Source organism: Pongo abelii, chromosome 5 (assembly GCF_028885655.2).
Source record: "Pongo abelii isolate AG06213 chromosome 5, NHGRI_mPonAbe1-v2.0_pri, whole genome shotgun sequence".
NCBI classification, from domain to species: Eukaryota; Metazoa; Chordata; class Mammalia; order Primates; family Hominidae; genus Pongo; species Pongo abelii.
Genome location: NC_071990.2, coordinates 111,630,509 through 111,702,597, shown reverse-complemented (window position 1 = coordinate 111,702,597; position 72,089 = coordinate 111,630,509). Strand labels below are relative to the sequence as shown.

The 72,089-nt window shown below is 42.7% G+C and overlaps 1 long non-coding RNA gene and 1 pseudogene across 1 annotated transcript; both read left to right on the top strand.

The window, feature by feature from the left end:
• Positions 1-32,677: 32,677 nt before the first annotated feature.
• On the top strand, positions 32,678-33,100 carry LOC100436395 (small ribosomal subunit protein eS19-like; annotated as a pseudogene).
• Positions 33,101-47,654: 14,554 nt separating this feature from the next.
• Positions 47,655-70,610, top strand: LOC134761542 (uncharacterized). The gene is made up of 3 exons (XR_010140319.1): positions 47,655-47,706; positions 57,470-57,607; positions 70,453-70,610. It is a non-coding gene; the product is annotated as an uncharacterized LOC134761542 (long non-coding RNA).
• The last annotated feature ends 1,479 nt before the right edge of the window (positions 70,611-72,089 follow it).

Sequence of the window (72,089 nt, the reverse complement as noted above, 5' to 3'; positions counted from 1 at the left end):
GCCAAACTATACCACTCATGGTTCTGCAGGCTGTACAAGAAGCATGGCACTGGCATCTGCTTCTGGGGAGGTCTCAGGAAGCTTTCAATCATGGCAGAAGGTGAAGGAGGAGCAGTTGTGTCACATGACTAGGGAGAGAGAGGGAGAGAAAGAAGGCGGTGTCCAAGGCTCTTTAAACAACCAGCTCTTGTGTGAACTAATGTCCATGGGGAGCGCACCAAGCCATTCATGAAGGACCCACCCCCATCACCCAAATACCTCCCACTAGGCCCCTCTTCTCCAACACTGAGGGTCACTTCAACATGAGATTTAGAGGGGGCAAGCCTCCTAACCATATCACAGGGAATGTAATACAATTCTGGCCAATAAAATTTGAGGGAAAATCTTCTAGGGGGGTTCTAGTAGGATCTGTTTCAGCTTAAAAAGATAACCAAGACACCAAAATTCCCTTTTCTACCTGTGGACATCTGTAAATGAGCTAGGAACTGTGACAGCCATGTCAGGGCCATGAAGGGAGCTAGCCTTAAAGGCCAAGCTGAAACGCGAGAACCAACGAGAACAAAGGTGGAAAGAGCTGGGATCCTTAAGAACAGCATTGAATCTGTGATCTAATCAGTCCTGGAACTGCCCTATCTCTGGATTTCCTTTCTGGGAGATTATAAATGACCTTATTTTAAAAATAAATTTTATTTAGATTTTCTGATATTAGCAGTCAAAATCATTCAGATACGGGGAGTTTAACCAGTCAGAGACTTATTTAATGCCATTAGCATGATTACAGAACATTCAAAGCATTTTGTTTGGAAATCTTTATTGTTACAAAGCAGTGGCTGATTACAAACTGAGTGTCTCCTGCTATTATTACTAAGGGCTGCAATCTTTATGTTTAGATGAATGACTCTAATATTACTATTTCTAGTGCCTCTGAATTAGGAAATTAAACATTTATTCCTTAGCAGGCTATAATGATAAACAGTTCTCAAATCACTGCAACAGTGAAATCCATAACTAAGTGCTGAATTCCCTTGGAGCCTCTGAGGGAGGCAGAACACGTTTAGCAGCCCTGTGCCCCTGCATGGCTGTCTGTTCGCGTGCTGCAGTGCCTAGGCTAAGACTATTCTCCCCTTCACCTTCAACAAATTTGCATTGAGTCCTTCCTATATGCAAGGCACTAGAAGAGGTTCCTCTCTTCTGTCCTCCAAACCCTAATCCCCCACCCCAAAAGTCCTGCTTAAGCCTCATCTCCATGAAGACTCCCTAATTACTCCAGCTCCCACTGAGCAAACTTTTTCAAGAATTTATCCTAGATACCCAGGCTGAACCATGTGGTTTGGCATTTAATTGTATACACCTATATTTTTCTCATATCAGCTCATGTTTTCTCTACCCCATCCCATTGAAAGAAAGTAGTAGAGATAGTGGAAATGATAAGAGTACTGTTTAAGTCCGTAGTTCTCTGTCAGACCTTCCTCCCCTTTTTACAAGAAATATTTTTGTTATGCCCTTTATCTATCATGAAAATCATAGATAATATAATTGGCCTCCACATGCAATTTCCAAATACATCGATACAATACTCTAGGTGTTAATATTTTAAGAGAGAATAAAAGGAAAGTAACATGATAAAGTGCTGATGCTCCCCAGCTTATGACAGGGTTACATCCCTCACAAATCTAGGAGCTACTGAGTAAATATCACTTTTACGGCATCATAAAGTTGAAAAATTGTAAGTCAAACTGTCATAAGTTGGAGACCATCTACAATGTGTATTTCATTGTATAGATGTTTCGCATGACTGCATTAGAAGCCACTACAAACTAGTAAGAAAATGCAGATTGATATGAGGTATTGTATTGGCCACTCAGATGCCACAAGCCATGGTACTATCAGTGATGTGGCTTTATTATTTATTATTATTTTCCTGTAGATCTCTTCTGTGGTCATGGTGCAACTTTCTGAAACGAGGAACAACTTTTGGTGATGTTAAAGAAAAAAAGAAGCCAATCAGCTTAGCTTGATTTATGTGGTAGTCTTATTTCTAGCAATTCAGCATATATTAAAACTATGCAAAAAGTATATTTTGTTTATATGAAAAGTGAGTTAGGTTCACTTTTATTAGTTTATATAATTATAAACAGATTTCAGGACATTCAAAAGTTGTAAAGGCTGCAGGATAATTCATTGCGGGGCACAGTCTGGCATAGTTTGGCACACCCAGCAACTCTGGCCCTCACCCCCTACAGGCCAACACTAAACCCCTATTTTTAGATAACCTCAAAAGTCCCTACAAATTTCTAGAAAGGCTCCTGGGATGTAATGGTTATAGTAAGATCCACTGACCTAAACCAAGACCCCCTGGAGATAGGATTATTACCATATAATCCAGCTTTACCCTGAGGGCCTAAGGTGAACCCCCAAATGCCAGTTTACTGGTTCACTGCCCTGGTTCTCAAGGGGGTGCTGAGACCCATCAAAGGAGACAGCAGGTCAAACTAGGGGAGAAGGATGGTGTCCTTCCCCCTCAGGTTTCCATTTGTTTCATGCACCAGTTGAGTTCCCATGCATACTTATGTTTGAACAAAGGGTTCCTCCATTTTAAGAAGTGTTACATACGTTTTGGCAGTTGTGTTCAGCTTTATAATTGCCTTTCTGGGAGGGGACTTGTTTATCTTCTCACCCCATCATGCCAGAAGTGAATGTTCCATTCAATTCTTGTTTATAGTTTCCACCTCTCTATTGAGACTCCCTGTCTATTGAGTCATTGTCATTATAGTTTTCTTTAATTCTTTGAACATATATGTAATAACTGCTTTGAAGTCTTTGCTGAAACTAACTTCTGGGCCCATGCAGGGTCAATGAGTACTGCTGGTCCCTCATCTGAACCTCACATCTCAGGGTTCAGTCAGCACATTCACTTCCTGTGGTCAAAACTTCATGGGAGACCACATCATTGTTCATAATCACTTTTCAAATTCATCATGAGAAATCCCTGTCCAAGGAGAGAAACCTCTGATGATGGAACAGCTGAGGAGAGATGACTCTGGGCTGAGAAAGAAGTATTAAGCAGGGCTGGGTGGCCTAGCTTGGTGGTCCGGGCCTTCTGGAGGCACTGCAATGCTGGGCATCTCCAGGAAGAAAGAAGACCCCTCCCACTAGCACTTCTTCCTCTTGCTGGCAGAGAGAGAGGATGCAGTGGGCCTGGGCTCAGAACATAGGAGCTGGAAAGACACAAGACTCTCTGGCTTCAAGCTCAAGAGCTGATGAATTCGTCCCACAGTCGGGATGCCGTGGGGGCCTGGGATGGATGTTAGACATACCTAACTCCTCAGCCAGCTTCTGGTCCCCTATTGTGCTTGTGTCCACCTTGCATACATCTGCCTCGGCCTTTCCTTTCCTGTCCTTTCATGGCTGACCCCCACCACTCCCCCATCTAACAACTCTGTTTAGTTAAACACTGCCTATATTCTATCTGTTTATAGTAGAGGCCCTGAGCCTGGGAGCTACTTGTAAATATCTTCTCTTTGATCTATTGACAGCATAACCCTCAGAGAGTCATGTTATTTCTCACATTTCCAGCTCCTGAGGGCCTGTGTTTGTGTATCTAGGTACAGAGAAACTCCCCATCTTGATGGCGAGCTCTGGAGGGCACAGCACAGCTCTGGTCAGGAAGATCTGGGTCCCAGCCCCTCCCTGGTGCATGGTGTGTATGCCCCTTGGTGAGCTCTTTGGAGCCCAGTGTATTAAACTGTGAAAGGAAGACCACAGGGCTCATGCCAGGGCAAAATAAGCTAAGGATCATCCAGCATCCGGCTAAGATGTTATTGACAAACAAATTAACAAAATTAGCCTTTTCCTGTCTCTTCACGGCAGGGGCCTTATTTCCCATGCACCCCCTACATCATCTAGCTCAGTTCCTGCTTCTCAGTTGCTGCTTAGTAAATATTTATTAGGGGAATTATCTGATGCTGGTCTCTTCTGCTTTTTTAATTGGTGGATTTCACATTGTGTTCAGTGCAGTTTTAGGAATTCTGACAAGGTGCCTGAGGGCCCAGGTGGGCCAGGGTGGGTGAAGCCAGCAAGGGTAGGTGAGAACTGATAAGAGTGGACAGTGGGGGCTGGGATGAGTTGGGCTCTAGGCCTGCCCCTATGTTCACACTGCTAGTTTGCATTTAAATTGGTATAGGAATAATATTTTCTTCCTTGAAGAAGGAATTCTGTGATTTAAAGTTTGAAAATAGGCTGGACATGGTGGCTCATGCCTGTAATTCCAGCACTCTGGGAGGCCGAGGTGGGTAGATCACCTGAGGTCAGGAGTTCGAGACCAGCCTGACCAACATGGTGAAACCCTGTCTCTACTAAAAATACACACAAAAAATTAGCTGGGCATGGTGGCGCACGCCCGTGATCCCAACTACCCAGGAGGCTGAGGCAGGAGAATCACTTGAACCCAGGAGGCTGAGGTTGCTGTGAGCCAAGATCACACCACTGCACTCCAGCCTGGGTGACAGAGCAAGACTCTGTCTCAAAAAAAAAAAAAAAAGTTTGAAAATAACTGCCTACGCTTTGAATAGTTTAGAGGAGGAATTTAATTTTACGAATGATGTAAATGTCTATCTCCGTCTTCATTGTCCCAAACATTAGCCATTACAATTAAATTAAAAACTCAGTTCTAAGTTCTTCAGCCACACTGGCTGGTCATATTTCAAGTACTCAGCAGCCAATGTGGATACTGGCTACCACTTTGGGCAGCACAGATATGAACATTCTTATCATTAGGTAACTGTTCAATGTGTTCATCTTGTCTACTACCCAGAGAGAGCAGATTTTTCAAGACAGGGGAATGGCAAAAGAGAAGGAGTTTAATACATAGAGAACTGGCTAAAGGGGAGACGGGAGTTTTATTATTACTCAAATCATCCTCCTCGAAAATGTGGAAGCTAGGGTTTTGCCAGGATAGTTTGGCAGACAGAGGACTAGGGAATTGGTGCTGCTGATTGGTTGGGGATGCAACCATCGGGGTGTGGAAGCTGGTCCTGGTGCACTCAGTTGGCTTCTGGGTGGGAGCCACAGAAGAGTTGCTGGTCCCAGTGGGTCCATCTGGTCAGAAAGGCAAAAGCTTGAAAAGACATCTCTAAAGGCCAATCTTAGGTTCTACAATAGTGGTGTTATTTACAGGAGTAATTGGGGAAGCTGCAAATCTTGTAACCTCTGGAATAATGGCTGGTAATCATCTAGCTATGCCTACATGGTAGCAGAGTTCAGGCCCCTCTCATTCTCCTAACCTGGTGAGCTGCCATTAGTTTTACAAAGATGGTTTAGTTTTGAGGACTATTATCATTTAAACTATAAATTTCTCCCAAAGTTAGCTTGCCCCACACCCAGGAATGACCAAGGGCAGTTTGAAGAGTAAAGGCAAGATGGAATTGGTTAGGTCAGATCTCTTTCACTGTCATAATTTTCTGTTATAATTTTTGCAAAGGCAGCTTCAGTTACAGAAAGTTCTGTTAGACATTGCTGGGTCTGTATTTTCTATTGTTTCAGTCATAGGACTTAGTAGACAGACAGTGGCTGTATCCCTGTGCTGTAATATATTTGTGGGCTTAAAGGGTATGTTGAGTTGTCCATAGATGTAGGTTTGAATCCTATTTATTAACTTGCTATTGGCCTACCTGACTGGCTTTACATTCCCTCCTCTGTACCAGGGAGGTTCAGTCACATCAGAGGTTTCCATCTACTTTATCTCCAAGGGTCCCTGTGATTGTGTCTTTGTTCTCTTGGACCCACACCCATGATGGAAATGAACTGCTTTATTAGGTAATGATTGGCTTACCCTCCCACTTTTGTTAACGAAGGCTATTTATAACTACCAACAAAAACCCTTGATCAGCATACGATTATCAGAATTCTTACAGTGAATTGAAGTAGTTCCAACCCAAACTTAGAAACAGGACATTATGGTTAGCTTAGCACCTTATCTCTAGTAATTGTACAGTTTCCATGTGGCATCTTTCAAATATTGAAAATAACTTATTAGTGTTGTTCCCTGTCTCTGTTACTACCTTCTCCCACCCTTAAGTCTTGTTAGGATTGCTTAAAGTTTTTTTCAGGTTTTTAAAGAGATTCTAGGTCCAGGGAGTGAAAAATGTTTGACAAAATAAAGTTAACAGAGTTTATCTGAGTGAAGAACAATTTATGAATCAGGTGGCACTCACAACCAGAAGACGTCCAGAGAGCTCAGCTCTATAATATGGGCAGTGAGTATTTAAGACAGGAAAATGCTTGAAGAAAGCAGAAACAAGGAACAAAAAGTGCATTGGTTGTTTCAAAGTTACTCTCCTTGTAAGGGTTAAAGCAGAGGGGACTTCCTTATCATGCTGGCTAAAGCTGGCCAGTTTGGAGATTTGGCATTAATTATGTTTCTCTCCTGATTTCTTGTTTCAGTTTGGTGACATGAAACTTTAGCATGAGTGACTCCATTTTGGTTTGGTCTGATGGGGCCTAGTGCAGGAGCTCAGTCCAAATCAATGGCCTCCTATAAATGTTATGTAACAATATTCTCCCATTTTGGTCAGGCTATCACCTAGATGAGTGTGACCAAAACTTAGGGCATCAGTGTTACTCTCTTTCACCATCATTCCCAGTTCTTGACCTCAACATGTCACTCATAGGTCCTGGTGACCTTGATATCATGCTTTTCTTTGATTTTTAAAAATCATTCCAATCATATAGAGACCATTTGCCATTCAACTAATGCTGCATGCAAATGTTTTAGACCTTTTGAGAGGGAGACTACTATTATGACTGTCAGGAGGATAATACCAAGAGTGTGGTGTATGCTCCTTAGCCAGGGCTCCCATGCACCAAACCAACTAAAACAGACAAAGTGAAAACAAAGGTTGATGGCTAGAAACATGGTCTCTGAGTCCAGAGGGCAATCAGTCAAGAAGATTACAAGATGTTGGATTTGAAGCATCTTATATTTTTTAACCTTTTTTTTCAGAGACAGGATCTTGTTATGTTGCCCAGGCTGGTCTTGAACTTCTAGGTTCAAGGGATCCTCCTGCCTCAACTTTCTGAGTAGCTGGGGCTATAGGCACATGCCACCATGCCTAGCTATTTATTTCTTCTTCTTCTTCTTATTTTTGGATATGGGTTTTCACTATGTTACCCAGGCTGGTCTTGAATTTCTGGCCTCAAGTGATTCTCCCACCTCAGCATCCTGAGTACCTGGGACTATAGGCATGAGTCATCATACCTGACTTTGAAGCATCTTTTGCAGTTTGAATGTTTCCAGTGATGTCTGAGCAGCTCACAGCAACAGGCACAAAAGTTGTCCATATGTAAGCTGCGGTGGTGAGTTCTCTTTAAGTCTAGATCAAGTTGTCCAGCTTCAGCTTTCAGGGTTTCCAGAAAAGGGCAGTTTTTGTTCTTAGTGATTCCAAGTCAGAAAGATAGGAGAAAATTGGAAATGTTAGTTTGAAGAGTTACAACCAGATATTGAAGGAAACTAAAAGAATCTAGGATCCAGTCCAGTTTACAAGTAAAAGCTTTACAAAATGAACAGAGCTAGAATCTAATAACGGGTGCACAATAGTTTTTCTCCTGAAACATAGTTATTCTCTCAATCATCCCCATCCCCACCAAAGTCAATTACGGGAAGCTCAATCAGCCTGCAAAACAAGTCTAATCTCATTAACATTGGCTGATCACCTATACAAGTGTAACAAGAATAGTGATTGACCACACAAGCGATTGACCACACACTGACCTGATTTGGTCAGGAATCTCAGATTAGACTTTTAAAAGCCTTTTGTCTAGTCTGTTTTGCATGGCTCTAAAGGAATACGTGAGGCTGGGTAATTTACACAGAAAAGAGGTTTATTTGGCTTACAGTTCTGCAGGGTATACACAAATCATGGTGCAAGCATCCACTTGGCTTCTGGTGAGGGCCTCAGGAAGCTTTAATTCATGGTGAAAGGCAAGGGGAACTGATGTGTCACATAGCAAGAGAGGGAGCAAGAGAAAAGAGAGGAGGAGGCGCCAGGCTCTTTTAAACAACCAGCTCTTGTATGAACTAATAGAATGAGACTCACTCATTACTTCAGGGAGGGCATCAAGCCATTCATGAGGGATCCACTCCCATAAACCAAACACCTCCCACTAGGCCCCACTTCCAACACTGGGGATAATATTTCAACATAAGGTGTGGAAGGGACAAATATCCAAACTATATCACCTTTCCAGACTAGGAAGCCAAGCCACAGACTCATCTCTCATGCCATCATACCTGTAATGCCAATAGGTTTGGGTGAATTCTTCTCTTCTTCAGATCTTTAAAATATATTTAAAGTTTCTGGGCCTTCTTTTCATAAGGCTAAAAAACCCAGTAGTCTATGCACATTTTCAAATATGATGCTCCAGCCAAAGCCTTGGTAAAATAACCAATGTTTCCAATTGTATTCTGTTATAAAGAGAACAAATTTTTATTGAATTTATGTAGATAACTATATTGTCATAAAATAAGAATATTCAGCCAGGTGTGGTGGCTCACACCTGTAATCCCAGCACTTTGGGAGGCCGAGGTGGGAGGATTTATTTTTAATTAATTAATTAATTAATTAATTATTATTATTATTATAATACTTTAAGTTCTAGGGTACATGTGCACAATGTGCAGGTTTTTTAGGTAGGTATACATGTGCCATGTTGGTTTGCTGTACTCATCAACTTATCATTTACATTAGGTATTTCTCCTCATGCTATCCCTTCCCCAGCCCCCCACCCCACAACAGGCCCCGGTGTGTGATATTCCCCTCCCTGTGTCCATGTGTTCTCATTAAATTCCCACCTATGAGTGAGAACATGCAGTGTTTGCTTTTCTGTCCTTCTGATAGTTTGCTGAGAATGATGGTTTCCAGCTTCATCCATGTCCCTGCAAAGGACATGAACTCATCCTTTTTTATGGCTACATAGTATTTCATGGTGTATATGTGCCACATTTTCTTAATTCAGCCTATCATTGATGGACATTTGGGTTGGTTCCAAGTTTTTGCTATTGTGAACAGTACCACAATAAACATGCATGTGCATGTTCTTTATAGTAGCATGATTTATAATTCTTTGGGTATATACCCAGTAATGGGATGGCTGGGTCAAATGGTATTTCTAGTTCTAGATCTTTGAGGAATCACCACACTGTCTTCCACAATGGTTGAACTAGTTTACACTCAGTGGGAGGATTTCTAGAGCCCAGGAGTTCAAGACCAGCCTGGGCAACATAGTGAGACCCTGTCTCTACAAAAAACAAACAAATCAGCTGGGTATCATGTTACATGCCTGCAGTCCCATCTACCTGGGGCTGAGGTAAGAGGATCACTTGAGCTTGGGAGGTCGACACTGCAGGAGGCCATGATGATGGCACTGTATTCTGTCCTGGGCGACAGAGCAAAACACTTTCTCACTAACAGTTTCTGAATTATGGAGAGATCAACTAGGGAGAAAAAAGGAATTGGTCAATTACGTTACAAAGGTATAATTTACCAAATTCTTGTAAGCTATAGATAGATTTTAAAAATCCCTTAAATCTGAAATGCAAATATGAAAACGATAATTTAAAAAAATTACTGCTGGATGTGGTGGCATATGCCTGTAGTCCCAGCTACTCAGGAGGCTGAGATGGAAGGACTGCTTGAGCCGAAGAGTTTGAGTCGAGCCAGCTTGGGCAACATGTCTCTGAAACAAAGACAAAACAAAACAAACCAAAACAAAAACTGAATTATTTCTCTCTCTCTCTCTCTCTTTTTGAGACAGTCTTGCCCTGTCACCCAGGCTGGAGTGCAGTGGCACAATCATGGCTCACTGCAACCTCCGCCTTCGGGATTTAAGTGGTTCTTATGCCTCAGCCTCCTGAGTAACTGGGATTACAGGCATGCGCTAGCATTCTCAGCTAATTTTTTGTATTTTTAGTAGAGACAGGGTTTTGCTGTGTTGGCCAGGCTGGTCTTGAACTCCTGGGCTCAAGTGATCTGCCTGCCTCAGCTTCCCAAAATGCTGGGATTACAGGCATGAGCCACTGCGCCCAGCCTGATTCTTTTTCATCAGTTCATTTAGTTCCACATAATTAATTCTCATTTTGCTTGATGTTGGGCTAGCAACTTATGAACCAATTTGTTTCTTCATTAGAGTTCTGGAAGTTCTTACACAGTCCAATAGTATATTCCTATGTTACCAGAAACCTGTACTTGTCAGAGTTCTTTCCATACATTTCCTTGGAGATACACTATTTTAGGATTATAGTTGCTTAAAAACCTTTCAGGAGAGCATCAGAGTAAAACAATTTACTGTCTATGGATGACAAGACTTAAAATGGTCATGGTTGTGATGGCTCATGCCTGTAATCCCAGTACTTTGGGGGCCGAGGCAGGCGGATCACGAGGTCAGGAGATTGAGACCATCCTGGCTAACATGGTGAAACCCCGTCTCTACTAAAAATACAAAAAATTAGCCGGGCGTGGTGGTGGGCGCCTGTAATCCCAGCTACTGCAGTGAGCTGAGATTGCGCCACTCCACTCCAGCCTGGGCGACAGAGTGAGATTCCATCTCAAAAAAACAAAAAAACAAAAAGGTCATGGTTAAAGATCTGATGACAGTTTATTATGATAATGACACAATTGACATGTAAAATCATTATTTCTGTGACATACAATATTTTAACATAATAATCAGAATTATGATTGATAACATTATGCCAGGACATATCAGATTTCTCAGAATTTCACATGATTTCTGGAACAGGTAAACCATCATTGCTTATTTGACAATGCTTATTCTGCAAATTTAATGTAGCAATTAAGCCTAATTAGCTTAACATTTCTCTTTTATAAGAAGACCTTCCAGGGCCCCTGGGAGGTTCCAAAGTCAATGTGGGGTAAAAAAAGGCTTAATTTAGAATTTGATTTTGGAAAGTTTGTCAAAAATACAAAAATGTTTGTCAATATTAATATAAATGTTAAAGGTTTGATTTTATCAATATCAAGGGCTTGGTTTGGAAAGTTTGTCAAAAATATCAAAACACTTGATTAACTAGGATCACAGATCTTTATTTATTTATTTATTATTATTATTTTTTTATCACAGATCTTTGTGAGACAGTACCAGAATGACAAAGGATTTTAAAGACAAATACAGAAAAGTTACATAGTTGAAAAAAAAAATTCAACATTGAGAATACTCTGTTTTCTTAATTAAAAGATCCAATAAAAGACAACATGGGCAATACAAAATATCTTCTACAACCTCTTCATTATGTTCATAAACTTTGTTACTGGGTGGCTTTGATGAAAATCAGATATTCAAAAGATATCTCTCCAACAGATACATTCTCAGCCTCTTGAGTAATGGTGACGGTATTTAATTATAAAGCATTATTCAGATGTTAATGAAAACTTTCACTGCATACTCATTTACTTCTTTTTTTTTTTTTTTTTTTTTTTTTTTTTTTGAGACGGAGTCTCGCTCTGTCGCCCAGGCTGGAGTGCAGTGGCGCGATTTCGGCTCACTGCAAGCTCCGCCTCCTGGGTTCACGCCATTCTCCTGCCTCAGCCTCCCAAGTAGCTGGGACTACAGGCGCCCGCCACTACGCCCGGCTAACTTTTTGTATTTTTAGTAGAGACGGGGTTTCACCGTGGTCTCGATCTCATGACCTTGTGATCCGCCCGCCTCGGCCTCCCAAAGTGCTGGGATTACAGGCGTGAGCCACCGCACCCGGCCACTCATTTACTTCTTACAAGAACTCTGTCATGTAGCTAAAAGCAGTTAAGCTAACATTAGAACTAAAAAAATTTTAGTTCTTTCTTTTGAAGCACCCTATTTACAGATGGAAATTTTTACCTCCTGAGAGACATAAGTGAACATATATGCTCTTTTTTGGCTAAGCAGTATATATTTTCCTTTCTTTTAGTTAATGCTATTAATAATTTGAACTTCTAAGAGAACCACCCTAAGTGCTTCAACTAGACTTAACTCTATCCCTGATTCCAGGGATGAACATGTGACTCAGACTGGCCAATCAGAGATGTCATTCCCCTGGCCTGTGACCCAATATAGGCCAATAAGAGTCAGGTACAGAACTTTTATAGAAGAAAATATAAGAAACTGCATTGTGGGCAGCCATCTTGCTAAACATGTGGAGTCTAAGAAAGAAGCCAACAGAGCTGATGTATCAGACACTTGGATCTGAGAACATAATTTAAGTTCCTGAACCCTGTCAAGCCAGAAGTCAAATTTACTTGTGGACTTTTTGCAAAATTTCCCCTTTTGCTTAAACTAGTTCATGTTAGATTTTCCTTATCAATTGTTGGTGAAATAGTGAATTTTATCTCATATGGATAAATAATTATTTAAACAAGAAAAGTTAAATACTGGAGAAGAGCTATGTCATTTTTAATCACTTCTACTTTCAGACGTTAGTTGAAAGCTTGAGGGACACTTATGTAGCTAGTTTGGCCCCAGGCACAGGATCTGAAAATATCCTACTCAGGATTTTGTGTCCTTCCTCATGAGGTCTACTGGAGCCCAGCACATGTAGAAGCTCAGTAGAAAACTTGTTGAATGTTGAATAAATCTGAGGTAGCATGGACTTCCATGAAGCTGTAATATGTGTGCATGCCTTATTCCTGAAATAAACTGTTTATAACTATGCAAAAAAAAAAAACAACATAAAGCACAGGAAATCATTTTGATAAAAGACCAATTCTTTGTTTTCTAGGCAGAGCACTTAAGAAAACGTTTTTCCAATAAAACTTTATTTTTTTCTTTAACTTAGAGAAACCGGCTTCAAGTTTTGTACCAAGGTACTTTTGATATTAAGGTTCATTTTTAAAACCCTTAAATAATTTTATTCAATTTTGACCATCTTGACCACACATAAAATCTCTCTTTCAAAAGCCTTCTAAAACTTAAAAAAAATTTTTTAAATTTTAAGTTCCAGGATGCATGTGCAGGACGTGCATGTTTGTTACGTAGGTAAACGTGTGCCATGGTGGTTTGCTGCACCTATCAACCCATCACTTAGGTATTAAGTCCTGCATGCATTAGCTATTGATCCTGATGCTCTCCCTCCCCCCACCAACAGGCCGCAGTGTGTGTTGTTCCCCTCCCTGTGTCCATGTGTTCTTATTGTTTAGCTCCCAGTTATAAATGAGAATATGAGATGTTTGGTCTTCTGTTCCTTCATAGTTTGCTGAGGATAATGGCTTCCAGCTCCATCCATGTCCCTGTAAAGGACATGATCTTGTTCCTTTTTTATGGCTGCATAGTATTCCATGGTGTATATGTACCACATTTTCTTTGTCCAGTCTATCATTGATGGGCATTTGGATTGATTCCATGTTTGCTATTGTGAATAGTGCTGTAGTGAGCATATGCATGCATGTATCTTTGTAATATTTATATTTACATATTAATTATAATGTATAATATATTACATATAATACATATAATATATAATGTATATATTATATATTGACTTCCTCTCTTCCTATTTGAATACCCGTTATTTCTTTCTCTTGCCTGATTGCCCTGGCCAGTACTTCCAATAGTATGTTGAATAGGAGTGGTGAGAGAGGGCATCCTTGTCTTGTGTGGTTTTTCAAGGGGAATGCTTCCAGATTTTGCCCATTCAGTATGACATTGGTTGTCGGTTTGTCATAAATTGCTCTATTATTTTGAGGTCTGTTGAGAGTTTTTAACATGAAAGGATGTTGAATTTTATTGAAGGTCTTTTCTGCATTTATTGAGATAATCATGTGGTTTTTGTCTTTAGTTCTGTTTATGTGATGAATTACACTTATTGATTTGCATATGTTGAATCAGCTTTGCATCCCAGGTATGAAGCTGACTTGATTATGGTGGATAAGCTCTTTGATGTGCTGCTGGATTTGGTTTGCCAGTATTTTACTGAGGATTTTTGCATCAGGGATATTGGCCTGAAGTTTTCTTTTTTTTGTTGTATCTCTGTCAGGTTTTGGTATCAGGATGATGCTGGCTTCATAAAATGAGTTAGGGAGAAGTCCCTCCTTTTCAATTGTTTGGAATAGTTTCAGAAGGAATGGTACCAGCTCCTCTTTGTACCTTTGGTAGAATTCAGCTGTAAATCCATCTGGTCCTGGGCCTTTTTTGGTTGGTAGGCTAGTTATTACTACCTCAGTTTCAGAACTTGCTATTGGTCTATTCAGGGATTCATTGTCTTCCTGGTTTAGTCTTGGGAGGGTGGATGTGTCCAGGAATTTATCCATTTCTTCTAGATGTTCTAGTTTATTTGCATAAAGATGTTTATAATATTGTTTGTATTTCTGTGGGGTCAGTGGTGCTATCCCCTTTATTATTTTTTATTGTGTCTATTTGATTCTCCTCTCTTTTTTTCATTAGTCTAGCTAGTGGACTGTCTATTTTATTTTTTTCAAATAACCAGCTCCTGGATTCATTGATTTTTTTTTGAACTGTTTTTCATGTCTCTATTTCCTTCAGTTCTGCTCTGATTTTGGTTATTTCTTATCTTCTGCAAGCTTTGGGGTTTGCTCTTGGTTCTCTAGTTATTTTAGTTGTGATGTTAGGGTGTCAATTCTCTAACAAAAGCTAGAAAGTGAGATCTTTCTAGCTTTTTGATGTGGGCACTTAGTGCTGTAAGCTTCCCTCTTAACACTGCTTTAGCTGCGTCCCAGAGATTCTGGTATGTCATCTCTTTGTTCTCATTGGTTGCAAAGAACTTCTTGATTTCTGCCTTAATTTCATCATTTACTCAGGAGTCATTCAGGAGCAGGTTGTTCAATTTCTCTGTAGTTGTATGGTTTTGAGTGAGTTTCTTAATCTTGAGTTCTAATTTGATTGCTCTGGGGTCTGAGAGACTGTTTGTTATGATTTCAGCTCTTTTGCATTTGTTGATGAGTGTTTTACTTCCAAGTATGTGACCAGTTTTAGAGTAAGTCCCATGTGTTGCTGAGAAGAATGTATATTCTGTTGTTTTTGGGTGGAGAGTTCTGTAGATATCTATCAAGTTCCACTTGATCCACAGCGAGTTCAAGTAGTGAATATCCTTGTTAATTTTCTGTTTCAATGATCTGTCTAATATTGACAGTGGTATGTTAAAGTCTCCCACTATTATTGTGTGGGAGTCTAAGTCTCTTTGTTGGTCTCTAAAAACTTGTTTTATGAATCTGGGTGCTCCTGTATTGGGTGCATATATTTTTAAGATAGCTCCTCCTGTGAATTGAACCCTTTACCACTATGTAATGCCCTTTTTTGTCTTTTTTGATTTGTGTTGGTTTAAAGTCTGTTTTGCCAGAAACTAGGATTGCAACCCTTGCATTTTTCTGCTTTCCATTTGCTTGGTAAATTTTCCTCCATCCCTTTATAATGAGCCTATGTGTGTCTGCACTGAGATGGATCTCTTGAATATAGCACACCAATGGGTCTTGACTCTTTATCCAGCTTGCCATTCTATGTCTTTTTACTGGGACATTTGGCCTATTTACATTTAAGGTTAATATTGTTATGTGTGAATTTGATCCTGTCATCATGATGCTGGCTGGTTATTTTGCAGACTTGTTGATGTAGTTGCTTCATAGTGTCATTGGTCTTTGCACTTCAATGTGTTTTTGCAGTGGCTGGTAACAGTTTTTCCTTTCCATACTTAGTGCTTCCTTCAGGAGTTCTTGCAAGGCAGGCCTGATGGTGATGAATTCCCTCAGCATTTGCTTGTCTGAAAAGGATTTTATTTCTTCTCTGCCTATGAAACTTAGTTTGGCCAGATATGAAATTCTGGGTTGGAGATTATTTTCTTTAAGAATGTTGAATATTGACCCCTAATCTCTTCTGGCTTATAGGGTTTCTGCTGAGAGGTCTGCTGTTAGTCTGATGGGTTTCTCTTTGTGGGTGACCCAGCCTTTCTCTCTGGCTGCCCTCAACATTTTTTTCGTTTGTTTTGACCTTGGAGAATCTGATCATTATATGTCTTGGGGTTGGTCTTCTCATGGAGTATCTTACTGGGGTTTTCTGGCTCCTGAATTTGAATGTTGGCCTGTCTTGTTAGGTTGGGGAACTTTCCCTGGATGATATCCTGAAGTATATTTCCCAACTTGGTTCTTTTCTCCCCGTATTTAAACATAAACTAACATTTACTCATTAATGCTTCAGTATTTTAACTTTTGTTTTTTTTTTTTTTGAGACCGAGTCTTGCTCTTTCATCCAGGCTGGAGTGCAGTGGTGTGATCTTGGCTCACTGCAATTTCCACCTCCCAGGCTAAAACAATTCTCGTGCCTCAGCCTCCCAAGTAGCTGGGATTGCAGGCATGCATCACCATGCCCTGCTAATATTTGTATTTTTAGTAGAGATGGAGTTTCACCATGTTGGCCAGGCTGGTCTTGAACTCCTGGCCTCAAGTGATCTGCCTGCCTTGGCCTCCCAAATTACTGGGATTGCAGGTGTGAGCCACTGTGCCTGGCCTATTTAAACTTAATTAGAAATGACCCAGGCATTTAATGAATACCTATTACCTAATTTAACTTACCATAACTTTAAAGCTTTTGAGCTACCAAAGAGAATTTTGAAACTATGAAAAGTTTACTTATAAACTTTTGTCTCACTTACATTCACCTAATTCCCTTGTTCTTAACAGTTATGCTTGAATTGCTCATGAAAATTTTCACAAGACATTAAACAAAACTAGTCATTATCAGGCTGGGCGTGGTGGCTCACGCCTGTAATCCAGCACTTTGGGAGGCTGAGGCAGATGGATCACTTGAGGTCAGGAGTTTGAGACCAGCCTGGCCAACATGATGGAACCCCATCTCTACTAAAAATACAAAAATTAGTCGGGCATGGTGGCATGCACTTATAGTCCCGGTCACTCAGGAGGCGGAGGCAGGAGAATCTCTTGAACCCGGGAGCCGGAGGTTGCAGTGAGCTGAGATGGTACCACTGCATGCCAGCCTGGGCGACAGAGCAAGACTCTGTCTCAAAAACAAACAAACAAAAAAAACTAGCCATTATCTTAAGTCATTTCCCTGTTAACTATTTTTACAGCATGTGCATATTAGGCACCATCATCAAAGCAAGAAACTAAAAGTTACATACATGTTTTTTTACATGTAAGTCAGGAGAGGAGACACAGCTGTTTATCATTAACCCAAAAATATTTTTAAAAATTCTCTTTATTTTTAAAACAATTATCTTAGAAAAATCAACAATATTAAACAAATCTTATTTACCAAAGGTTTACCCAAGTCATGTAAACTCTGAAAGCATTTGGGTTAGTTTCTGAACTTCCAAAGAGTTTAAGGAATCCTTAATTCATAAGAGCACATCTTTTCCTTTAAGCCAATCAAATGGATCTTCTTTAAGAGATTTTATAAATTAATTTGGAAATAGTATCTGAGGTAGGAAAATATGATATACATAACATATAAACAGACATACATAAATACACATGTTGGGGCTCAGAAAACAATACCCCAAAATGAAGGCAGCAGAAGCAGCCTCAGAAATGAAAATTTTCTTCTGAACTTTTTCTCCCCTCTTGCTTTAGTCCTTTTCTCCCCCAAGGGTAGCTATAGAAAGTAGAATCGCTCTTCCCCAAGGCAGGTCATAGAAACCAGAACCCCTTTTCTTCAAAGCCAGCTGTGAAAACAAAACATATTACTCTGCCTTTCCCTCCACCTTTCTGTGTAAAATCTGACTGTAAAGAAATGATCTGATCCATCTTGTTTGACTGTAGGTCATGAGACCCTCAATCCAGAGGGGGTCCTGCCCCACACCCAGAGGCAGGAATGCGTGCTCAGAGAGGCCAACAGGAATCTAGACAGGCCGTGCTGGGTTTCCCCGCTCAGTCTATTAGCATCAGATCACACCCTTTCTGTCCAATCATGTTTCTACATAGCTCTTCCTACTTTGTTGAACCTAAGCATAAAACTTCACAATTTCCCTTGTATCTTTGAGTCTTCATTCTGAAGGCTCCCATGTATACCTGTTAAATAAATTTGTTTGCCTTTTATCCAATTACTCTACCTTCTGTGAGTTGATTTTTCGGCAAATCTTCAGGGGCCAAAGACAACTTTTCTCTTGCCCCTACCGAGACCCAGACTCCCTGAATTTAAATGAACTCATTATTTTCTGTCTTCCTGAAACCTTTCCTACTAGAGGTATTTTACTAAACCCAGTTTGGTTTTTGTCTAACTTAGTAAGATACCTAAAGCCTTCTTATAGAACCTAATCCAGTTTCTCTTGTGACTTCCACAGATAGTCTGGATCAAAACTATTCATATAAACTTGGACACAAACAATGGAGCTCATATCCAAGGGGGACTTACCAGTGACACCCTCTAAATGTGCAAGGAGAAGCAGTGAGCACAAGGAACTCAGCAGAGTAGCCAGTCTGTTTGCTTGTTAATCCTGGAGTTCATCAATGGGGATCTCCTTTGAACCGTTGCTTTTGACCCTACATCTAATAAAATAAAACCTTAGACAAAATAAATTTAACAGAGTTTATTTGAGCAAATAATAATTCAAGAATCAGGTAGCCCTCACAACCCGAAGAGGTTCAGAGACCTCTGCTCTGCAATGTAGCCAGTGAATATTTATAGACAAGAAAAGGCTGAAGAATGCAGAATAAAATAATAAAAGATGGAGTGATCATTTCAAAGTTGTTTTCCTTGAAAGGGTTAAAGCTGGGGGGGATTTCCTTGCTATGCTGGCTAAAACTGGCCTGTTCGAGGATTTGGCTATTATCTCTCCCCTGATTTATCTGGAAGGTTAAACAACTTAGTTTCAGTTTGGTGCATATGAAACTTTAGCATGAGTGACTCCATTTTGGTTTGGTCTGGTGGGGTCTAGTGCAGGAACCTAGTCCAAATCAGTGGCCTCCTATAAATTTTATTTAATAGGAGGTAATGATCCCAAAAGTTTAATGTGAGAATTTAGAAAATCAACTAAAAAAAGCCTAGTTATTGGCCGGGCGTGGTGGCTCATGCCTGTAATCCTAGCACTTTGGGATGCTGAAGCAGGTGAATCACGAGGTCAGGAATTCGAGATCAACCTGGCCAACATGGTGAAACCCAGTCTTTACTAAAAATACAAAAAATTAGCTGGGCGTAGTGGCAGGCGCCTGTAATCCCAGCTACTTGGGAGGCTGAGGCAGGAGAATCGCTTGAAGCTGGGAGGTGGAGGTTGCAGTGAGCCGAGATCGAGCCACTGCATTCTAGCCCAGGTGATGGAGTGAGACTCCGTCTCAAAAAAAAAAAAAAAAAAAAAAAAAAGCCTAGTTATCAAATCTGTAAATCAAACAAAATCTAGAATATATAGACTTTTTAGTGTAGAAAACAGGATATACTGTGTGGTTGCATTTATAAAGTACATATAGGGTGGGACTGTTGGCTATTGCAGAGTGAAGAGGTTGACAAATTCTCACCACAAAACTGGGCAACATTGTGAAAAACAATTTCAGGGCTATGGAAATCAACCAAAAGGAAACAAGGAATTAAGAAGTTTTTAGTTTGAAAATTTACTGGCCAGGCGTGGTGGCTCACACCTGCAATCCCAATACTTTGGGAGGCCGAGGTGGGTGAATCACTTGAGGTCAGGAGATCGAGACCATCCTGGCCAACGTGGTGAAACCCCATCTCTACTAAAAATACAAAAATTAGCCAGGCATGGTGGCAGGCGCCTGCAGTCCCAGCTACTCGGGAGGCTGAGGCAAGAGAATTGCTTGAACCTGGGAAGCGGAGGTTGCAGTGAGCCGAGATCACTCTCTGCGCACTCCAGCCTGGATGACAGAGCAAGACTCCATCTCAAAAAAAAGAAAAAAAAAAAAAAAATGAAAGAAGAAAAAGAAAAAGAGAAAAAAAAAATGTTACTAAAATTTTATGTAAAAATGATTGATAAGCATCTATGGTTTTCATGCCTGGAGCTTCCGCCTTCCCTGTGCCCTGAGGACATGCCGCCTGGCAATTTTACCAGGGCAGTACTGGCTGTGAAAACCATCAGCCTCACTGTCAGAGGGATATAGGTTTGATTTGGAGGGGAAATGTAACTCCACACCCAACAATGTTGTCAGTAAAAGCAGTAAACTCAGTAGAAATTGGAAAGCAAAACTCACAGCTCGGCTAGTCTGCAAACACAGTCTTGGTTGGTGTGAGCAGCTGACCAGCTAGAAATTTAATGGAGAAAGCCTAGAAACAAGAAAGCCATAGAAATGCTATGAAATCTCTCCACAGACCCCGAATGACCAGGAAACTATGCATATGCACAGGGGAAAGCCACGAGGGCCTTGACAAAAGTAAAAGTTAGGCAGACTTGAAAACAGAGTGAACTTTAAATGTATTCTTCATCCCACACACAGATCCATTAGTAGAGGATGGATCTTGTAGGCTTAAGGTGTTTGAGCACAACCTCTGCCCAATCATTGGCTGACCACTAAACTAAGCTACAGGGACTACTCTTAGAAGGCCAGGCTGAAAGTTAAACACAAGACTTAAAAACAAAAAAGCTGAGCAGAGACATTAGTGGCCATGTGCTGCAGGAGGCAAAGATTCTGCAGATTACCTCTGGGAAAGCCAATAAAGACAATAATAACTGCCTCGGGAAAAGAAATCAGAGTCCAGAGTTGCTAGAGTATATTATCTAAAATGTCAAGTTTTCAAAAAACGTTATGAGACATGAAGAAACAAAATCTGACCCATACTCAGGAAAAAAAAAAGCAAATATGAACTATGAGTGGTTCCAGAAATTAGATTATTGGACAAAGATTTCAAAGCAGCTATTATAAATATGTTCAAAGAACTAAAGAAAACCATGCTTAAGAATGACTAAATCAGTGTAATGACAATGATTCAACAAACAGATGATCTCACTTAAAATGCAGAAATTATTTTTTAAAAAAGAACCCAGTGGAAATTCTGAGTTGCAATAAATAATAACAAAAATAAAAGTACTAGAGAAGGTCACAGAAGAGTCAGTGAAATTGAAGATAGATCATTAGAAATTACTCAGTGTGAAAAAAAGAGAGGAAAAGATAGAAGAAAAATACACAGTGCCTCAGAGACTGGTGGGATAACATGAAGCATACCAACATACATGTAATTGGAATCCCAGAAGGGGACTCCAGAGAAACGACAGAAAAATATTTAATGACATAATGGATGAAAATTCCCCAAATTTGACTTTAAAAAATCATTTCACAGACTCCAGAAGCTCAAGAAACTCTAAGTAGAATAAATACGAAGAGATTCACACCTGGACACATCATGGTCAAACCACTGGAAGCCAAACCAAAGACAAGAGGAAATCTTAAAACTAGCAAGAGAAAAACAAATCACCACATACAAGGGGACAATACGATCAATGGTCAACTTCTTGTCTTTAAACCATGGAGGCCAAAAGACAGTAGAATGATATATTCAAATTGCTGAAAGAAAAAGAGAAAAACTGGCTGGGCATGGTGGCGCACGCCTGTAATCCTAGCACTTTGGGAGGCTGAGGTGGGTGGATCACTTGAGGTCGGGGGTTCGAGACCAGCCTGACCAACATGGAGAAACCCCATTTCTACTAAAAAATACAGAACTAGCGGGCATAGTGGTGCATGGCTATAATCCCAGCTACTCCGGAGGCTGAGGCAGGAGAATTGCTTGAACCCAGGAGGCAGAAGTTGCGGTAAGCTGAGATTGTGCCATTGCACTTCAGCCTGGGCAACAAGAGTGAAACTCCATCTCAAAAAAAAAAACTGTTGACCAAGAATTCAAAATCTAGAAAAACTAATCTTTAATAATGAAGGTAAAATATATTCCCAGATAAAGAAAGAATGAGATAATTTGTTGCTAACTGACCTGTTTACAAAAAATAAAGAAATAAAAAATGCAGGAAATGGTAAATATGTGGATAAATGTAAAGACTTATATAAACATTGATCTTTTCTTATCATGATTACTTTGAAAAACATAACATTCTGTAAAACTATAATTACAACTCAGTTTTAAACTTGTAACACATATATGTGTAACATCTAAATACTAATCACATAAAGGAAGGTGGAAATAAAGTTATAGTGGAGAAAAGTTGTTATATTTTACTGGAACTAAGTCAGTATTAACTTGAAGTAGATTGTGACAAGGTAAGATGTATACATTCATCTGTCGAGCAACCATTACTAAAATAAAATTTTAAAATAGCTGCTAGGCATGGTGGCTTACATTTGTAATCCCAGCACTTTGGGAGGCCAAGGCAGGCAGATTGCTTGAGCTGGGGAATTCAAGGCTAGCCTAGGCAACGTGGTGAAACCCCATCTCTATAAAAAACGCAAAAATTAGTCAGGCATGGTGGTGCCCGTTTTTAGTCCCAGCTACTTGGGAGGCTGAGATGGGAAGATCGATTGAGCCCAGGAAGTTGAGTCTTCAGTGAGCTGTGATCACGCCACTACACTCCAGCCTGGGCAATAGAGCAAAGCCCTGTCTCAATAAATAAATAAATAAATAAAATTAAATAAATAAAAAGTAAATAAAAATGTTACACAATGTATTTGTTTAACACAAGACAGTAAAAGAGCAACAAAAGAACAAAAAATCTGCAATATATAGGAACTAAATAGCAAAATGATAGCTATCCAATCCTATCAAGTACATTAAAAGTATATTTTTCCTAAACATCTAATGAAAAGGTAGAAATTCTCAGGCTGGATACAAAACAAGATCTGATAATATGCTGTCTACAAGAGACAAACTTGAAATTCAATGATAAATATAGATTGACAAAGAATAGGGAAAGTTTTACTATGTAAACAGTAACAGTAAGAGAGCTGGTATGGTCATACAGACATCATACAAATAGACTTTAAGACAAGAAATATGCTAGAAATAAGGAGAGATATTTCATAATGACAAAAATGTCAGTACATCAGGAAGATATAAGTGTATACACACCTAAAAACAGAGCTCCCAAATATATAAGACAAAAATTGGCAGAATCGAAAGAAGAAATTGACAATTCCACAACTTTTGATAATTGATAGAACAACTGCACAGAAGATGAGTAATGCCAGAAAAAAGCATGATGGAAGATTATACATTCTTTTCTTCTTCTTTTTTTTTAATGGGGTCTTATGTTTCACTATGTTGCCTAGGCTGGCCTTGATTTCCTGGACTCAAGCAATCCTTCCACCTCAGCCTACTGAGTAGCTGAGAGTACAGGCACCCACCTCTGGGCCCGGCTACTGGATACACCTTCTTCTTAAGTGCACATGAAACATTCTCTGGGATAGACCATATGCTAGGCCATTAAACAAATATAAACAAATCTGAAATAATTTGAATTATTCAAAACATGTTCTCTGAATACAATGGAGTTAAGAAATTTGAGACATCCCCAAATATTTGGAAGTTAAACAATGTATTTCTAAGTAACCATGCACCAAAAAGTAAATAAAAAAGGAAATTTAAAAACATTAAGAGGCTGGGAGTGGTGGTTCACACTTGTAATCCCAACACTTTGGGAGGCTGAGACAGGAGATTTGCTTAAAACCAGGAGTTCCAGATCAGCCTGCGCAGCATGATGAGACTCCATTTCTACCAAAAATTAAAAAAAAAAATTAAGTAAACAAAATACAACATGTTAAAATTTATGAGCTGTGCTAAACCAACGTTTAGCACAGCTCATAAATACTGACCACCTATATTAAAAAAGAAAAAAATTACTAAAATATTACAAATCAGCTTTCACTTTAAGCAATTAAAAAAAGAAAACAAATGAAACTCTAAGTAAGCAGAAGGAAAGAAAGAATAAAAATTGTAGTAGAAATCAGTAAAATAAAAACAGAAAAACAATACAGAAAATCAATTTAATTGAATGAAAAGTACGAAAATATTTTCAAAGGATAAACGTTTAGTTAGACTAAATAAGAAAAAAAAAAGAAAAGGCACAAATGATCAAAATCAGTAGTGATTAGGGGCCATCGCTACTAATTTAAAACAAATTAAAAGGATTTTAGGGGGCTATTATGAAAGACAAGAATTACCAAAGCTAACTCAAGAAGAAACAGAAATTCTGTACTCATCTATGACAAGTAAAGTAACTGAATTTGTAGCTAAAAACCTTCCAACGAAATAAACTCTAGGCCCAAATGTTTTCACTGGTAAATTCTACCAACATTTAAGGAAAAAATAATGCCAACTCTACAGTCTTTCCCAGAATATAGAAGCAGAAGAAACATATTTCAACTCAATTAATTAGGGCAATGATACCCTAACACCAAAACTACAAAAAGATATTACAAAAAAAAAAATCAAATTACAGGCCCAAATTCCTCATGAACATAGATGCAGAAATCCTTAACAAAACATTAACAAGTCAAATTCAGCAATATAAATAAAAAGATAATACATCACAACCTAGAGGGGTTTATCTTGGTAATCTAAATTATTAATAATTTGTCTCTGGATGATGAGATTATGGGGAGTTTTTTTTCTCCAAATTTTCAATAATGAACATGGTTTAGTTCTTTAATGAGAATTTAAATATTGCAATTTAAAAGAAATACAATGAATTTTCTTCCAATATTTTCTGGAGTAGATAGTGAGTGGAAACGCTGATTTGGGTAAAAGAGAACACATCTCTCTCTCTCTCTCTTTTTTTGTTTTTGTTTTTGCTTTTGTTTTTGTTTTTGAGATGGAGTCTTGCTCTGTCACCCAGGCTGGAGTGCAGTGGTGCAATCTAGGCTCACTGCAACCTCCGCCTCCTGGGTTCAAGTGATTCTCCTGCCTCAGTCTCCTGAGTAGCTGGGACTACAGGCGCGCACCACCACGCTCAGCCAATTTTTGTATTTTTAGTAGAGACGGGCTTTCACCATGTTGGCCAGGATGGTCTTGATCTCTTGACCTCGTGATCCATAAGGAAAAGATGAAAGCGTGAAATTAAAAACAGCAAATGTAGCAGGATGCCACCTCATCTGTCCCATGACCAAGCAGGGGTCCAGCAGAGTCCTCAGTGACAAGCAGGGGCCTCTGAGGCCCCAACCACACAGAGGAACCACCTCCCCCGCATGACAGGGACGTTTGCACAAGGACACAATTAGGTTTTGTCATTTGCAAGGTATGTTATAATAACTCCTTTTTCAAGGGCAAAGCAGTGAGGAAGTCATCAAAGTGGCCATGTTTGTAAATGGCATGGCATGTGCAGAAAAAAGAAATTTATAAGTTTTTCTTCATTCTCTGTTCTTAGCTGGGACCTTGGACTTTATTCTAAATAGTTACTCTAGTACCAAAAGCTGAATGAGACTATTGTGCCATGGGGAAGGGTAATCTCCGCTGGCAGGAAACCAGAACTGGTCTACCTCTAAAATCACCAAGAGGGATATTTTATTTAATTTTCTATTCTGTCTCCTATTTTATTTTGCAATTTGAAAAAGGAAATGATGGGTGATATAAATTGAGTAATTTCTTTCCTTACCAATCTGCCATCTTTCCCAAAATTCTGGCTCAGAGCTCTGGTGACACAACTTCTTCCCCTGCTTCAGTCTGTAACAGAGTGGGCAGGCGTGGAGACTTAGGGTTGGGACAGCTGAGGCAGAACTCACTGAGCTGATGCTGGTGAGAACCCGCAGTCACAGGCTTGGGTATCCCTGGGCCTGAGCAATGTGGGATCCCTCCCTCCCTGGGCCCTATGTGCCTCCTCATGTACTCGATGATGACCCAAATTCCTTTAAGAAAAAGTGTTTACTTACACTAGAGACAGAAAGTCTAAAATGCTAACTGCAGGAGAGGAGAATCGTAGGCTGGGGTTCAAACTAAAATGCAGCGATTGATACAGAGCCAGTTCAGGGAGCAGCCTGCTGAGAGTTCTAGGTGTCTGAATGGAGGCCTCTTGCCTACACGATTCTGCCTGTGTTTGGATGCCATCTTTCATCAGACCTAAAACCCATGTCTATATTTTTGCCAAAGAACAGGTTAAGGTTCCTGGGGACTCTGGGCAGTATAAGCAATTCTATGAGGTGATATGGCTGACTTCACACACAAGGTACTACACTGCAGGGCCCCTTCAGCACCACAAGAGTAGTGAGCTTCCCACTCATAAGCGAGAAGGTATCAGGCCTGATTCAGCAGGAGGAACAGTAACGTGAAGGATGTCCCTCGGACAAAAGTCAGAATAAGGCCAGGTGTGGTTGATTCACAGCTATAATCCCAGCACTTTAGGAGGCTGAGGCGAGAGGACTGCTTGAGCTCAGGAGTTCCAGACCAGCCTGGCCAACATAGTGAGACCTTGTCTCTACAAAAAAAAAAAATCAGGCCGGGTGCAGTGGCTCACGCCTGTCATCCCAGCACTTTGGGAGGCTGAGGCGAGAGGATTGCTTGAGCCCAGGAGTTTGAGACCAGCCTGGCCAACATAGTGAGGCCCAGTCTCTATAAAAAATTAAAAAATTGTCCAGGCGTGTTGATGCGCACCTCTAGTCCTAGTTACTTGGGAGGCTAAGGCGGGAGGATCACTTGAGTCCAGTAGGTCAAGGTTTCAGTGAGCCACTGCACTCCAACCTAGGTGACAGAGTGAAATGACAGAGTAAGACCCTGTCTCTAAAAAATAAAAATAAAATAAAAAGTCAGAGAGGTGAGAAGCACTGGGCAGGAGGAAGCAGGCAGGGAGACTGAGAGCTGCCCTGGGACAGCGGATGACATGCCCGCAAGGAGGATGTGGAAGCCGCTGAGGGCAGGGCCTGGAGTCACTAGCGTGCCTGTGTGTCAACAGTTTCCCTGAGCCCAACTGTGGTGGTGGAGAAGGCCCTGACTCCCTTGAGGCTGCCTGACTTCCTTCTGGCCTCTCCTTGCAAGTCCTAAATATCACTCCCCACCCCTTGTCACCTCAGAATCTCTTCAGCTAGGGTTTTGCCATGGCCAGGACACACATGAGGAAACTGAGATGGCTTAAAGGTCAAGTCTTCCGATTCCAGCACCTGTGTCCTTGTTCACAGAGCCAAGACTGGTCTGCCTGCTTCTTCACTCTGCTTCCGTGTCCTTGGTCTTGTACATGTTTCTGTCTTCTGCGCTCTGCAAGTGCATGTTGCTTTATTTGCCACCTGAGCCTCACTCTTCATGCAGCTGTCTAAATTCAATTGTCTAAAGGCAATGAATCATGCAGCAGTTAAGAAGATAGGCTCTGGTGCCAGGCGTTTATTAGCTGTGCAATCATGGGCAAGTTACTTATGCACCTTCTGCCTTAGTTTCCTTCTATGTGAAAGGGATAATAATACCACCTGTTTTCATAAGCACGTAAGAATAGAAAGAGTAAATATTCATAAACAATTTTTTGAGACATGGTTTCACTCTGTTGCCCAGGCTGGAGTGCAGTTGCGTGATCACAGTTCACTGCAGCCTTGACCTCCTGGGCTCAGGAGATCCTCCCACCTCAGCCTTCCAGGTGGCTGGGACTACAGGTGTGCACCACCGCACCCAGCTAATTTTTTTGTGTTTTTTGTAGAGACAGGGTTTCGCCATATTTCCCAGGCTGGTCTCCAACTCCTGGGCTCAAGTGATCTGCTTACCTTGGCCTCCCAAAGTGCTAGGATTGCAGGCATGAGCCACCACGCCCGGCCCATATAAACAATTGACTAATGACTGGCATATGGCATAAGGCTTGGATCTTGTGCATTTATTTATTTATTCAACACATGTGTATTGAACACCCACTTGCTACGTGCTGCATCAAGTGATGGAGATGCAATGGTGAATACAGAGAAGCACTGATCTTGCCCTCAGGAAGCTTCTAGTCTAAATAAGAGACATTTAGACTTTAATCAATAATTGTACTGTAAATAACAGTACACAGTGCTTAAAGGAGAGGTGGTGTTATAGGACCACCAGGTTCAGCTGCACATTGGACAGTAACAGACCAATACACAGAAATGGTGGGAGTTGTAGCAGAGAAACAGTGTAATAATTGTATGGCAGCCAAACAAGGGGGTGGGAGGGAACCTCAAATCTGCCTCCCCAAAGAGTTTTAGACTGGACTTTTTAAGTGAATTTTGGTGGGTAGGGGGCTGAGGAGCTAGGGGTTGCTGATTGGTCGAGAAGTGATAAGTGCAGTTATGGGACAAGGAGATGAAGGAATCACATTTCTGTGCTGGATTGGCACCTTGGGGCTGGGGTTCTGCAGACTCGTTGACGTCAGGCATTCTGCTGGAATGCAGGATCTGAAAAATACCTTAAGCAATTTTTTAGTAAAAAGGTCCAGTGTCACAGATTCTCTCTATAGGAACAATGAGGGAGCAGGTGGTCTGTGTGCTACGTGACTCTCGGTTAGCGAGCAACTGCAGGGAAGTGGGTCAAAGTGCACCAGCACACCCTGGTCAGTGCCTAGCTATAACTCTGCCTAGAGCCTGGCTTGACATTCTTGTTAACCCTGTGAGAGTGCTTTCAGTACGGTGCTGAGAGAGTGTAATATTAATAGATCTCATCCAGAGTGGGGTGAAATGTCTGAGGCCAGACATTCATTTCCCATCTTCTCACCTGGCATTTTGAGATAACCACTGGCTACCCTTTGGACTCTGGTCCCTGAAAAGGAGCCGGTTTGCTTCCTGAACTAAACCAGTGCCCTGAGATGGAAGCAGGCTATTATATAAACCACCACCATCAAACAGCATACCAGGAAAACACAACTCAGATCTTCCTGGCTCTTCCACCAGCTGTGAGACATAGGGCAAGGCTCCAGGTTCACCTGGGCCTTTATTAACCAGCCCTGGAGTTAAATCATCAACCCAGAGGTCTGTCCTAGCCCTGGAGCCCAAGGAGACCCCTGATTATGCAGCAAGCAGGGTGAGTGTTCATGGATATGTCCTTCCCAGTTACAGAGAGTATTTCAGAGTCAGCAAAGCTCAAAGTGCCAAACCACACCACAAGTGACAAGGACAATTTAAAAATCCAGTGAGCCCATTAGATAATTAAAACTGTTCAGACTCTCAACTTTAAGGATTCTTTTTTTTTCTTTTTTTTTTAGATAAGATTTTGCACTGTGGCCCACCCTGCAGTGCAGTGGCACGATCACTGCTCACTGCAGCCTTGCCCTCCCAGACTCAAGTGATCCTCCCACCTCAGCCCCCTGAGTAGCTGGGACTACAGGTGCATGCCACCATGCCTGGCTAATTTTTTATTTTTTTACTTTTTGTAGAGGCAGGATCTCACTATATTGCTCAGGCTGGTCTCCAACTCCTAGACTCAAGAGATCCTCCTGCCTCAAACTCCCAGAGTGTTGTGATTACAGGCCCGAGCCACCACACCCAGCGGGGATATTTTTAAGGCAGAAAAAATGATAAATATGTGACCAGCGTGCAGGGATTTGTTAATTCTTTTAACCCAAGTCAGGGCTACTGTCCAGGCGATACGCCAAACCTGCACTGGCTTCCGTCCCAAAGTGGACTTTGATGCCTTACCACTCAACGTGCTGGCCTTTGGGCCAGCAACATCACCATCTCCTGGGAGCTTGTTAGAAATGCCGAACCTTGGCTGGGTGGGGTGGCTCATGCCTGTAAACCCAGCACTTTGGGAGGCCAAGGTGGGTGGATCACCTGAGGTCCGGCATTCGAGGCCAGCCTGGCTAACATGGTGAAACCCCGTCTCTACTAAAATTACAAAAATTAGTCGGGCGTGGTGGTGGTGGGGGTGCTTGTAATTCCAGCTAATCGGGAGGCTGAGGCTGGAGAATTGCTTGAACCCAGGAGGCGGAGGTTGCAGTGAGCCGAGATCATGCCATTGCACTCCAGCCTGGATGACAGAGCGAGACTCTGTCTCAAGAAAAAAAAAAAAAAAGGAATGCAGAATCTCAGGCTCTCCCTTCAGACCTACTGCATTAGACTCTGCATGTGAACAAGCTCCCCTGGTGAGTGGCGTGTGCATCAGTGTTTGAGAAGCACTGGCCTGAAGGGTGTTGGGAGGCTGCCCACCTGTTTCAGGTGTGCTTTAAATATGGCACCTGTATCTGCATTGTACCAACTCAAAGGACCCAAAAAGTCATCTCCCTCTGAGTCTTCCGTTAACATAAATATCCTAAACTGGGGGTGGAAGGTGGGTGTCTGAATATTCCTGGTTTAGCAGTATGAGAATTCTTCAGCAATGAAGAAAATCTAATTTGCATTCCTAAATGGCACAAAGCCTGTTTCCTTTATGGTTTTGTCTTTGTTTCATCAAATTTACCCGCTGTGGTCCATATCTGAGACCAGTCAGCTCTGTACACCAACCGAGTTAAGGCCTGCCTCGCTCCCCCAGCCAACCAGCAAGTGTGGGTGCCACGCTGGGTGCCAGGGGGTGGAGATGGATAGCATATGATCCCTAACCTTGAGGGTGCCTTTGTTTTGCTTTGAGTTTTGGAATTTCATAGACTTGGAACTCAGAGAAGTTCAGCTAAAAGAGCTGAACGTCCCCAAGCTTCCTGCAGAAACTCCCAAACCATGAACTTTGCCCATGGTTCTGAGTCAAAGCCATAATCTAGCCAAGTCTCACTTTTATCTGAATCAAAGAGCATGTCTGAAGTGATAGTTTTAACTTCCTATTCTGATGGTAGGGAGGATGGTAGGAAGGATGGGGGGGTGGGTTCTTTGTCCTTGTGGATTTCTGACTTTTTTTAAAAAAAATTATTTTCGTTTTTTGTAGAGACAGGGTCTCCCTATGTTGCCCAGGCTAGTCTTGAACTCTAAGGCTCAAGTGATCTTCCTATCTTGGCATCCCAAAGCGCTGGGATTACAGGCACCAGCCACTGCACCTGGCCTGTTGTTGTTGTTTTTTATTTTTGTTTGTTTGTTTGTTTGTTTTTGAGACAGTGTCTTGTGCTATCACCCAGGCTGGAGTGCAGTGGTGCAATCATGGCTCACTGCAGCCTCGATCTCCTGGGCTCAAGTAATCCTCCCATCTCAGCCTCCCAAGAAGCTAGGACTACAGGCAAGCACCATCATGCTCAGCTACATTTTTATTTCTGTTTGTTTGTTTATTTATTTATTCGTCATAGAGATGGGGTCTCCTTATGTTGCCCAGGCTGGTCTCAAACTCCTGGACTCAAGTGATCCTCCTGCCTTGGCCTCCCAAAGTGCTGACATTATAAGCTTGAGCCAATGTGCGTGGCTGGATTTTTGATTCTTAATCTTGGCTGTACCCAGGAATCTAAAAATGTTTATGCCTAAACTGCAACCCAGGTCAGTGCAAGAACATTTGCATAACAAAGAAGTTAACCGTTCTAAGTGCTTTTCATTTTGCTGAATCTCCACAACAACCCTATGGAGCAGGTACTCTCACTACCTTCATGTTTGGATGAGGATTGTGGGGGTCTGGGGAGTTAAGTGACTGATTGAAGGTCCCTCAGTCTGTGAGGGGTACAGCCAGGTGGTCTGTCAGTTTCTGCACTAGACTATTATGCTAAAGTGCTTCAAATTGGCCCCCAAGTGCCCTTACACATCTCCCCAGGTGTCCATAGAGGGTTAAGCACCTCTGCTATAGACTCAGCAGGAGCCTGACCTGCTCTTGACTCCAGTCTCATAGAATCTATGCTCCCCCAGGTAGGAGGTGGCTGCCAGGCCTGGGGTGGGGGTGACACCTCAATTGTGCAGCCTCAAGTCAGAGCAATGCCCCTGGCTTTGTTCCTGCTGTCTAGCTTCAGGTGCTCACATCTCAGTGATGGCAAATCACTCCAAATTCATTTTGCCCCAGCCCCGATCTCTTTTCCCACCTTCTTTTCCTCTCCATCTTCTTTCCATCTCACTCCCTACCTTTAATCTCATCGATCTAAATAGGTTCACAGCACTGTTTATTGCCCACTGGATTGGGTTATAAATCCACCCAATTATAACCCAGGGAGGCTGAGGCTGGAGAATTGCTTGAACCCAGGAGGCGGAGGTTGCAGTGAATTCTGCAACCTCCACCTCCTGGGTTCTTCCACCAGGCTTTCAAGGCCCTCTATATCTTCAGCTGGCCCAGGCTTTGTTTCCCTAAACCGACCTCTGCTCTCAGCCTCTCTGCTTTTCTGGGCCCTACCCTTCTTCCCTTGCCTGTGCTGGACTGACCCAGGCCCCAGCTTCTCCCTGCTCCTCACCTCCGGCCAACAGGGAGCTCTCCAACCTCTCACTTAACACTTTCTGTCAACCCCATAAGCCTTTGATTAACTATTCTGCACTGTCTTCTGATTGTTTCAGAGATATTAGTCTATCTTACCAACAACACCAAGGACAGGGACTATAATAAATAGTTCTTGTGTTTTCCCTGCAACATGAAACACTAAGCTAAACACATCACAAATTTGCAATAAATGCTTGCAGAATTAGATTTATGGACAGACTTAGAAACCAGGCTGATTTAACCTTTTTCCTGGAGGTGATTGAGAAATATGGGGTGGGGGATGGTCTTTGAGGGGGTTGGGACAGTGTCACAGTTGAATACTGGGCAGGCTAGATGCTGCAGTTGAGTACTGGGCAGGCTAGATGCTGGACAGGACACAGGAGACAAGGAGGTCTGGATTGCAGGGTGCAGTGAGATCGATGTGTAAGGGCTGTCTATTGTGTATTGGTTATCTAGTGCTGTGTAACAACCAACCACCAACCTTAGTGGCTTAAAATAACAAGTGTTCTTTTGAGAATTTGAGAACAGCTGTTCCCCTGGCTGGCAGTGCAGAGGTGTCATGATTCCTGGAGTTACTGTAGAAGACGTGAATCAGCAGGAGTTCATCAGAGCTCTGGTAGCCTTCCTCAAAAAGTCCGGGAAGCTGAAAGTCCCTGAATGGGTGGATACTACAAAACTGGCCCAGCACAAAGAGCTTACTCTGAGATGAGAACTGGTTCTACACATGAGCTGCTTATACCGCCAAGGTGGCGCTGGGGTTGTCTCCATGACCAAGATCTATGGGGAATGTCAGATAAATGGTGTCCTGCCCAGCCACGTCAGCCGAGTCTCCAAGAGTGTGGCCCACTGCGTCCTCCAAGCCCTGGAGGGGCTGAAAATGGTGGAAAAGGACCAAGATAGGGGCCACAAACTGACACCTCAGGGTCAGAAAGATCTGGACAGAATCGCTGGATAGGTGGCAGCTGCCAACAAGAAGCATTAAAACAAACGATCCTGGGTTAATAAATTGCCTCGTTCATTAAAGAAAAAAAGAGAATTTGAGAGCAGCTTAGTTGGATGGTTCTGAATCAGGGAATCTCATGAGGTTGTAATCATGATGTCAGTTGGGGCTTCAGTTATCTGAAGCCTTGACTGGGGCTGCAGAATCTGCTTCCAAGCTCACTCATGTGCATGGCTGTTGGCAGGAGGCCTCAGTTCCTTGCCATGTGGTTGTTTATAACACAGCAGCTCACTTCCCCCAGAGCAAGCAACCTGAGAGAGAGACAGAGAGGGCAGGGCAGGGCAGCATGAAGTGTCTGATGACTTAGCCTTGGGAGTGACAACCATCACTTCTACTGTGTTCTATTGGCCACACAGACCAACCCTGAGACTATGTGGAAAGAGACTACTCAAGGGCAGGGACACCAAGAAGGAAGCTCATTAGGAGCTATCTTGGAGGCTGTTTCCACCAGGAAACATAAGACCCTGGCTCAAACCCACTTGAGGGATGGAAAAGGAGGGGAAAGAGTCTCAAAGGACTCCAGCCTGGAGCCTGGAATTGAGGGGTCTCCTTTTCAAAAAGGCCTTTCTTGACTACTCTGGCCAAACACTGCCCACCACCCTCACGTCACTCTCAGGTTATCCCATATACATTCTTTGCACTTTTCACTCTGAAATTGCCTTTCTTGCAGATTTGTTGTATCTTTCCCATTAGGAAATAAACTCCTTATGAGCTGGGAGCCTGCCTTGTTCATGCTGTGTTCCCAGTACCTAGTATGGTGCATGACATGTAGTAGGTATCAATATATATATATCTAATGAACAAATGAATGACACCTGGGGGAAGGGACACGACCCTTTGCCTAGGGGTGGGAGTTCGCACTTTGCACAAGGATGGGGCGAGTGTGGCTGAAATCCAGCTGGCGCCCTGCACTGAAGTCTTGTCCTGGGACAAAGCCTTCCTCCACTGAATACCTGAGTCCTCTCAGCTGGGTCTGCCTCAATCCTACGAAAGGGCCATATGTGCTAGCAAAGGTAGGGGGCTCCTGCCAGAATGTTGGGGTGGAGGCTGCAGTCCATAGTGCTATCCCAGAGATCTTTTTATTCTTATTTTTTATTTTTGGAGACAGGGTCTTGCTCTGTCACCCAGGCTAGAGTGCAGTGGAGTGATCATAGCTTGCTGCAGCCTTGAACTCCTGGGCTCAAGAGATCCTCCTGCCTCAGCCTCCCCAGTGGCTGGGACTATAGGCGCATGCCACCGCACCTGGCTCAGAGATCTTTCTGAAGCTCACTCTACTTTTCCTGTGGTTCTAGCCCTTTCCTTCCTGTTTGAGGCTCCCTTAGCCTATAAAAGTCACTCGGCAGCCTCTCCTCTAGAGTAAATAAACCATTCTCTTGAGGTCCTTTTCTGCCCCAACCATTTCACCTTTTCTGTGACTTTACGAGCTTGACTTAACAGGAAGTTCACCTTCTGGCTTCTGTTAAATAGCATTGTCTGGACTGACAGCCTCCGCTCTGCTGAGCGTGGAACCCAGGGGAAGAAGTGGACACTCTAGTTTGAGTTTGGCCATTAAAACAGAAGGAACATTGATCAACACAGGACCTACTTCGTTTCATAGCAGCTACACACAGTCATGACCATTTCTTACGTTTCTGTGGTGGTGTATGGTTGTAAACAGCTTTTCCATACTTCAGTTCTCAACAGGAAACTGCCATTACCACTAGCTAAAAAGCATTTCCTGAGCACCTGTTGCATGCAGAAGGTGCTGTGATAGGGAATATAGTTATGACAAGAGAGATGATAAGTTATTTATCTCCCAAATTTATTGTTAGGTAAGAAATGTGAGGAGCAGAACACTGGGTATGGTAAATTTCTACTTGCATAAAAAAGGTATTATACAAGGAAACATGCTCTCACCTGGCCAACAGAAAGGTGGCTGTTTCTTGAGAGGCCTCACAGGATAGTATTATTGGTGAAACAACCACAGCGCAGGGGCTGGCCTTCATTAAAAATAAAAAAAATAGATGTATATATATTTTTCTATGGCTTGGTATCTTCGGGAGAATACACAAGAACCTGACTACTCTGGTTCCCTTTGGGTGGCTGGGATGAAAAGAAAACTTACTTTTCATTGTATTCTTTTGCACCTTTTGAATTTTGTACCGCATACCCATATGAACACATAATAATGTGTAATTAAAGGAAATGATGAGATTTAAAAATAGAGCATTGTTCAAAGCCACATAATCTGTAAAGTAGAATATGTAATGTAGATATTTTTGTCTCTAAAAATGTTGTGGGCCGGGCGCGGTGGCTCATGCCTGTAATCCCAGCACTTTGGGAGGCTGAGGTGGGCGGATCACGAGGTCAGGAGTTTGAGAACAGCCTGTCCAACATGGTGAAACCCTGTCTCTACTAAAAATACAAAAATTAGCCGGGCATGGTGGCAAGTGCCTGTACAAGTCCCAGCTACTCGGGAGGCTGAGGCAGGAGAATTGCTTGAACCCAGGGGGACAGAGGTTGCAGTGAGGTAAGATCGCACCACTGCACTCCAGCTCTGGGTGACAGAGCAAGACTCCATCTCAGAAAGAAAAAGAAATGTTGTGGTTTTTGTCTTTTAGTAACTTTACTGGAGTGATTAACCGAAGCAAAACATGTAGGTATTTGCTTCCTCTCTGTCTGGGCCTCTGCCTTGGCCACTTGGGCTTCCTAACAGCATGGCAGCTGGGTTCCAAGAGGCCTGGAAAGGAAGCTGCAGGGCTTCCCCTGATCTAGTTTCAGAAGACCTACGCGGTCATGCGCACCACATTTTATTAGTCAAGTAAGTCACTAAGGCCAGCCCAGATTTAAGAGAAGGCAAATTAGGGGCACATTTCGGTATGAAAAGTTCCAAAGAGTTTGTGTCCATCCCTAATCCACCACACACAGAAGCAAAAGCAAGCATGCAAACAAACAAAACGAGGACTAACGCAGTGTTGCCAGGTTTTATTTTGACAAATAGAAATATTAAAAAGCAACACCAAAAAATGTTGTCGTCCACTACCACATTGTCACATCTGTTCCTTAAAAGTACTTTTTTTCCACCAAAAAAAGTAGAAAGGACATAGTTCCAGAACAAACGGCAGTTCTTTAAATAGAACAAATTTAGTTTAATGAAAAACTTGCTATGCTGTACTTATTTTTCTCATTTCAGACCAGGTAGAAAACTAGGTCATGGAGAAGTTGTCCACTGGCAAACCACCAGGTGCAAGGCATGAGCACCTCCGCAGTGCCGAGCAGCAGTCCCCTACTGCTGGTTTCCATCCAGGTTCTCCATGAAACCTGTGTTCTGTTGGCTTCCGGGATTTACCTCCCTACTCAGCTCCCAGTTCCCAGGGAGGTGCCAATGGGCTCGTAGGCAGAAAGATCTGCCTGCTGTCTAGGGTTTCCATGGCACCACACTGATGGGGATTTTTTTTCTGGCATCGTCAGGCTTTCTGGCCCAGGTTGGGCTTCTTACACTGTGGCTTCTGCTCTGTGGGCTGGGCTATTCTGGCTCTGCAGGTCTGGACAAGAATTAGTGATACCGTGGGCCTGACACAATGGGAAGCCTGCCCAAGACCACCACCATCACCCTCTCTGAGCATATCAGAATCACTGGGGGAAGCTTTTCAGCACCAGCCTCCACTCTCCTTGAATTCCTGGCACCTCTTCAGTATGGAGCCTAACAGGTCCCACAGTGGGAATGTCATACTAGATCAACAAGCAACCTTTACTTGGTCCTCTGGGACCAAGTGTCCAGAGACCTCTAAGCCAAGCCAATACTGTATTTCTATGTATCGCCCAGCGTAGCTGACTGAAGTTTTACCGGTGGAAGGGAATTGTCTGCTGACAATCAGCTACTCAGATGGCTGAGGATTAATTTTCTAAGTGTGTCTGACCTAGAAACATGTCAGGTCGGGAGCAGGAGTGGGTCCAAGCCAGGGAGACTCATACCCTCCGGGTCACATCCTCTCTGCAAAGCCTCAGCATCTTGGGGAAGCAGAGTCCTACTCCACTTTCCCTAAACATTTCCAAAATTCTTTCAATATTTATTTATTTATTTATTTATTTTGAGATGGCGTCTCGCTCCATCACCGAGGCTAGAGTGCAGTGGCACAATCTTGGCTCACTGCAACCTCCACCTTCTGGGTTCAAATGATTCTCCTGCCTCAGCCTCCCGGGTAGCTGGGATTACAGGCATGTACCACAACACTCAGATAATTTCTGTATTTTTAGTAGAGATGGGGTTTCACCGTGTTGGCCAGGCGGGTCTCAAACTCCTGATCTCAAGAGATCCACCCACTTTGGCCTCCCGAAGTGCTGGGATTACATGTGTGAGCCACCGTGCCCAGCCCATTTATTAAATTCTCGATGCAGAGGGAGGAACTAGTGTCTACTGCTCACCCTACAACTTTTAGGTAAATAGTTGTCTCAGAGAAATGACCTCAGAATGGACTTTTGTTTATTAGAGGTATAATTGGATAAAAGGGCCAACTAGAAACAAGAGTTAGGCATCTAGAAACCAGAGTCATGTATCTATTCACTCCAGGGGTGACAGCATATCTCTTGGGTATTTCTCCAACAGCCCTGATATCAGACATCAGGAAGCAGGACAGGGTCACCTTCCCCATCTACTGATGCATCTGAGAAGCAGGTCGGCCCAAGCATGGGCAGGCAGAAAGTCCTAGATTTGCAGTGAGCACAAAGAGTCAATTCAACAGCCCACAGAGCTCATCCTCTGTAACAGTCCCAATTAGAAACATTATACATAAGGAGAGGAAACAATTTACACAGACTCCAGCATGAGCTCATGGCAATAGCTTGTTTGTTTTCCAGCTCCAGCCCTGAGGCTATAGACACACACCTCTGAAAAAATAATGCATAGGTATTTCCAAGACTGATATTTTCAGATACTCCAGAAAAATGTGGCAGTTAACGATATGCTGTAGCAAAAGCATCTCCATTGTGACTCTGTCTTTCCTTCCCCTTTTACCACCCCTGTTGTCTGTCTTGGTGTTAGGATTTTGTTAGTAGCTTAATAGTTCAAAAAATAATTTACAACATGTTCCTTCTTTTCTGTTCTCACATAAACTTGAGATTTAAACATTTTTCCATCTGCTTTTTGTTCCTTTCCACTGGGCAGCCCCTAGTGATGTTTCCTGTGCTTAACGGAGCAGAAATTAGCATGCATTTCTGTTTACCAGGGATGCTGTGCCTGGTGGAACAGTCTCGCCGGCGTGTTACTGAGCATTTACATTCATACTACTTAACTGTTGCTAGGGGAGCCAGAAAGAAAAAGACAAAGGGCATAAATCACAGCGTCTCACTGATATTTTACCATCAACACTCTTTCTCTTCTTTCTCATTTGGAGCAGGAGTTTTTTTCTCTCTCTATAGCCTTTTGGTCTGGAATTCTTCATCCTGGTTTCAGGAGATTCATAGAAGATGTCAACTGATCTTCCTTATAACCCACACCTTGCTTATAACCCCCATATATCTCCTCCTTTTTTCTGCCCTCCTGCTCTGGTTTGCCTGTGTACTTACAACAGCTGATGGGTAAGATGTGGTCTGTGGTTCCACATTGTCTGGGTTTGAATCCCCACTCTAGTTGTGTGATCTTGGGTTAGTTCCTTAGCTTCTCTGAGTGGGCTTCCTCCTCTGTAAGATGGGGGATATGCTTGTCCCAGCTTCCTGAGATTGTTACGAGCATTAAATGAGGCTCTGCATGTGAAGAGTCCAGTACACAGTACGGATTCAATAAACCACCTTTATTCTTGTCATCAGTAGTCTCATGGCTATCTTCAAGCTTGTCCAACCCATGGCCCACGGGCCACATGTGGCCTAAGATGACTTTGAATGCAGCCCAACACAAATTTGTAAACTTTCTTAAAGCATTGAGATATTTTTGCAATTTTCTTTTTTAGCTCATCAGCTATCGTTAGTGTTAGTGTATTTTATGTGTGGTGCAAGACAATTCGTCTTCTTCCAATGTGGCCCAGGGAAGCCAAAAGATTGGACACCCCGTGAGATCTCCTAGGCGACTGGCTCCCTGTGAAATTGTGATCACGGAGGATAGTAGAGTCCCAGTAGTACACACAGGAGATGTTCCACAAACTCCATATGATCAGCACCATTTTCGGGAGGCCCCACACTGTGCCGAACATCATGAATCAGTGAGGGTTTAGGACGCACATCTACCTCCCAGTGTTTGGGAGTTGCTGTTTTAAGAAGGCCCCGTTTACCATTGTACTGCCCACATGAAGAGTGAAGACTAATCCGTGGACAGGATGCCTCTCCAGCCTAGCTGTGCCCCGCTCCCTCTTTCTCATCTAAATCGAACCCTTTTCCTGTGGATTGAGATGAAAAGTCCTTGAAGGCACCACCTCGTGCTGCTAGGTCAGTCTGGACGATATTAAGTCACATCCATTAAGTTTTCCTTAAAGAGAGTGTTTGAAATATTTCTTCCTTCAGTTCGATACTAAGTGTATTTTGCCACAAGACACCTCCTGATGACCCAATTTCAGGTCCCCATTCTTTTATCTATGTGAGAATTCTCCACTTTCAGACTCTGCTTAATTTAACTCTCTCTGAAAATGTGCAAGTTCATAAAATAAGGTAAAATAATTACCACGGTACATACAAAGAGGTGAACATTTCTTTTTTATGTACAAATTGTGCGTTACCCCAAGTGGACTTTCCTGGGCCCACCTCCTCCTTCTGTCCCAGGAGCCTGGCCCAGCTCTGGCCCCCAATGAACTGCAGAGGTAGAGGGGTAAAGAAGAGCAGTTGAGTGGCTCAGATTGCTGCCTGAACTCTGGACCGAGGAGCAATCACGAGTAACCCCAAAAACTGCCCGTTGGTTTGCGCACTCATAGCATGAAAACAAGTTCCGTTCTTTTGTGCTGTCCTGGAACATCAGCCAGCTCTTAAGTCACGTTGCCCGGATTCATGTGCTCCTGCAATGAAAGGCCCTATTGTCAACAAGGCTGGTCAACAAGGCAAAGCAAAGTTTGACCCGTGCATCAAAACCTGGAACATCCTGACTTGTTACGTGCTGAGAAATGTGTGCTTAGTATTGTATTAAAGTAAATGGGGAGGGGCAGTGTCTTTAAAAATACCCAAAGCAAAGAAAAATAGATACTATCTGCTCAATGTCCCAGAGTTGAGGTTTTTAAAATGACCTGAGAAATAGGTTTATTGCTTTCATTGCTTCCTTCCTTCTTCTTCCTCCTTCTCTGACATTTGGCCCTCCTCTCTAAAAACTTCCCCTCATAGTGACCCCAGGCTCCTGTCGGGAAGTCTCACCCACTGTGTGGGTGAACAAGCAAAGCGACTGTTAAAAGTGTTCAGATAACATGGACAAAAAACACATGGAAAAGCTGATATCGAGTTCCATTGGGTTTGGAGTGGTTCTTGTGGGCAAAGAATGCAGTGAGCTGAACATACATTAAAAATACAAACCCTTAAGAGCTGACTGGGTAAGACTTAAGCCCAGTATCTTTCAGAGATGAGTATCTAGGTGCATCACCCAGATCTTAGCCTGCCTGAGTGTACCAGTGAACCTGCCCAGGTTTTAGTTTCCTTTTCTATAAAATGATAGCTTGGTTCTGATGATCTTCAGGCTCCCTTGGGAGGTCCTTGAGGCTTCAGCTCAAACCCTAGCTCTGCTATCTACCTCTTCTTGGTGCTGAGATTCCATGATATCCTTCAATTATTGTGGGACTGACTTAGTAGAAGGCATCAGAGGGAATGGAAGCCTCTACATTATCAATGCAGAAATTGAGGCAAGAGGCCAACATTATTGCACAAAACATGGCAGATGTTGGAATGAAGAAGACAGTGAGACACAGGCAGCAACAGAGCCTCCTTAGTCTCTGACCCAAAAGAGTCTTGACTTGAAGTTCCCCAAGCCGCTTCTTTTCTCCCAGGCGCTCACTGCTTTCAAAGCGACTTCAATCTCAAGTTGGGAGATGTGGCCCAGTTCAGGGTCTGCTGCAGACTCAGGCACCGTCCTTTCTCCTATCTCAGTTTCTTCACTGGCAAATGGAAGATATGCAATTAGATGATTTTTAAAGCCAAGCTCAGAGCTAACATCCACAATTCCAGGAATTCCAGGAAATGCACACTAAAACTAAGGTTCTGAAACAAGTAAAAAAAACAGATCAAATATTCGAACCAACGATTTTCAGACATTGGAGCACAGGTGGCACAGGACAATGATTCCCGAATGGAAACAAGTGAGGTGAGTCCTATGATTGCCCCAGCTTGCTGCCTGGAGAGACTTTCCAGGCCATGGAACAGGGACACAGAGTACAGGTGGAGCACAGCCATATCCCTGTGTAGAGGGATGGGGCTGGGGTCCCAGGGACACTTCTGCACCTAGAACTCACAGGAGAGAATACTGGAGAGAAGAAAGCTGCACACAGAGAGAACTCTGGGCTCTGCAGAGTGTCATCTTTGGGTCTTCAGCGCAGTATTGATCAGCACATGCATGTGAGGAAAAGAAATGAGGCCAGAAAAAGAATCACCCAAAAAGATTAGAGGGAACCATTCCTAGAGCTCCCACCAGCCAGAGAATAGCCCCTGTGGCCACCAGCCACAGTTGAAAACCTTCTAATTCATGGGGCACTGAGTAGAACACTCTGAGTATTGTCTCAGTAATGCAGCCCAATTCAGCTTACTCTAAAAGCTCCTGCGGCCCCTCCTAACAAGGCTTAAATGCAAGTCTTGGCTGGCACCGTGGTGCGTGCCTGCAGTCCCAGCTACCCAGGAGGGTGAGGGCTGAGGCAGGATGGCTGTTCAAGCCAGGAGTTCAAGACCAGCCTGGGCAACATAGTGAGACTCTGTATCTTTTTTTTTTTTTTTTTTTAAAAAAAAAAAAAGGCCGGGCACGGCGTCTCAACCCTGTAATCCCAGCACTTTGGGAGGCCGAGGAGGGTGGATCATCTGAGGTCGGGAGTTCGAGACAAGCCTGACCAACATGGAGAAACCCCGTCTCTACTAAAAACACAAAATTAGCCAGGTGTGGTGGCGCAAGCCAGTAATCCCAGCTACTCGTGAGGCTGAGGCAGGAGAATCGCTTGAACCTAGGAGGCAGAGGTTGCAGTGAATGGAGACCGCGCATCGCTCTCCAGCCTAGGCAACAAGAGGGAAACTCCATCTAAAAAACAAAACAAACAAACAAAAAACAAGTCATGAAAGGATCAAACTGTTTTCAAGTAAATTAACTATGTCCTAGAACAACACTCAAAAGTTTTTTTGTGTGTTTGTTTGTTTTTTAAAGAATATCCAGGCCAGGCATGGTGGCTCACACCTATAATCCCAGCACTTTGGGAGACCGAGGAAGGTGGATCACTTGAGGTTAGGATTTTGAGACCAGCCTGGCCTCAAACATGGTGAAACTCTGTGTCTTCTAAAAATACAACAATTAGCCAGGTGTGGTGGGGGAGGTGCCTGTAGTCCCAGTTACTCAGGAGGCTGAGGCAGGAGAATCGTTTGAACCTGGGAGGAGGAGGTTATACTGAGCTGAGATTGCACCACTGAACTCCAGCCTGGGCAACAAAGTGAGACTCCATCTCAAAAAAATAAAAAGAAAAAGAATATCCAGCACTCAGCAAGGTAACATTCAAGCAAGAGAAACATGAAGGAAATTATAACAAGACAAATCATAATCAAATTGCTCAATACCAGTGATAAAGAGAAAATCTTAAAATTAACCACAGGAAAAAAATTATTTTCCTGTGAGAAACAGGAGAACAAAGATAAGAATGGCAGCAGAGTTCATGTCAGAAGCAAAGCAAGTAAGAAGACAGAGGAACAATAATCTTTAAAGTAATCAGAGAAAAATATTGTCAACCTAGAATTCTAGGTTTTTGGTTTTTTTTTTTTTTTGGTCTTTCACATGAAATGGCCACTAATTCTATACCCAGCAAAAATGTCTTTCAAAAACAAATGCAAAAGACTTTTTCAAATATATAAAAGCTAAAAAAAAAGATCTTCTGAGGACCTATACTATAAGAAATGTTAAGGGATGTCCTTCAAGCAGGACAATGATACCAGATAAAATTCTGGCTCTACAAAAAGAATGAAGAGTTCTGGAAGTGGAATTTCAACTACTCTAAACATGCAACAAGTATGAATGGGGAGTCTTTCTGTGGAAGCTTCCAGGACCCAAAAGTGAGGACAGAGAAGTACTCTTTGCCTGAGCTGACACCCACCAGAGCTGAGAACCAAGGATTCCTAAGAGGTGACATATGTGGCTGTGTTACCGCCAACTCCACCTTCTACCCAGTAAGACTGGGAAGGAGGGAGAGAGAGAAATAAGTCTAAGGCTCACTGGAGCACAGGATGTGTGAGGAGAGGAGACTTCCTGCCCTTCCTGTGGTTATGGGTAATGGGGTGGCTGTGCTTTCTCCCTAGTAAGGTTCTAATAAAATGGTTCCACAAATATTGGGATGTAAAGTAGCTCCCCCGTTGGACACTTGATTAGGAAAAGGATTTGCTGGCTTATTCATACATCATTAGGGATAGAGGAGGGTCTTGGAGAAAGAAGAAAGGGCAGAAAGAAGAGCTGCAGGGGCAGTCTGTACTCACCCAGTTGGTCAGGGCCAGAAAATGCATTTCCTGCAGTTCAAGTGGATGCTACTTAGAAGGCAGCTGGATTTGTTCCATCCCTACCCTAACAGGGTTCTCTCTCCTATTTACCGGGGAGCTTGAGCTCAAAGAGTCCGTAGAGTATATATTCAGTCATGGGAGTTGAGGGGCATGGAGGTGGTTGAGTCTGGATTTACCATATCCGTGCCCTTCAAGTCTCTCTAAAAGAACCCAGATGTGTCTTCCAGAGAAAGTTAGCACGTCAATGCCTGCCTCACAGCCAGTCCCAATGGGACACCACTAGAGAGAAGGCTACCGCTGCCCTGTTAGTTTACGACCCTCTGCCCTTTCTCTGTCCTACCTCTCAGCCCAGCGCACTAGAGGAACTAGTTCCCAAAGCGGAAAGCGAGAGTGGAGGAGTGTCCCAGAAATAGACCTCCCTCATTCAGGGTCCAGGTCCAAGCTTGCACTGGACCGGGGGAGGGCAGTGGCGCTGGGAGATGAGGTGAGAGTGGAATCAAGTTTGGAATTGATGTTTTAAAGTGGACTGAGGGTTAGTACCTGAAAACAATGGTAAAATCTTGGACCCGCCCAAGATGTAATTAAGAGATCTGCTACCCACTGGAGAAGGTTGAGCACATTTGAAAGGGTTTCAGAAAATGAAAAAGCCTTTTCTGTCTTTAAGAAAACAAACAAACAAAAAAACAAAACAAAAGAACAGAAAACCTGTCTTTCCCCAACAGGCACAATTACATTTGTAAAGATGGTTCCCAGCAGATGGTGAGGTGCTAATGAGTCCCAGGAGGGGCTCAGGAGAAAACTCACCTTCACCACCTTGCTCCTGGTGACTCCCAGCACACCTGGTCCAGCCTTTCCTCTGCAGCTGTTCTTTAGTGCATTGCCTGTCCGCCTGGAAGGAAAACTGGAGAGCGTGACCTGATCCAAGAAGCAAAGGCTTCATGTGCCCTGTGGCCTTTTTCAGCAGGGTTAGCGGGGTGGGACTCTGGGCCCACTCTCAGGTTTGGGGCCATCACTAGGTCCTGGCAGCTGCAGTCCAGGCTGGCCCCACAGGAGGCCACAGGCGGTGGCTCCACCTGAGGAGAAGGTGGCATGTGAGTACCCCACCTGGTTCTCTCGGGAAGGGCCCTTGGCAACATCCGCAGCAGCTGGGCTCCACCCCATTGCAGTCTTGACATTTGGTTATTTTCTATTCTTTTTACTCTGCAAATAATATATGTTCTTTATACAATCAGTTAGAATGTACAAATAAGCAAATAAATAAACAAATACCTCTCATAATCTCACTACCAAACAGCCACTGTTAATAACATTTTTGTGTATTTCCTCTGAGATTGAGTATGAAATACATATATATACACTATATATATGTATATACAAACAAAATGGATTAACATTCCATATGCATATGTGGGACATTTATATTGTTTACAACTTTCTGTTATCTTAAATAAGGTGTGATGAATGCCTTTACTCATAATTTTTTGTGCATAATTTATAATTCCTTCAAATAACTTCCCAAAAGGAAGCTATACCAGGGAAGTCGCACGTTTTTAAAGTCTAGTAGCTGAATTTCTAGCTAGTAGTGGTGGAGGAGGAGGACCTTGAGAAGGAGGTGGAGGCTTGGGGGGAGCTGGGCCTCAGGGGAGGCTCGGGAAGCTGCCCCTCTCCTTTGCCTCCTTCGGTTTCCCTGTTTAATCCTTCCCTCTGTCCTCAGGCTCCTCTTCCCCTGGTCTTCTCTTTCATCCTCTAATTCCTTCACCCTTTGCCCCTTCTGCTATTTCAACTCTGGATTTTTCCTCCAGTGCTCAAACCTCATTCTGTTCCACTGAACGTCCCTCATTGAATGTCCCTCACTGCTTGGCCTGCCTTCCTACCCGCGTCCCCACCAGGCTCCCTGTGGTGACCCCGTGGCGGCAGCGTGGGCTTCCTGCCCTCTCAGGTTTGTGTCCTGCAGGGAAGAGTGAAGGTCTTTTCTAGTGGCTCCCACAATGCCCTAGGGACTCTCTGATTGGCTTGGCGTAGGTCACATGCCCATCTCTGAACCAATGACTATGCCCGATCTTCACTGGGGCCTCATCTGGGCCACCTGGTGGATCCCTGGAGTTGGGATGAAGCCTCACCCAGCCTACAGGAAGTAAAAGTGGGGCAGAGGAGGGCCCTTGGATGAAGGTCGAGCTCTGTTCTGGGAATAGTGGGAATATCCTTGGGGCATTAATCTCCCACAGACAGTGAAACTCTCCTTGCCTATGGGAGGATATGACAAACATGAAGATTTTGCTTTTAAATGTAAGAATTGTCAGTGTCATATCTAAGAAATAACGGAAAATAATATTAAAAATTTAAGAGTGTTAAAATAGATCAACTGCAAACTGTGTTCCCAGGACACAAATCTGAAGGGTATACATTAACTAATAGATGGGTTATTTTTCTTTAAAGAAAAATCCCTTATATCTTATATATACACAAGGGATTCTTAAGGAAGGACAACCTAGTCTTCCTTTTCACCCAAAATTTACAGTATTAAAAATAATTTTATGGCTGGGTGTGGTGGTTCACACCTGTAATCCCAGCACTTTGGGATGCCGAGGCGGAAGGGTCACTTGAGGTCAGGAGTTTGAGACCAGCCTGGCCAACATGATGAAACCCCATTCCTACTAAAAATACAAAAATTAACTGGGCTTGGTGGAGCACGCCTGTAATCCCAGCTACTCAGGAGGCTGAGGCAAGAGAATCATTTGAAACTGGGAGGCAGAGGTTGCAGTGAGCCAAGATTGTGCCACTGCACTCCAGCCTGGGTGACAGAGTGAGTGGGACTCCATCTCAAAAAAATAAAATAAATAGATGAATAAATAAATAAATAAATAAACAATTTTACTATTAACTGAGAATCATTTCAGTGCCAGATCCTGAGCTAGGCTCTTGATGTGTTGTTATTTTTAATCCTTACAACAACTCTACAAAGCAATCTTAGTACTCTTCATTTACAAAGGAGAAAAAAAAGGCTGAGAGAGATTGTATAACCTTCCAACAGTGACAGCACTAGTAGTGCCCACCAAGTGGTCAAGCCCAGGTTGTATGTACCAGAATGCCCTTCTTGGCTAAGAAAACCCAAAATTCCCTAACTTGTGTTTGGCTGAATTTCTGAGGACTTTGAGTGCCCACAGTGCTCCTGCTGCTTCAAAAGCTGCAGCTTCAGCTGCTTTTGAACATCTCAGTGACTGCAGGGACAGAAATAGCACTAAGTGGAAAAAGGATCCAAAAGAAGAATCTAAAACTTCAGCTATTATATAGACACAAGGACATACTACTTAGATCTTTCCAAATGGATGAAAGGATGCCACACCTAGGTTTTCCAAAGAATTCATTCCTTTTGGTGTGGCTGAACTGGTGAGGTGTGGCGGCTTCTTAAAAGCATTCTGATGCCATCTCCTGGTAAAGCCTAGGGCTTGGGAACTGAAATGTACAAGAAATAAACATGCAGTGAAACACCTAAGAGTCTATCCTCTTTGTGTCTCCCATCATTTCTGCAGGCTGAAGTTTCCATTTAATTTTTGCATCACATCTTTAGCACTATTGGACATCCTAGAAATCTCATTCACAAGATTTCAAGTTTGAAGTGATAGTGTTTGCTACCAGAACCCCTTTTCTGTCAAAGAAATTAGAAGCAGGAAGGTTGATGCATTCCCTCACAGGTGAATCACCAAGAAAATGTTTGAGTCTTCAAAAGGCGATGGTTCCACTCTTAGCTGGTGAATTCCATGAGCATACAAAGCTCTGTTTGTAACCCTGTCATAGAAGAAGAATCTGGGATGTGTTTTTTATTTGGTACAGGAAATAAGAGGTGGATGATTCCAGTTTGTGGAATTTGACAGTCTTCTGTTCAGTCAGTATCTCTTATTTTGTTACGCTTATTTTAACAGAAAGAAAAGAGGTCTTTTAGAATAATGTGAAACTCACACTCTGCATGGGGACAGGTAAGGAGGGAAGCGTGGGATGTGTGCAGAGAAAAGGCAGCATGTCTGTTTGACTGGAGCAAAGGAAATGTGGCATGGAGGTGGAGGGAGAGGGCCACCTCAGGGAGCATTGAGGGTTCAGCCATGGAGTTCAGGCTTTATTCTCAAAGTAGTGAGAGTTAATGAAGGTTTTTGACTAGATGTATCAGAATTGCCTGTCTGTTTGTTTGTTTGAGACAGAGTCTCTCTCAGTTGCCCAGGCTGGAGTGCGGTGGTACTATTGAGATCTCTGCTTCCTGGGCTAAAGCCATCCATCCTCCCACCCCAGCCTCCCGAGTAGCTGGGGTCACAGGTGCATGCCACCAAGTCTGGCTTATTTTTGTACTTTTTTTTTTTTTTTTGTAGAAAATGGGGTTTCTCCGTGTTGTCCAGGCTAGTCTCGAGCTCCTGGGCTCAAGTGATCCACCCACCTCAGCCTCCCAAAGTGCTGGGATTATAGGTGTGAGCCACTGTGCCTGGCCAGAACTGTTTTAGGAAGAACAATTTATTAACAATATAGGAAATAGAACAGAAACAGAGGGTGGATGTAGGCAAGCCTGTGAGATGTCTACTATAGAGTTCCAGGCTGACACTGGAAGGCAGGCGTTCACATCAAGGGTCAGAATGGAAAAGACGTCAGGAGGGAGAAGCTACTATAGAGATGGAAGTTATGAGTCAGAGTGGATAACGAAGGACAAGATGGTGCTGCACTGGGTGACTGCATGGGTGGTGGTGCTGTGTACAGATTGGGGCGAACGTGGAGGAAGCACAAGTGTTGAAAGAAGGGATCATGGGTCCACTTTTGAACATAACTGAGTTTGAGGTTTCAATAGGACATCTTTGTAGGGATGAGCAGAAGACAGTTGGAAATACGAGTGTGGATTCAGAGACAAGTCCAGCCTTCAGTGGAACTCAGACAAGTCCAGGAAGATGAGGAAGAAGGGGGCTAGAGAAATAGTAGAGGAAGGGGGCTAGAGAAATAGTAGAGAAAGGAAAGAACACAGATCTGGGAAGCTGAGGGAGGAGTTTTAAGAAAAGGGTGGGCCAGGCGCAGTGGCTGTAATCTCAACACTTTGGGAGGCCAAGGCACAGGGGGATCACTTGAGGCCAGGAGTTCAAGACCAGCCTGAGCAAGATGCTGAGACCACATTTCTACCAAAAAAAAAAAAAAAGTTAGCTGGGGCAGTGGTGCACCTGTAGTCCCAGCTACTCAGGAGACTGAGGCAAGAGGTTTGCTTGAGCCCAGGAGGTCGAGGCTGCAGTGAGCCATCATACCACTGCATTCCAGCTTGGGTGACATAATGAGACCTTGTCTCAGGAAAAAAAAAAGCGTGGTGTGGTTAGCAGTATCTGATTTAGTAAAGGGCTGAGAAGGTTGAGGATGGACACTGGCAGACTTTGGCTTTTACCCTCATCCCTGTCCAGTAAGAGTTCTCTCAATTACAAAACATTTAAAAGTGAGTGGGAATCATTAATGGAACCATACATTTCAAAATGATTAAAATGGAAAATCCTATGTTATATTTTGCTATAAACGAGTAAATGAGAGAAAAACATTAACATTTAAAAAAATCATATTGTTCTTTACATGTTTCTGTATGCTTAAAACATTATAATAAATTGCTTTGAAAAGTAAGTGGTAGGTCAAAAACAGAAGTATTGATACAAACCACACTTTGGAGAAATGTGATAGCTAAGTGAAGGAGGGAAAGCATGAGTGACTCAGCTTAACAGGTAACAGGAAAGAAAGAACTTGTTTTTTCGTTTGTTTCGATGAGGCAACTTGTTTATCTTTCTGGGGGCCATCGCTTACCCACCACCTGCCCCCCATCTTTGTTCCCGCCTTCATTGTGGAGTCTCACACTCAACTCAACCTGGAAACAACTCAACCTAGAAACAACACGGTGAAGGTGAGAATGAAGATGGGGGCCAGATGGTGGGTAAGTGATGGCCCCCAAAAAGATACGTCCACGTCGTAGCTCCTGGAACTGTGGATGTGACCTTATTTAAAAAGAGGATCTTTGCAGAGGTAATTCATAAGGATCTTGAGATGAGATCATCTGGATTATCCAGGTGGGTTCTGAATCCAATGACAAGTGTCCTTATAAAGGGCAGAAGAGGAGAAGACAGACAGAATAGGAGGAGCCCGTGTGCAGATAAAGGCAAAGTTGGCAGCGATGCAGCCACAAGCCAAGGAAAGCTGGGTATCACCAAAAGCTGGAAGGGACAGGAAGGATTCTCCCCTAGAGCCTTTGGAGGGAGCATGGCACAGCTGACGCCTTGATTTCAGACCTCTGCCCTCTCAGAACCGTGGGAGAGTGTATTTCTGTGGTCTGCAGCCACCATATTTGTTGTGGTGATTTGTTAAAGCAGCCCTAGGAATCTAACAGGGGCGGGGAGCTTGGCCACAGTCTGAGGTCCTGAGCAGTGGGGCTGTGTCTCAGGCTTCTCATTTTCCACGCCCCACCCGGGGCCAACACAATCAGTTTTTATGAGTTTATTCACTTGGAGCTTAAATTCACAGGACAGCATTTCTCTCAAAGAGATAACTTTGTCTTCATTTTTTTCCTGTCTTCATTTTTTTTCTGTCTCATTCCCAGTGGGTTTTAGAAAATCAACAGATATTTTATTTCTTTTTAAATTTTTTTCTCACACTTTTACCCCAGAGGATAGAAAGTCAACAAATATTTTAGTACAGATATCTTTCTCTTTCACTTTCATTTTTTAAGCTGGGACATTGGTGCCAGCAGGGCCCAGGGCTTGCAAGGGGAGCTCCTCCCTGGAGTCCCACTCCTGCCCTGGCACACAGACCAGGTGACGGGGGGCCTGTGACCGAGCAGGGCAGCACGTGGCAAAGGGCAGGGTGCCAGGGAGACCTCCCTCTGATAACTGCTGCGCATTTGAGCTGCTGATGGGGATTGTCCCAACCCTTCTAAGGGTCATGAGATGTCAGCTCTCAGCAACCAAGGAGACTGGACTGCGCAGGGGACCTCAGGGCCAGGCGCCTGAGGAATGGCGATCCCTGTCTTCCCCCGACTCTGCCTGGGTGGAGGTAGGTGCTGATCTGGCTGAGATCCTCCTCCAAGCCAGACCTGAGGTTCTATTTTTGAGGACCAAAGGAGGTGAGGGATCTTGGTCTAGGGAGAGCTGACATAGCTGCCCTCCCTCCTGTGCCTGGGAAACATTTTTCCTTGGGGACTTTCAAGGTGTAACGACCTCTAGGAGCCACTCCAGTCCTCTTGTGTGCTGTTGTCTGGCAGCCCTAGGGGTGACTGCTGGGCGGGGTGGCCCTGGGAGAGACTGCAGCAGAGTTCTGCGCTGCCAACATTGTCACTTCCCAGCCACCCAGACCCAGCCTCACTGGTCCTGGTGCCTGCCCTTCTCTTCCATCTTTCCCGGGCCAGCGAGGCACTGAGTCCTTTGCTTCTTTCTCACTTCATGCACCTCTGCCCTTCTTTCTTGAGCTGGCTTGTCCAAGAGTCCTTATCTGGAATCTCTGGTCTTTGTACCTCCTGGCCTGCCCTCAGCTGCTCCGTTGCCTGGGTCCCAGTGCTTGCCCACCATATTCAGGGGACATCCTGGACTCCTTGGCCACCACCCAGACCCTTCTGTATTCTGCTCCCCCTAACACCTCCCGGTCTCTGCATGAACCTCCCACTCTGACCACACTGCACTATTGTTTCCTGGACACATGGCGCCCACTCCTGCCTCCATGCTCCCACTTCCTCCACCTGGAATGCCCTCTCTGCTGACCTACCACACACTCCTTTAAGAATGTGCTTTCCATCTTCCTTCATAAAGCCACTTCCACTTGCTCCAGGCCACAGAGTTCTCTCTCCCATGACAGTTTCCTTCCTGTGCAATAGTATCGCCTCTGGAGCTTCCTCACCTGCCACCTGGTGCTGCTACATTTCCACGTATGTATGTACGCTTTCATTCATTCATTCTTTCTAACATTTGTTCTGAAAAAAAAACATCATGTGCCATTATGCACCAGGCTCTAGAATATAAAGATGAGTAAAACCTAGTCCCTGAGTTCTAGAGGTCTCCAGGTGTGGTGTGTATGCTGCGTGCCTCCCACTGGCTCTTCCAGATCCAGCCTCTGCTCTGCTCATGCCCTGGGCAAAATGGCCCAAAGTCAAAACAATCAAACTGGTTCCCCTATAACCAAACCAGACAGCTTGGGGCCTGGCAGTGCCGGGGAGAGCTGGCATGAGCAGGGCAGAGGCTGACTCGTATGGCGCCATCCACAGGCCCCATTGCCCTCTGGCTTCTGGTGGGCTGTGGCTGGGGAGCCCCCCAGGAGAGCAGAGGTTGAAGCTGCAGGGGCTGGATTCCCCTGTCCCTTGCTGTGGGGTCGCCTGTCGGCTGTGTCATGATTCCTGTTAGTTCCCACTCTGCTGTCTCTGGATCTAGTGACTGTTCCCTTCACCCTCAGGCCAGGGGTGGAGCCCTCCCCCCAGCCCCCAACCCCATACCCTGCTCACACCTTTGCAAATAGTGTCTTTACTAAACTCTCCCAAGTGTCTATATGTGACATTTCCTTTCCACCCAGCACCCTGAGTGAAAGCGTTTTGAAACCAGGGAGAAGCTGGAGGACAGAGGCACATAAGGTGCCGAGGACAGGAGAGACTGCACACTCTTTGTAGCTTCCACACAACCAGAGTCCAGTGCACAGAGTGTGTACTCATGTCTACAAAAGAAACTTCACTCTTCTTAATTCAACCCATATCCCACTCTACTGCCCACGTGGATCATTTTATCATTGCAGGATGACCAAAGTCATTAAAACTTTGTAAAAAGTCTGCTTTAGTGAAGAGCTTCTGGCGAAGGCCTTTGAATCTGTGCCCCTGAGGGCTCCAGGGCAGGACTCCAACTGGTGGTGTAAGACTTGATGTCTTGATGTGGGTGGCAGTTGCTAGAACAGGGACTGTTTCATTTCATTAGCAGTGAAGTGTGCTGTCATCCAGCAGTGATAGCCACGGGACAAGATGCAACCCAATCTGACTCTGAAACATCCTGTCCTAGCCACCGCTGAGCTCTTCCCCCTTAGGGGGTCGCCAGAAGAGTGTTGATTGGACAAGGAGAGAGAGCCCTCTTGAAGAGGAATGGTGCTGAAGTCAACCTGAAGCCTTCTGAAAATTCAGCGGCCCTAGAACTGCTCCAAATGCTATCTACTGCAAAGCAGCATTCTGTATCCAGAGGGGTCGTCCTGGACTCCACTCAAGAGGTTTAGCTTTTAAAGAGCCTAAAGGATTCCTGGCTTATCTGTTGGGTGAGTGTGAGAGTCAGATCCCAAAGGATTGTACGATATGATGGATGCTTTAGCACGCTGCTTCACAGGAATTTAACAGAAATATAAGATTGCTCAGCTGGAGCAGAAGCGTCTAAGAGACAAACCTTTTTAAAACCCCACTAATGTACAACCTCAAGCCACAACTGGATTCAATTACTGCGTGGAAAGAAAGGCATTTTCTTATAAAGCCACTCTGTTTCCGTGCCTGGCTGCGAGCTGGGTCAGCCATGACAAAGACAAGCCTGTGTGTTGTTTTTGGTTGTTTTTCCTTTCAAGCTCTTCCCCTGGCACTGCCAGGCCCCAGGCTGTTTGGATCGGTTGTGTGGAGGCCAGTTTACTTGTTTTGGCTTTCAGCCTTTCTGTTCAGCATTGATGATAGAAGAGTGGGCCTGTGTCCTGCATGGCCAGTGATGGGCTATCAGCATGGCTTGGTGGTGGCACCATGCCCAGGTGCCCCTTAGGAGGCACACAGTGTTTAGAAGGCACACAGTTTGTGAGGAAGGTGAACATTCTAAGGAAGGAGACTGGCAGAGCTTGTAGGGGACTTGAGAGGGGTCTGGGCACACATGGGTCTGGGTATTGACATTCTCAAATATTAATACAAATACCTAACATGTGGAGTGCTTACTCTCTCTAGGCCCTGTCCTAAGAGCTTTACATATATTACTTCATTTAAGCCTCCCAACAATCCTGTGAAGTAAATGTTATTATTATACCCACTTTACAGATGAGGAAATTGACGAACAGAAGGGTACATAGTTTGCCCAAGGTCACACAGTAAGTAGCTGAGGGCCCACGTGCCTGATCACTCCATTGTCAGAGAGTATGGGACAGATACTTTAAAACCATGACATGTGCATTTATGCGGCCACTAAATATTTTTACAGTGTTCTTTATTCATTATTTTCCTTAACACAGTATATTAATACTTGAAAGGCAAATTTGTGTTGTTATATAACATGTTTGAAATCACAAGAATGGAAATACCCATTTGGTTCAGTCTGCCTTGGGGAAGATAAGAATATATATATAGAAAGACCTAGCCAGTGCAATAAGGCAAGAGAAAGAAATAAAAGTCATCCAAATAGGAAAGCAAGTCAAACTATCTCTCTTCACTGACTATATGATTCTATACTTAGAAAACCCTAAAGACTCTGCCAAGAGGCTACTAGAACTGGTCAATGATTCTAGTATGATTTCAGGATACAAAATTAATGTACAAAAATCAGTAGTATTTCTATACACTAAAAATATCTAGACTGAGAGTCAAATAAAAAACACAGTCCTATTTACAATAGCCATGAACAAAATGGAATACCTAGGAATACACCTAACCAAGGAGGTGAAAGATCTCTACAAGGAGAACTACAAAACACTGCTGAAAGAACTCAGAGATGACACCAATAAATGGAAAAACATTCCACGCGAATGGGTTGGAAGAATCAGTATCATTAAAATGCCCCTACTGCCCAAAGCAATTTACAGATTCAAAGCTATTCCTATCAAACTACCATGTTATTCTTCACAGAGTTAGAAAAAAACTATTCTAAAATTCATATGGAACCAAATAGCCAAAGCAATCCTAAGTAAAAAGAATTAAGCCAGAGGCATCACTCTACCTGAGTTCAAACTACACTACAAGGCTACAGTAACCAAAAGAGCGTGATACCAGTACAAAAACAGACACATAGACCAATGGAACAGAATAGAAAGCTCAGAAACAAAGCTGTATGCCTACAACCATCTGATCAACAAGGCTGACCAAAAAAAAAAAAAAGGACTTTCTATTCAATAAATGATGCTGGGATAGCTGGCTAGCCATATGCAGAAGAATAAAACTAGACCCTTACCTTTCACCATATACAAAAGTTATCTCAAGATGGATTAAAGATTTAAATATAAGACCTCAAGTTATAAAAATCCTAGACGAAAACCTAAGAAATACCCTTCTCAACATTGACCTTGGCAAAGAATTTTTGGCTAAGCCCTTAAAAGCAATTGCAACAAAAAACAAAAATTGGCAAATGGGACTTAACGAAATGAAAGAGCTTCTGCACAGCAAAAGAAACCATCAACAGAGTAAACAGACAGCCTACAGAATGGGTTGCAAAATATTCTCAAACTATGCATCTGACAAAGGTCTAATATCCAGAATCTACAAAGAACTTAAATCAACAAGCAAAAACCAAATAACTCCATTAAAAATGGGCAAAGGACATGAACAGATACTTCTCAAAAGAAGACATACAAGCAGCCAACAAATATATGAAAAAAGTTCATCATCACTGATCATCAGAGAAATGCAAATCAAAACCACAGTGAAATACCATCTCACACCAGTCAGAGTGGCTTCTATGAAACAATAAAAAACAACAGATGCTGGTGAGGCTGTGGAGAAAAGAGAGTGCTTATACAGTGTTGATGAGAATGTAAACTAGTTCAGCCACTGTGGAAAGCAGTTTGGAGATTTCTCAAAGAACTTAAAACAGAGCTACCATTTGACCCAGCAATCCCATTATTTGGTATCTACCCAAAGGAAAAAGATCGTTATACCAAAAAGACACATGCACCTGTATGTTCATAACAGCACTCTTCACAGTAGCAAAGACATGGAAACAACGTAGGTGCCCATCAGCAGTGGACTGGATAAAGAAAGTGTGGTGCATACACACCATGGAATACTATACTGCCATAAAAAAGAATGAAACACGTCCTTTGCAGCAACGTGGATGGAGCTGGAGGCCATAATCCTAAATGAATTAATGCTGGAACAGAAAACCAAATACCTGTGTCCTCACTTATAAGTGGGAGGTAAACATTGAGCACACATAGTCATAAACATGTGGACAACAGACACTGTGGACTACTAGAGGGAGGAGGGAAGAAGCAGGATGTGGGTTGAAAAACTACCTATTAGGCACTATGCTCACAAACTAGGTGCAACGTGCCCATGTAACAAACTGGCACGTGTACCCCCTGTATCTAAAATAATGGTTGATATTTTTTAAAAAGAATATATATAATCTTATATATGTTATATTTAAAATATATATATTTTAGGGCCTGGCACATGATAGTAATGACTCATATGGAAAGCCAGCAAGCTTTCATAAGATATTGCACACAAGGAAAGTTAAGAACCAGCTTGCTGGGCTGTCTGATCACTAGCTCAGGCTTTCTGCATGAGCTCGGCTTTCTGATAGGAAAATCCAGGGCTCTGAGCCTGGAATGAACATATGTATGGCCCAAGCTCCATCAGCAGCTTAATTCACTGTGACAATTATCAATTAGTTGCCTCTGAGCTCCAAATTCGTCCTTCATTACTCACTCTGCGAGAACGATGAGGGTTAGGCTTTGTCAGTGGGAAGTCCTGGAGAGACATAGTCAGAGAAAATGGCTGCTCTTCCTAGTTCCAGGGGGCTTGCTTTCTCAGGCTCTTGCAGCCTGCACAGCTTTCTCTGCAGCCCCAGGTGGCCAGCAGCCTGAGATGCCTTCCTGCGGACAGCTTCCCTGGGCACCTCCCTGTGAATGACTTCTGCCAAAGCCCCCTCAGGAAGCTTAGCAGTAGGGTGCACAAAATGGGGTACCGCCCCTTGGATGGCTTCCCTGGCACCCGCTTGGGCAGCTTTGCAGTGGGTGCCTTCCTAAGCACTCCAGAGACAGGTTTATGGAGAGCCTCAGCAGTGAGGCCCCTCATGAACTTTTCCCCCATCCTGAAAGCCCTGGCCAGACCCTCTTCCATGAGGCCTGGATCTCAGCTCTTCCTTGAATGCTCTATCTCAGTCCTAGGGGAGATAGCTGCTGTCTGTATCTGCTATTCCTATATTCTTTAGAGCTCTCTTTACTGGTTACTAGCCAATCTTTCATCACTTCAATCCCCTGTTACTAATTTGTTATAGTTAATTTTCTTATAGAAATTACTGAATTGTCTCCTGTTCAGAGTTTAGTACATTCACCATATTTTTTCAGTCCACCATTTAAAATAAAAATGTAGCTCCCTTTACATGAAAACCTGCAAGAATCATGGAAGCAACAAAAACAATATGAAAACACTTTCACTATTAATTTACTAAGTTACAAGATTCTATATTCTCTTTCAGTTCTTGGCTATCTGTCTGATTTTTCCGTATTTGTAACCTGCGTGCATAACTGAGTCTGCTCTCTAAGTTTATGAGTTGACCTTAGTTTACATAAACAGTTTGATAGCCTTATAGTCCCCAGGTAGCCACTGGTCACATAGTCCTTGCATTTGTCATCAGGCATGGCAATATAATATTCCATTTCCTTCACGTGCTCAAATTTGCTAAGCTAGTTCCTGATTGTGGGATACATGGGTTGGTTCATGCTTTTCCATATGACAAAAAGCACAGATCAAAATATTTTTGTTCAAGTTGCATCAACCCCACCTAATTTTTTCTCTTGTTTCTTGATTTCTCGGTTCTCTAACAGCTGGGCTCACATATTTTCCCACCGATAGACAAGAGATTACCAGAAAAGGGGAGAGGAATCCAGAGAGAATGTCTGCATAAGGAGGGTGGAGATTTCTTACTGAACTAAAGGCTTCAAGAATCGGCAAATACGTGCTCAGTAAGTATCTCCTGCCAGGAAAAGAACCAGTCTCAGAGGTGGAGGCAGAGGGGAATCATTGGTTGGAGAGGAGGAATTTAGAGTTGGGAACAAGGTCGTTTCAGAGATCAAGACTGTCTTTTCTTGAGTCTCTCATAGTGTAACCTGTGACTAATGCATTAGTCATACTGAGCACGTGGAAACTACACAATATACACTAGAAAAACATTTTAGTTCTCAAGAATAGCCTCAAAATCAGACAATGCCTGAAGTAATTGAGAGTGGGAAGCACATTGTGCAAGTGATTACTGCTCTCTGACATTTTAAACCACCAATAACTCAATTGTTTCCTGAATTCCCAGAGAGTCAGAGAACATGAAAAAACCTTCTTTGTCACTCAGTGGAGTAAATGTTAACCTCATACTTAAATCTTTTTCTTTTTCACATAAAAGTGTTCCTGGTATGAAGCCCAGAAAGAAGCTTAAGCATAGCACCCCCTGTGTTGTTCATTTTCTTGTTCATACATAATGCTTACCTGGAAATTCTTTATTTCACACTCATTCTTAAAAGTAATTTTGCTGAGTGTCAAAACAACTGTTTTCAAAATTTTCTTCAATTTTTCTGACTTGGAATCACTAGAAATTAAAACCGTGCTTTTCTTAAAGCTCTATAAACTGAAGCTAGCAACTTAAACTTCAGGAGAAACAATAGCAACATATGTAATTTATATATATATATATATATATATATCTATATATATACACAACTTTTGTGCCTGCCTGCTGATGTATGGACTTCTCAGAAAGTTCACTTGAACACCCAATTCGAGCCACAATCCAGAAAAATCTGTCAGGTTGCCACTGCAACCTGAAGATGCTTGAGAGACTCTAGAAAAACTAGTCTATTGACTGCTCCAGGACATTCACCTTTGCTTTCCTTCTGTTTCTGTAGAAATGCCTCCTATTAAAGATCTGTTTGCCTGCATCATATATAGTGGCCCACCCCGTCTGCAATGCCACCTCCTAGAATGAGACACAGCTGTTTAACTGAACTGATCTATTCTCAGGACTAAGAGACTGACTAAAGAAGATAAGAGGATGATATATTTAAATTTGCTCTTTTCTGTTCCTTCCAATTTGTCTTTCCATTTCTTTGTCTATCTCTAACAAGCTCTAAAACAAGTTTCTCCAAAGCTATCTGCTTGGCTTTTAATATGTGAATTTTTTTAAGTTTCAAAGTGATGACTGAAATATTTCATCCCAAAATATGGCTCCCTGGTATAGTGAGTATGTTGAATTCCACACCCTTAGAGATCAACAAGCCCTGGAAGAGGCTTTCTCCATCCACATAAAGATAGGACTGACCCACCGAGGAGAACAATTGCTCTTGTTCTCCTCCGTTATCTCATTATCCATTACAGGAAAGAAGACCAAGAATGTAACCACACCTGAACAGAACCTTTTTGAGATAATGACTGTCTCCAAGGATCATGTAAATTCCAAGAACTACTTACAAGTTAATTTCTGCTCCCTGATCCAACCATTTTCACTGGTGATCATTTATTGCTCCTCAATACAATTATTCTCCTCCCCATTCCCATAACCCATTCTACCCAGATTCAAGCCCCCATTCTTTCTGTAACCTCAAGATGGCATGTAAGCTGCTGTACCACATTGAGAAGTTGTGTCTTCATTCTGAAGGTTCCCATGTGTACACATCAAATAAGTTTGTATACCTTTTCCTCTATTTATTATTATTATTATTATTATTTTTGAGATGGAGACTCCCTCTGTCACCTAGGCTGGAGTGCAATGGCGTGATCTCAGCTCACTGCAACCTCCACCTCCCAGGTTCAAGCGATTCTCCTGCCTCAGCCTCCTGAGTAGCTAGGATTACAGGTGCCCACCACACCTGGCGAATTTGTATATTTTTAGTAGAGATGGGGTTTCACCATGTTGGCCAGGCTGGTATCGAACTCCTTACCTCAAATGATCCACCTGCCTCAGACTCCCAAAGTGCTGGGATTACAGGCATGCACCACCGTGCCTGGCCATCTGTTCCCCTATTTTTTTTTTTAAAGTAGTTTTGCTGCACATGCAATTTTCATTTATTTTCTCTTATCATTTTGAAGATATTGTTCCACAATTGTCTAGTTTCTGTTGCTGTATAAAGGTATGTTGCTAATATTTTTTGTAGATGATCTATCATTTTTCTGCTTTAAGATCTTTTTGAGTTTAGCATTCTGCAATTTTATTACTATCTTCTGCAGACTGGGTGTAGATTTTAAAAACTTTATCCTGCATGGTATATGGTGTGCATCTGTAACTGCCCAGTAAGTTCTTCTTGCCTGCTGCCCAGATAGAGCCAATTTATCAAGACAGAAGAATTGCAATGGAGAAAGAGTTTAATTCATGCAGAGTTGGCTGAATGGAAGACTTTAATACACATAGAGCAGGCTAAATGGAAGACTGAAGTTTTATTATTACTCACATTATCCTCCCTGAAACACAGTCTTGCAGGCAGGGGGCTAGGGAATGGGGAGTGCTGATTGGTTGGGTTAAGGATGAAATCACAGGGAGTCCAGGCTGTCCTCTTGCTCTGAGTCAGCTCCTGGATGGTGGCCACAAGACCAGAGGAGCCAGTTTACTGGTCTGGGTGGCGCCACTGGATCCATCAGAGTGCAGAGTCTGAAAAATATCCCAAACACCAATCTTAGGTATTATTCACAAAAGCAATTAGGAAGGTTAGGAATCTGGTGCCCTCTGGCTGTATAACTCCTAAGCCATAATTTCTAATCTTGTGGTTAATTTGTTAGTTTTACAGAGGCAGTTTGGTCCCCACACAAGGAGGGAGTTTGTTTCAGGGAGGGGCTGTTATCATCTCTGTTTCAAACTATAAACTAAATTCCTTCCAAAGTTAGTTCAGCCTATGCCCAGGAAGGAAGAGGGTCAGGTTGGAGGTTAAACGCAGGATGGAGTCAGTTAGGTCAGATCTCTTTCACTGTCATAATTTTCTCACTGTTGTAATTTTTGCAAGGGTGGTTTAACTTTCTATATCTGGGAACTCATCTCTTATCAGTTCTGGAAATTCTCATTTATTATCTTTTTTAATATTGGTTTTTCATCTATTTTCTCTAGTCTTTTCTGCCACTCCTATTATATTAAATCTTATTCTATCATCTATGTCTTAACCCCTCTTTTATGTTCTATCTTCCTGTCTGTTTGTGTTATATTCCAGGTAATTTCTTCAGATATATTAGTTAAATAATTCTCTTTTCAATTGTTTCTTATATACTGTTTAATTTGGTCATTGAGTTTTTAATGTCAACAATTATATTTTTCATTTATAAATGTTTTACTTGGCTCTTTTTCAAATCTGCCTGGTCATATTTCATAGTATCTGGGTTACTTCCACACATTTATGATCTCATCTTGGATTTCTTTAAATATTTCCTATACAACACTTAGTATGCAAGATTTTGCATTTAAAATGCACTATTTTGCATTTAATAATTCTAATACCAAAGTCTTGGGAGTGTAAATTTATTGTTTATTATTTTTGCTTTCTCTTTCATATGCTGGCTTATTCTCTTGCTGTTTGGTGGTGGTCTTTGATCCTGAACACATTGTGCTTGATCATTGGGAGTCTTGGGGGCCTAAGTTGAAGTTATGTACTCCAGAAGAGGTTGTCACTTGCTTCTTCCATGGCCCAGGGGACTGGTTGAGCCTCCTTCAGGGGTCATGGTTTACAGTGGGAGACCTGAAGTTGACTTTTGCATCTTGCAATGGGCTTGGGGCTTAGTGTCAGATTTTGTCCCACACTTACCTTTTAGCTCTTTCCTGGATTTCAGCTCACTGCCATTGTTTCTTTGTTTGGAGAGTTTGTTTGCCATTGCTGCAAGCCCAGCAGTGCATTAAAAAACATGTTGTATCCAGAATGCAGTAGAATTATAGCAGGAGGCCTTCAAAGGATCAGTTTTGTCAGAATAGTGAGAATGGATGGTGTGTGTTTGTAATGTTCAAGGCATATAAACACAACAGCAAGAATTAGACAGGCACAAGTAGGTGTAGCCCACACTTCAAAATTTTAGAAACAATAAGACATAGACATAGGAAAGAACTAGAGCACATTTCAAAGCTCTATCTCTCTTTCTCTGTCTACATCTGTCTATCTATGTCTATATCTACAGCTGTATCATCTAAATGCCCTCACATGTAATACAAAGGTAGAGATGGGTGAAGAACTGATACCCAGAGTAAGTGTAGGATTTCCTTTAAGGGCCTGAAGCTGGTACTCAGGGTGGAGGAAACAGCATGAACAGAGGCGCTAGGAGGGAATAAGTATGGGATCATCTCTGTGTCCCTGTTTATAACAAGGGCCTTGCCTCACTGTTATCCTTCTGGCTTCATAATTGCAGAATTTAGCTAGTAATTTTGTATACAAATATCCCTTTTGAGAGTCCCCTATAATTTCCTTATTTATAATATGGATGCCCATTAGAGTCCTCATAGTCTTATCAGGTGGCTTTTACATGTGGACAATGTATGGACTGTATTATTTACTCCTTTGATGATCATGGTAGCTAGGGGTGCTGAAATCAATCAAGCAACAGCGTCTCAGAGAGATGCACCTTGTTTCCTACTTTTGCTTGCAAAGTTGCTGTTTTTCACTTTCATTGTCTACTTATTGAGGTGGGGTTTGAGAGTTCTGGTTTCTGTTTTTTAACACTAAAATCACCGCTGATTGTCCATCAAGTCAGCAAAGTCTTTCCTTGGTACAGCAAAGTCTGTCTGGCTCAACCTCCATCTGGGCCTGTGACATTCTACTGAACTTTGTAGTTTTCTCTATTCTTCAAAACAAAACTATCTGAAACAGGGTCTACTTCTGGGTTGTAAATTAGTTGTAGAAAATCTGGGCTCTGAACAAAAACCACATTTGAAAGCACATGTCTTCTCTTTTATTGGCTTTTGCTCTAAAAAGCAAAGGCTGAAAAACAGCTGTTAGCTGTTTATACAGTATTTTTTATTTAAGTGTTAGACAATAGCTGTTTTCTTCTCCACTTACAATGGCACATTTTTTCTCAGGTCATTTAAGTCCTCTCTCCGTGTGGCCCTGGGTATTTGTATGCACCTCCTCCCTTTCCCTAGGTTTCTCAGGAGACTAAGGATTGTTGTTTTTTTCTTCCTTTCTTCAGTTTCTGGTTTTTGGTTTTGAATTCAGACTTTGGTCTCTCAGAATAGATGGCCGAATTTGGTCCCAGACCAGAATCCTTCTGGGCCAACTCGACACAGGTATTCACAGAAGACACTCTAGAGGAAGCTTCTATAGGTGCAAAGTGTTGATGGTTTGTGGCTAGATGACATGGGCAGAATTAGATATGGACGTAGTTATTGCTCTCTATTCTCGAGCCCTGAACATCGTTGGTTTGCTTTCCTCTATTAGGAATTCAGAAGATAATGCTTTCCAATCCCCTCATCCTTGAACGTGCTCTGAGGACACTGCCATTTCTCATTATCCTCATGGTCCCAAGCAAGCAAGATCAGCAGGGCTCAGGGACATATTGCACATGAGTGAAAACACTCCCTAGCCTGCAAAAGGAACCAACCAAAATGTTTTTCAGCACTCTTGTGCTGTGTGTTACCATAGCAATTCCTACTATATAAGACAATGGTAACACCATCAATTTACATGTTATACCAGGTTTTCCTGGGATTGTATTTGCCTATAATCTGCCTCCTTTTAATCAATTCCTGTTCTTTCAGATCATCAACTTGTATTGATTTACATATGGGGGAATAGCCTAACCTGTGATTTCTGGAAAAGACAGCTTCTTATACCTCACTAAGAAGACACAGGGGCTGGATATATCTCCCTGAGATCTTAGACATTCAAATCCTGCCTAACAAACATGAGCCCCTTCATTTACCCATCCATCACACCATGGGCTGGGCCACCTCTAAACCAGTTTCTAGGACTTGGGAATTTTTTTTTTTTTTAGACAAGGACTCACTCTGCCATCCAGGCTGAAGTGCAGTGGCACAATCACAGTTCACAGCTCACTGCAGCCTCTAGCTCCCCAGGCTCAGGTGACCCTCCCACGTCAGCTTCCCAAGTAGCTCAGGTGACAGGAATGCACCACCACAACCAGGTAATTTTTGTGTTTTTAGTAGAGATGGGGTTTCGCCATGTTGCCCAAGCTTGTCTCAAACTCCTGGGTTCACGTGATCCTCCCACCTCAGCCTCCAAATGTGCTGGGATTACAGGCCTGAGCCACCACACCTGACAAACTTGGGAATTCTTACAAGGTGACGCCAGGGAAGCACTGCAAGCTTGTTAGAAACTGCCTTTGCAAAACTTATAATGGTGAGAAAATTATGACAGTGAAAGAGATCTGACCTGACCAACTTCATCTTGCCTTTAACCTCCAAACTGCCCTGGTCATTCCTGGCCATGGGTCAAGCTAACTTTGGGAGAATTTTAGTTTATAGTTTAAATGATAATAAGTCTTCCCAAAATGAAACTGCCTTTATAAAACTAATAAAAGTTCACAAGTTTAGGATTATGAGAGGGACTTGAATTCTGCTAAGATGTAGGCATAAAGGATTATCAGCCATTGTTCCAGAGGTCACAAGATTTGTAACTTCCCCAGTTACTCCTATAAATAACCTCATTATTGTAGCCCTTTTGAGATGTTTTTCCAGACTTTTGCATTTCTGATGACCAGATGACTCCACCTGGACCCGAGACTCATGACTCACCCAGTCCTGTGGCCCCACCCAGAAGTGGACTCAGAGCAAGAGGACCATTTTCCACACCCCAATGAGTGCATCCCCAACCAATCAGCAGCACCTGTTCCCTAGCCCCCTGACTGCCAAACTCTCCTTGAGAAACCATAGCCTCCAAATTTTCTGGGAGGCTGATGTGAGTAATAATAAAACTTTGGTCTCCTATGTAGCTGGCTCTATGTGTATTAAACTCTTCCTCTATTGCAATTCCCCCGCCTTGGTAAGTCGGCTTTATCTGGGCAGTGGGCAAGAAGAATTCACTGGGTGGTTACATGTTGAAATAAATATATACCTGGATAACAGACAAGCTTTGTACCCTTCACAAAGACTCTAGGCATTTGCAAATCTTTAGTGATAATGCCACCTCCAATCTTCTAACAACCCTCCCCAAAGTACTCCTCCGTCTTATTCTGCATCACACATAACTAAACACATTTTGCTCTTATTTAATAAAGGAACAACACATTGTGATTGTTGCTTTTAGAATAGTTGGTCCAAATTAGATAATTAGAAAAATAGTTCCCATAGACGTAACTCAAAACAGTAGGTTTGTATGACACCATTTCAAAAACAAGTTTTGTGGTTAAAATAATACCTCCCTTTGGGAGATAAGAGTTTTGGCATATTAAAGGCTCCAAGAAGTCCTGTGACAAAGACATTTTGTGGAACTCTGTTTTCACAGGACATCTATTAACCTCTCTCAGTACAGTCATGGGGAAAACACGTCCTGAAATCTGTCTTGAAGTTCAAATTGTCAGCATCCTCAGGCATATTCACTCACTGGGAATCCTGGTTTCAGCTGCCCCGTCCTGCTGCTGCCCTCTCTTCACTGATCCTCACCGACTCCCTTTGTTTATGGGACAGGGCTCAATAATGGGGAAGATCAGGGTCCCACACACTTCCTCAGAGCTTAAACTAAGAGGGGAGGGGAGCTGACGGTGGAGGGAAAAGCTGCCTCTTCTCCATGGTTGTCCTCACCCACCCTCTTGCCTACAGGGGGCTGCTTCTCTTGTGTGGCACATTTGCTTTCACTATTAATAACTGTATAGTTCTTTTGCCATCCTATTCTCGTTGTGGACCAGTTGGAGGGGGGCACAGACATAATGAGTGAAGAAGGATGCTGACCCACAGCTATTCTTCCAGAAAAAGGCAGGCACCCCCAAAGTACAAGGGGAAGGGCACTTCCCCTTAGCCAGGTGGAGGCTGGCATGGAACATAAAGTGTAAGTTGAAATGGATATGGCAACCACAAGGAAACATGTGACTTTGCAGAGACAGATGGACAGTGACTCGGACAGCTGTACCACACCAGAAGCACACCAGCTTCCTGAGCACAGAAACATCCATCTCCAGCCCAGAGACAGAAACGTTTGTAAAACAGTGTAACAAGGTTCTGCCCAGTTTCCCACTAGGTGTCCGGGGAAATGGGTGGCTGGAGGATAAAGAGGAGGAGGAGGAGGAAACAGGCGCGTTCTGGCCAGTAATTCTCTCAAACAGGGGATGAGTGTTGTTGCCAGCAGGACTTCTCAAAGGAAGGTATCTTAGTTCAGGCTGTCATAACAAAATACCATAGACTAGGGGGCTTATAAACAACAGAAATTTATTTCTCACAGTTCTGGAGGCTGGTACCCCCAAGATCAAGGTGCCAGCTGGTTCGGTGTGTGGTTAGGGCCCTGATCCTCATAGATGGCCAAATTCTCACTGTAACCTCACAAGGTGGAAGGGGTGAGGGGTCTCTTAGGGCCTGTTTTATGAAGACACTAATCCCATTCATGAGGGCTTTTTATGACCTAACAACCTCCCAAAGGCTCTGCCTCCTAATACCATCAATTTGAGGGTTAGGATTTCAATATATGAATTTGAGGGGGACACAAATATTCAGGTCATAGCAGAGAGTGACTTCCATTTGTCAATGAAACCAGACTCTGTACGTATCACTCTTGCCATCCATGCCATGGTTTGCATGTGATGTTGGGCAACAGGTTTATTTGGCCACATTCATGCCCACATCCACTAAACATGCACACTCTTCCCAAGGAGAGGGAAAAAAAAGCTAGAAACTGGTTATGTAACAATCATTAGTTTTATAGCTGAGTAAGTTATGAATAATAGTGCTTTCAGCGATTTCATTACCAATCTGCCCCCAGGAGCAAGATGAAGCTGATAAAATATTTATGGGCTAGTAAATTTTTTCTACTAATTTGCAAGGCTATAATAAAATCCATGAACTTGATGGCCTGCAGGAAACATAACAAGAACTAGGAATGTAGAGTAATTTGGAGCTAGAAAGCCTCTTAAGGCCCTACAGGAAATGACTCCCAGAAAGCAGATGAATCACAGTATTTTAAACAGAAAATAATGATGTTACGTTTGTACTTAACCAGTTATAGCCTGAGAACAATTTTCCACAAGGAAATTGTGGAAATTTCCTGCTCTCCATTATTCTTGCCTTAAGAAATAAAATTAATTCAAGTGTATAAAAAAAATTCAAATAAAAACAATTACTGGAACACAGTGTATCCTGTAATGAATATGAACTTTTAGGATTGTAATTGTTAAGAAACTACAGTATACACAGTCACATTGTGCCCTCTTGTGGCAGAAATATTGTTGTGCTCCGAGGACACGCCCGGGTGTATTTTATTCAGTAATTAATCAGGTTTGTTTGGAGGAAGTCAGTTCAAGTGAAAAGATGGTTTGCAGAAGGTAGTTGGCAAAGAGTTGTTTCTGGGGCACTCTAGAGGGTGCACACCTGGAAGGGGCCGTTCTTAGCCAGGGGAGCAGCTGTCAAAAGGATTCCTGATGTTTTAACACATGCTAAGAAATACCCATCACAGAATGCTGCTTCAATTGTCTGTCTAATGTTACACTTGCTCATTTAAAATATTTTATTACTAGTTATCCTCATCTATAAATAACAGTAATTGCTATTATTTAGTGAAACAGTCAGTTGATACACAGTATCTCATTTAATCTCAAAACTATGAGGTAATATAAGGAAACTGAAGATCACAGATATTAACTAATGCTGTAGTTTACCTAACTAGTAAATGGAAGAGCTGGGATTTGATTTAACTTCCCATGTTTCCATAAGCCTATGCACTTTCCATTCTGCCAAGCTGACTATCTAGACAAATATTTCTTGAGTACTGAATACATGTGAGACTCTGTTGCTGGGTCCCCTGGAATTGACAAGGTGTAAGTAATATACTCCTATCCTTCAGGAACTTATGGCCTAAATAGGGAAATAAAAATATACACGGAAAAGAAACTGCCATACGAGGCAGCATACAAGGAATATCCATGTAGAACTTTTTTTTTTTTTTTTTTTTTTTTTTTTTTTTGAGACGGAGTCTCGCTCTGTCACCCAGGCTGGAGTGCAGTGGGGTGATCTTGGCTCACTGCAAGCTCCACCTCCCGGATTCAGGCCATTCTCCTGCCTCAGCCTCCTGAGTAGCTGGGACTACAGGCGCCCACCACCACGCCCGGCTAATTTTTTGTATTTTTTAGTAGAGACGGGGTTTCACCGTGTCAGCCAACATGGTCTCGATCTCCTGACCTTGTGATCCACCTGCCTCGGCCTCCCAAAGTGCTGGGATTACAGGCATGAGCCACCGTGCCTGGCCATGTAGAACTATTTTTTAAACAAATACACAAAAGATCTGTATAGTCATGTACATTTCTCCCCTTCAGAGCAGTAGAGCTATATACTTTCTGCAGTTACTCTCCTACTGCTTTTGGATTTGAGTGTGAGCAGGACTTGTGGCTTGCTTCTAAGCCATAGAATATGGCAAAGCTGTTGGGATGTATGTGATTATGTGTGAATACATGATTATGTTACATAGGATATTAGCACCCATCTTGCTGGGGTCTCTTTCTCTCTGGCTTTGAGGAAGCAAGTGATTACCTTGGGGAACACATGGCAAAGAACTGTGTGGGTGGTGTCTAGGAGCTGAGGGCAGTGTATTGAAGTCCTTAGTCCCAAAACCATGAGAAACTGAATTCTGCCAATAAGTGCCTCTAGTTGAGCAGTAACATTGTTACTCAACAATAGATAACTAGTACATTTATCTTTTAAAGTTTTATAATTTTAAATCCTTCATTTAGGTCTTTGATCTATTTCAAGTTGATTTTTGCTTTTTTTTTTTTTTTTTTTGAGAGAGAGTCTTGCTCTGTCACTCAGGCTGGAGTGTAGTGGCAGGATCTCAGCTCACTGCAACTTGCAACACTGGGGTTGAAGTGATTGTTGTGCCTCGGCCTCCTGAGTAGCTGGGATTACAGGCATGCACCACCCATGTCCAGCTAATTTTTGTATTTTTAGTAGATGTGGTTTCACCATGTTGGCCAGGCTGGTCTCGAACTCCTGGACTCAAGCAATCCACCCACCTTGGGCTTCCAAAATTCTGGGCTTACAGGCATGAGCCACTGTGTCTGGCCTCATGTTTCTAGGCTCTCTGCTCAGCTGATCTATGTATCTGCCTTTATGCCAATGCACACTGTTTTACTTATTGTAGCTTTTTAATAATTCCTGAAATCAGATAGAATAAGTCTTCCAACTTCATCTGTTCTTTTCTCACCAAAGATATTTGGCTATTCTAGATGCTTTACATTTTCATAAAATATTAGAATGCAAGTTCATCGCCGCACCAGAGCATCCCCCTTTTCTGCCCTGTTGTCCCAGGCCAAGAGCCATAGCCTCTTTGCTTTAGTTTCTTCAACCCTGGATAACCTGTCCCGTGGCTCACAATTTCAGGGGACATGTGTCAAGCTCTCTGAGAGGTTTCCTTGAAGCTCCTCTTCGGACTTATGGTGAGAAAGTGTCATCACCCGTCACAGGGTAGCAGCAGCTCTCACCAGGAACTCTTCCCGTAAGCCTGCTCCCAGTGGAGTTCCAAGGGGAGAGCCACGAGACTGTTTTGTGCCTTCTATGTGGCCTGTATTCTTGGCCACTTGCATTGAATGTCTTCATCTTGGTCTGTCTCAAAATTTGCTTTGTGTCCAGTATTTATCATGTCTTGATGTTTCACTCAACACTTCCAATTCAATGTTTTGTTACTCATCTAAATTTAAATGTTACACGTTTAGATAATTTCATCTAGAATTTTTAGTTGTTTTATAGAGGAAGGGATGTTCAGGGAGTTGAGCTTGCAATAGTCCCGGAAACAGAAGTTTGCTTGCTTACCCATTATTGCTGCTATTTTCTTCCTGCTACCATGATAGTTATAAATCAATCATATGGAATGTACAAATCGTTTCTCTGTAGTGCAGTCTCGTCACAGAACACAGAACTATCCTATTTGGGGAGGCAGAAGAAATAGAGTAATACTTTGCCTTTTGAATATATTGGGAAGAAGAAAAGTGCTCAGATCTCAGTAAAATCTGAACATTTCTAGGTCCTTTTCAATACTTAGATGTAGCTCTTGTGAGTACTAAGTAGGAAACCTCCCAGCTGGGGAATGTTACATAGTAGCATTTAAATGGGAGATGAACAATCTCAACCACATGCTGGTTCTGAGGCACTTTCCTGCAGAATGACTATATAAATCCAGGCGAGTGCTTGTAAAACACACAATTACACCCCCACAGAGTGGACTGAAAGCACATAGTCAGGCAATGAGCACAGTTTCTCAAGGTTAATAATATGGCTATAAAAGAAATACAGGATCTCCTTCAATTTTTTTTAAAGGAAAAGGCCAATATTCATGCTTGAATGTCTTTATAGTTTGAGACACATTTTTTATTAAAATAATACATAATTGATGATGTGTATATACATATGTACCTTTGTTTGGGGTCAATTTTTTTAATAACCTTGCAGTTTAAACCCAAGGGAAAATTTTTTAAACTGGTAATTTACTTGAGTTTTAAAAACCTGATGATGAGGGTCATAATTAAAATAGTAGCAATAGCAATGTAGTATATGAATGTATACTTTCAATGTAGCATTTGAATCAACGGAGAAAAAATGGGTTAGTGTCACTCCACAGTCTTGGGACAATTGGCAGTTATTTGGAAGAATGTATCTATGTATCCTTACCTTTTTCTTTTCTTTCTTCATTGTTGGTTTTTTTTTTTTTTTCAGTGGGATCTCACTCTGTTACCCAGGCTGGAGTGAAGTGGCACAATCATAGTTCACTGCAGCTTTGACCTCCTGGGCTCAAGTGATCCTCCTGCCTCAGTCTCCCAAAGTGCCGGAATTACAGGTGCGAGCCACTGCTCCTTGCGATCTTACTATTTCTACCAATAAAAATTCCAGATTGTATTAGTCTGTTCTCACACTGCTATAAAGAACTACTTGAGGTTGGGTAACTTATAAAGAAAATAGGTTTAATTGACTCATAGTTCCGCAGGCTTAACAGGAAGCATGACTAGAAGGCCTCAGGAAACTTACAATCATGGCAGAAGTCAAGGGAAGTGTGCACATATTTACAATGGCAGAGCAGGAGACAGAGAGCAAAGGGGGAGATGCCACACACTTTTGAACAACCGGATCTCATGAGAACTCACTAGCATGAGAACAGTAAGCGGGGAGTGTGCCCCATGATTTAATCATCTCCCATCAGGCCCCTTCTCTGACATGTGGGGATTACAATTCAAGATGAGTTTTGGGCAGGGACACAGAACCAAACCATATCACAGATGAAGTTTTATATGTAAAACACAAAGAAACACAAACCTTAAAGCAACAGAATAAACCCATATATATGTATGTGTACATACGTGCATGTGCACACATACATATATTCATGTACTCATGTAAAAATTTTGTAGCACCCAAGGGTGTAAAGTGAAAAATAAACGTCCCCTTCTTCACCCAACCTTCATGTTCTATTCCCCGGGAGAAAACAAGTTATCAGTTTCTTGCATGTCCTTCCAGAGATATTCTGTATATATTTAAGCATATATGTGTATACTTTCATTAAAAGACATTCTATTGGATAGAAAAGATTATTCTATTCACTTTTTTGGCAAAATATTAATATCTTGAACATCTTTCCACTTAGTACATATTGTTCTACCAACTCATTGTTAATGATTGCCTAGTATCTCACTGTATAGAGGCATCATATTTATTTAAACACTTTCCTAAATTGCTTTTCTCATATGGCAATGTTTCATGGTCTTCCCATATAGCCCATATGGATCTCATTATGGGAGATACCTCTACCTTATTTTCTCCTATTGCATACTATTCCACTCTAGGAATATACCACAGTGTATTAATCCATTGACAGGTTGTTTCCAACTTTTCTCTATTACAAACAATAGTTTCTAGTACATGTCCTCTTATGAAAATTTCTCTAAGACAGCAGTTCTCATACAGTCAAAGGATCACCCTGGCTATTGTGTTGAGAATAGACATGGCATCAGGGATCAAGAACAAAATCAGTGACAGTGGCAGGCCATTGCAAATAGTCCAGATAAGTGACTAAGTGGCTTGTACTAGAGAGTGGTGGCAAGGATGGTGGTGACAAGTGGTTGGAATGCGGCACATTTTGGAGGTAAGGTAACATGATTTCTTGACCCTTAGGTGTAGAGTGTGAGCAGAAAAGAGACATCAATGAAGATTCCAAAGTTTGGGGCCTAAACAACCAAGAAAATAAAGTTACCAATTACCAAGATACGGGACACTGGGAGACGAGCAGCTTTGGGGACAGGATCAATGTCACAAAATCTGTTTTGGACATATTAAGGTTGAGGGCCAATCAGACTTCCCAG